The 72,089-nt window shown below is 39.2% G+C and overlaps 5 protein-coding genes and 1 long non-coding RNA gene across 6 annotated transcripts; 2 read left to right on the top strand and 4 right to left on the bottom strand.

The window, feature by feature from the left end:
- Window positions 1–3,177: 3,177 nt before the first annotated feature.
- On the bottom strand, window positions 3,178–4,404 carry LOC115678536 (RING-H2 finger protein ATL70). Its single transcript, XM_030601926.2, has one exon. It carries the CDS (start codon window positions 3,906–3,908, stop codon window positions 3,393–3,395), a length of 516 nt encoding a protein of 171 aa, XP_030457786.1. The 5' UTR covers window positions 3,909–4,404; the 3' UTR covers window positions 3,178–3,392.
- Window positions 4,405–24,925: 20,521 nt separating this feature from the next.
- On the top strand, window positions 24,926–27,654 carry LOC115678682 (uncharacterized). Its single transcript, XM_030602090.2, has 3 exons — window positions 24,926–25,406; window positions 26,927–27,034; window positions 27,127–27,654. The coding sequence occupies exons 1-3, from the start codon at window positions 25,083–25,085 to the stop codon at window positions 27,436–27,438; spliced, it is 744 nt and encodes a 247-aa protein (XP_030457950.1). The 5' UTR covers window positions 24,926–25,082; the 3' UTR covers window positions 27,439–27,654.
- A 3,659-nt stretch (window positions 27,655–31,313) lies between these two features.
- On the bottom strand, window positions 31,314–32,529 carry LOC115678606 (agamous-like MADS-box protein AGL80). The gene has a single exon (XM_030601985.2). The coding sequence runs from the start codon at window positions 31,970–31,972 to the stop codon at window positions 31,499–31,501; it is 474 nt and encodes a 157-aa protein (XP_030457845.2). The 5' UTR covers window positions 31,973–32,529; the 3' UTR covers window positions 31,314–31,498.
- A 5,229-nt stretch (window positions 32,530–37,758) lies between these two features.
- On the bottom strand, window positions 37,759–38,175 carry LOC130139076 (agamous-like MADS-box protein AGL80). The gene has a single exon (XM_056315308.1). It carries the CDS (start codon window positions 38,173–38,175, stop codon window positions 37,759–37,761), a length of 417 nt encoding a protein of 138 aa, XP_056171283.1.
- A 9,045-nt stretch (window positions 38,176–47,220) lies between these two features.
- On the top strand, window positions 47,221–47,973 carry LOC115663569 (uncharacterized). The gene is made up of 3 exons (XR_008817387.1): window positions 47,221–47,386; window positions 47,461–47,561; window positions 47,665–47,973. It is a non-coding gene; the product is annotated as an uncharacterized LOC115663569 (long non-coding RNA).
- A 10,941-nt stretch (window positions 47,974–58,914) lies between these two features.
- Window positions 58,915–59,388, bottom strand: LOC130139075 (agamous-like MADS-box protein AGL80). Its single transcript, XM_056315307.1, has one exon. It carries the CDS (start codon window positions 59,386–59,388, stop codon window positions 58,915–58,917), a length of 474 nt encoding a protein of 157 aa, XP_056171282.1.
- Between the last annotated feature and the right edge of the window lie 12,701 nt (window positions 59,389–72,089).

Raw genomic sequence — 72,089 nt, 5'->3', positions numbered from 1 at the left:
ACCCCTAAACCCCTAAACCCCAAACCCCAAACCCCAAACCCTAAACACAAAACCCTAAAAACCTAAACCATAAATTCTAAACCCTAAACCCTAATTTCCTCGATCACCACCTGGTATTTACTTTGTCTATAAGGATTAATTTTCTTTATAATCGTATTAAGATCATCCAATTCTATATCATAATATATTTTGATTCTATTTATAGTCTAGTTTTATCCAAATATGAATTGTTTAGTCTTCACTGACATTTTTATAATTAAATGAAAAAAATTGGGAATAGAAACTTTTAGGATTGTACCAAACGCATTTCTGTTCTTTTTTTATTTCAGGAATAGAAAATTTGTGTAGTTATCAAATAGATTCTTTTGCTCAGAAACTTGTCTATGGAATAGAAATAGAAAAAATTATTTTTGAACAGAAATTGTTTCTAGAAATATAAATGTTACCATAAGCACATTAGCTGAAGATTTATGAGCTGTACCTTGAAATCTGGATCAAATCACTAGTCAATGTCCATGTTTCTGCTAGTCTAAGTGAAGGATGCTGACATGTGCTTCCAGCATGTTTCCATGAAGAACAAGAAAGGGTGATGAGACGGTAATCTACCGTCCCCCAATATATCAATTTGACACATCCTTAGTCTCAAACTCAATCAAATCGTGTTGGTCACATCTATGGAATTGTTATAGTGATAGATGAAGTCTCGCTGCCCTAAATTAGCGCATGTTTTAAAGCCATGCAAGCATACATGAGACACAATTTTACCGGTGACGCTTTCCAATGGGGGCTATTTTAGGTGGTATCAGAGCTAGATTGGACATGTCGGATCCCACGTTATCGATACATGAGCCGATGTATTGGTAGAAAATTTTGATCCCATGTTACCGATACATGAGCCGGTGTATTGGTAGAAAATTTTCACGCTACTTCAAATTAGCAAGATAGGCTTGGATGGGGATACCTAAAAGTGAAATGTAGAACTAGTAGTGTCGTTTACGACTAAAATTGCCATTACAAGTAATATAGTGTAACGAATGTTAGAAATTCTTATCAATGCGTGTTGCTAATCGCATAATATTTTAATTTGTAAACAATAAGCTGCTATACAAATTATAAATTATATGGGTCAAAGTGCCCAAATACAGTTATGGAGTGATCATATTATATTGGGCTTTAACACATACTGGTTATGGTAATAATGTGGTTGGACGGTCAATATAGACCGGTATTTTAATATGAGCATATGATGGATGGGATGGTTACAATAAACGCTATAAATAAGCTATGGTCCCATCTCCTATCCTAAGGGTTGAAACACTTATGATCTATCCATTTAAACCATTTAAAGAAGGGAAGGGAGAGGAAGACCTAGCCTTGGAATTTGTGCACTCATTTTCAGGTTGATCGGTTCAATTGATAATACCACCAAGCAGGGCTCAATCAAGTATAAATTTGCAACACAATTTCTAGGTACTCTGAATCTATATATGAATCCACAGTCGTTAAATTTCAATATGGGGCATCAGAGCCACTCTTATATAGATTTAGAATCCAATTGATACTTAATCTTGATGAGAATTCGTGCATAGTGCTTTCGTCGCAATGTCTATTAGCTGAAGATTTTGTTATGACATTAGATAGTTCTATGTGCTTAACTTCGAAATTGATATAGGGCTATTTTTAATTTATAGCATGTTGAATAAATCTTTTTATATTCCATGACCTAAATCGGCCTTAATATGCGTTGATTTTATATTAGATCGAGTTATTGCCCTCTTAAGCGAAGATTTTCTCACTACATTTCTGTAGCAGAATCCTGTCAAGCATCATCAATTGGAGTAGGAAGATCGGCTGTTCCCAGCTATTCATTGTCTTTGTGATAGGCACCGTAGTAACTGTTTCAGAAGGAACAATCGGAGGAATAGAAACAACTTGATTTGGTTTGGAAGTTTCAATAGATGTCCAAGCTTCAGCAACATCAAACTCCAAATGCAAAAAATCAACGTTCTTACTACTAGGAGTAGGACAATAAAACCTGCAAACTTTTGACCTTTCAAGATACCCTATAAAGAAGCAAGGAGTAGTTCTAGGATCAGCCTTTTCTCATATGGTTTTCAGATGTTTACCTCAGCAGACAAGCCCCAACAAGAAAATAAGTTGGGAGAAGGTTTTCTTTCGGTCCAGATTTCGCGAGTTGTTTTAGGTACAGATTTGCTAGGGACTTTGTCTAGGGCATATATGGCAGTCATAAGCTTCATCCCAATGATGATTGGGTAGGTTATACATGCTCACCATGCTCCTCACCATATCAATAAGAGTGTGATCCCACCTTTGGCCGCACCATTTGGTTGATGACTATATGGCATGGTCTATTGGGCAACAATCTCATAATTTTGCTGCCCGGTTGCATCACCACCATGACCAGACCTTACAACCTTGATGACTTCAACAGGTGTGGTAATGATCACAGTTGTGGTATGGAAGGTCCCAAAGCTGCCATAAAGAAAGTTGTCAAGTGTTTCTTTTGAAAAAAGAAAAGATACTGAATAAAGACTGCTTTAAATCATAAGAGTTTGTTTTGTGTCCACTTTAGCCGACGCGTCTTGTGATTCTTGGCGAATTCATGGCGGCGAGTCTGTCCATGGTGCAATCTCATTGCAGGGGTTCAGAAGCATATGGAAACCAATTCAGTCTGACCAAGCTTAAAGTAGTGAATAATTGAGAAGTTGCTGACGAGTTAAATAGGTGTTGTTAGGTTGACTTAAGAGTCTGGTTTTGAACTTGTTTTGGAAAACACCTTTTATGTTCCTTCTTTTACAAGAAATTTGATTTCTATTCAAGTGTTGGACGAATCTGGTTTGTCATTTGCTTTCGGTGATAGTACAGTTCAGTTATCTTTGAATTGTACAGTTGTTGGATCTGGTGCTTTATGCAATGGTTTATATCAATTATGTTTGGTTTCGAATCATGTTCAAGAATCTCTCTGTTAATCTTCTGTCCCCAAAAGATCTTTGTCAAATGAGATGCCTTCTTTATATAATCCGTGAGAGAGTTTCTGAACAAATTACTCTTTAGGCTATGGGAACTTGGTGCTGCATCTACATCCATATACACCAAGAAATTTTGAATCTGATACAAGGAGATGTGTGCAGTATGAACTTGAAAAAAAAGGAAGACTTGAAGAAAATGCTATCTATATAGAAGAAGCTCTGGAGATCCAAAAAGAATATGAGGCTAATCATACAAGGAAAACTGCAGTATTAGCTGGGAAAAAAAACAAGAATAAATATCCCTATATATAGAAGAAGAGAAGAACATGAGCTCATTTACAGTGGAACCAACATGTCCAATTCAGAATCCTATACCCTTCTTGATGAGGATCTATATATGATTCAATCTCTCCTACTCGCGAGTGGAACCACCTCTGCAAGCGGAGTCGGGAGCGGAGTCGGCAGAGGCGACGTCCTACACACCGGGCACGTAGGGTGCAGCCGCAGCCACGGGTCGATGCACATTTGGTGAAACAAGTGGCCGCAGTCGGGCAACACCCGGAGCATGTCGGTGCCCTTGTAATCCCCCAGGCAGACTGAGCAGCAGCTTGCGGTGGAGCCCATCCTCTCGAGCTTCGCCTCCGAATAGAGCAGCTTCGGGTAGCCCGTGATGGTGGCCTCGTCGAGGCCCACCTCCACGACGACAACTTGCTCCGGATCAGGCGGGGGCGGCCGCTGCTGGTGCCGCATCCTCCCGGAGGCGGCCGACGTCTGGAGGTTCCGTGCGCAGAAGTAGGAGGCTAGGGTTATGGTGGTGATGAGGAAGAGGATCCCGATGGAGACCCCAATGCCGTAGCCGAGGCCCCCGATGTTGTTGCCGCCGAGGAACCCGCCTGAGTCCGTGGCGGTCGTGTTCATCTCCTCAAGCAGCCTGTAATCCAATGGTCAAGATGGTGGTGAGATCGGTTAGAGGTGTGTGTGTGTCAGCCATGGTCACGGCAGAAAGTAAGGGCTTTACATGGGGGATCAAGGATTCAAAAGTCAACGGTAGCAACACGTAGTGATGGAGATTGGATTGAGAGAGAGAGAGAGAGAGAGAGAGAGAGAGTGCTTTAATGAAGGGAAGATGCATTTGGGCAATGCGTAGGAATACAAAAATGTTAGAAAGTCTAATTGCTTCGAAAGAAGTACTTGCGAATACAAAATGAAACATTAGTAGGTTTTCCTCCTTAGTTTTTTTTTTTTGGCTACGTCAACGGTTTGGCCTAAATACAGAAGACAACGCGTTGTTTGTAATCCTTTCTTTTTTCTCTCTCTCGCCTGCGGTTTGCCAAGCCTATTCTATTGCACGAAGTGGGGGATACGTCAGAAAAGTTAGAGTGACGTGAATGATTCTATGATTATTATAGTCACGGGGGGGAAAATTTCAAACTCTGTCACCGGCTTTCGTCCCTGAATATGTCAATTTGGATACCCAATTTTAGAAAAATATGCGATTTGCATCTCCAGATAATATCCATAGGCTAAAGAATGCCAATCTCCCCCCGCAGAGACGCCGTGCCGAAGCGGACCCTAGGTGAGCTCTATTCTCCGCATCTCTCTCTCTCTCTGTCTTCTTTACCACGGCCCGGTTCAATGAAGGGTCGAGCTGGACGACACCGTGATGAAGCTCAACCAGATCTTGGTCGCACTGCGGTCTAGCTCAATGTTGCACTGGAGCTCGACCAATCTATGTTGAGCTCAATGCTGCGGCACATGAACTCGACAAGCGACAAGCCATGGTTTTAACTACTTATCTTTGCTCTACCAGATATAGGTTTCTTGACACGAACAAGGTGAAGGGACCCCAGCTCTCAGCAAGGGGTGGTGGCTTTACTGAGGGCGGTGGCAGCGGGTCGCAAACGCATCCAAGGAGGAGAGGGGCCTGAGCAGGGGGGGTTGGGTGGGTTCGGGTTTAGGGTAAGTGTTCGCTCGTTTTACGACGAGGAATACCTTTCACCGAAACTTTGATTTTCGATTTTTATTAAGATAGGTTCTGTGGCTTGATTTCTAAGAGAGTTGTGGCGAAAAACAGAATGTAGCACAGGATTATATGGAACGGATTGAAATCGAATGGATTGAAAATGGATCTGAAATCAACAAGGTTCCAACCTACGTTACAATACTCCTATGAAAGCTGTAAAGGACTTGAAAGTTGACTAAAGTTGCAGGAAGCTGTAAATGCAGGAAGTAAAGGTACATAGGAAACTAAGTGCAGATAAGCTTGAGTGTTTTTGCATTGTTCTTGATGTCCCTTCCTCTTTCTTTCTTATGAGTATTTGTATCTCCTCATATCCTGTAACTGCTTGCCGGTTACTTCTATGTTTTCAAACTTTGAATCTTGGCGCTTCTAATAACTGCCTTATCTAACCACGTTTTTTCAAATTCATTGTCCGCTAAAACTTGATCTCAACAGCTGGGACGATTTCAAATTTGGACAAGTAACTCCCCACAATCTGCTCGTGCTCACTATCTCCGCTTTTTGCTCATAACTTCCTGCTATCATGATTTACGTGGCTGGGCCGTGATTCATCTTTACCGATTTTCTGTAATTTCGGTATATTCCCGAAGTATAGACTTCCCGAATTTCGGGAAAGAGTTAACGTTCCGAGGCATAATGGCTCCAACGCTTTTTTTTTTTTAACTCCCGAACTATGACTTTCCATGTTTCGGTAAATATACCGATCTTCACCAATCACCGAATTCGGGATATGATGTCATTCACGCTTGCTTCCCAGCATGTTCCTAATTTTATCCAAACGTATTTCGGAAGATGGCTGATTTTCATTATACACTAGATTCGGCATTAAAGCCGACTCAGCGTCTATGCCGATTCTTATTTTGGTATCAACAGATGCCCCCTTTTAAAAGGATTAAAAGAACTTTTAATTCTTTTAAATGTCAGAAAAAAGGGTACTTACTTTTTACTCTTACTGTCGTTTCGTCACCTCGCTTCGCGCGCTTGTCCTTTCGTCTTCAAAACACTTCTTCTAAAAATCGTTCCTTTCCTCGTTCCTCTGCATCCTCAACTTCTCGACTTTCTGCAATCTCTCCCAACATTCGTCTAAACCTAATGGCTTCCAAAGCTTTCAAGGATCAAACTCTTTCCTTTTCCGCATCAGATGCCCTTGATCGGTACCATCTGTTCCGAGATTCCGAGGATTTTAATGAAGAATTTCATCTGCTCTCTGTGGAGAACAACTACGAAGATTCTTACATCCTTGGCCCAGCAGTTCACAATCACTTCTCTGTTCCAAAATGCCTGTCAAGCCACTTCCCACGTCACCAATTTGAGGTACTTCCAGTCCACGAATCCTCTATCTTGGCGTATTAGTGGCATTCTCGTCTCCCTCGCCTTAGGGCTTTTTCTGACTTTGAGCCTGATTTCTACCAATGGTACCTTCGACTCCTTCCTTCTAAGGGTTCTCTTTGGGATACCCTTTTGATTCATAATGCTCTGCGTCTTAGCTGCTTCGATTACCATTTGAATCACGAACTGATCGGCGCATTATCCTATTTTTGGTCAACTTCCACTAACTGCTTCTTTTTCCCTTTTTCTCCTATGTCGGTAACTTTGCTTGACGTATATTGCCTTACTGGGCTTTCTCCTCTAGGTACAGACCAATCTACTCTGTCTCCCGATTCTCGTTCGCTGCTTGGTAAATTGTCTGATTCTGAAATGGCCTATGGGGCATTCATTAAGAAAATACTTTAAGAAGGAAAGTACAGTTACCGACGAGGAGCACACTGCTTTTCTTTTGTACTGGCTTTGTAAATTCCTTTTCTGCCGCTCTATAGTTAGGGTCTCAAACGATTTTGTTGCTGTTGCCTCTGCTTTAGCTTCAGGGACCTCACTTGCCCTAGGCAAAACAATGTTGGCCCTGTTATATCGGGGTTTAGCCCATGCTTCCTCCTCCATTGCTTCAGACGAAGTTAGTGGAGTTTTTGGTGGTCCTCTTTGGCTTCTTCAAGCATGGGCAGCTTTCTATTTCGCTGCTTGGTTTTCCAAGGATCAAGTTCTCCAACCCCTTTCGGTTTCCATTCCTGACCAACCAGTCTGCCAAGCCTTGAGCAGAAAATTGGTCCCTGTTTCCAAAGAGCCATCTTCTTATTTTTGATACTTTATTTCTCAGATTTATTCTATTGAAGAGAATTCATATTCCTTCTCTCCTTTCTTTGTTCCCCAATTCAAGTCCTACCTTCCTTCCTTCCAGAAGAACAGAAGTGACTTCTGGCAGACTGTCCTGACCTCTGTTGATCTCCCTGTGAGATTTTCAACAAAAGGTAGGTTCGTTGCTGGCTTTGAAATTTATTCTGCCCAGTACTGTGCCAGACAACTTGGGTTGATTCAAGGGATTCCTGTTCTAGCCCTTTATACTTTCTTCTTTGCTTCTTTCGATAAAATATCCTGCAAACTGAAAGATGATCAACCTTTTGGTGAGCTGACCACACTAGTACGGGGTATTTACCGATTGTCTCGTGTTACCAAATTCACTGGATGCCCCGATCGTTCTTCAGCTGAGTTCGATTTCTGGTGGAATGGTTATCGAAAGACTGTGTTTTCAGATCCTCTGGATCAGATTCTTTTGAAGATAAGAGATGCTGTTCCTCTTACAGTATCAAAAACAATCGAAGCTGCAAATATGCCTTCAACTAAGCCAACAGAGCCCTCTAAAGGTAACTTAATTCTGCCTTTCGATATCTATATATATATATATATATATATATATATATATATATATATATATAAATGTTTTGTTTGGCACCCAACCTTCCATCTGACTTCTTACTCTTACAGTGAGCAAGAAAAGGAAAGCTTCATATTCAACTGCTTCAGAGAAAGTACCAACAAAACGTGGTAAATTATTCAATTTAGCAAAAAAAAGAAGAAGGAGAGTAATTATTCGATCCTCAGAGTCATCTACAGAGGGTCCTCCAGCATTGATTCAATCTCCAGAGCCCATACTTCGAGCTATGATAAAGCCGCGCACTCCGAAAGGTAACTCTCATACTTTATTTCTGGAGGCTACCAATGTGTATATTAGCACTAACTTGTATATCTTCTAATCAATCCAGGAACTCTCAAGACCTATCAGTCCAGTGTTGCTTCCCCTGTTTCTTATCCTAATATGACATATTTCTGGGCTTGTCTCCTCAGCTTTCGATCTCTTGAATCTGGATTCTTCAAATATTCGATGATAGTTTGTCTCCAATCCTTTTCTCGAACTACCTTGCTAACTGCTATCGGTATCTTTCTTTGTTCAGTAGAAGGTGCCGAAAGTGTTATAGTAGTTGTGATGTCTACCAACTCTTTTGATATTCGGTACCCAGAAGCTACTTGAGCCAACTCGTTAGCCTCGAAATTTGTATCTTTTTTAACATGGACTATGTCGTACTCTCTGAATTGCTCTAATTGCTTCTTGGCCAGATAGTAATAACCAATCAAATTTTCATTCGAGCATTGGTATTCTCCCTTTAATTGTTTCACCACCAATTATGAATCACCAAATACTTTGATAAACCGTGCTTTCAACTCAATCAATATTCCCAAGCCAATAATCAGTGCTTCATATTCAGCTTGATTATTTGAACATTCAAAATCTAACTTAGAGACGCACCTTGTAAGTTCCCAATCGGGAGAAATTATTATCAATCCAGCTCCAGCCATACTCTTAGCACGTGATCCATCAAAATACATAGTCCATGGTAGCACTTGACTGAGGCTTTGCTCATTTTCTTCCATTTGTAAACATGGGTATTCGGTAAGAAAATCAACAATGGCTTGGCCTTTTACTGCTTTGATTGGCATATATATCAAATCAAACTCAGACAAGATAAATGCCCATTTGACTATACACCCTTTTATAACAGGTCGGGATAGTATATATTTTATTATATCAGTCTTACCGATCACATGCACTGTAGTTGGCAACAAATAATGTCTTAACTTCATACAAGTAAAGTATAAAGATAGACATAATTTTTCAATTGCGGTATATCTTTTTTCAACATCAGTTAATGCCTTGCTCAAATAATATACCGCTTGTTCTTTTTCATTCTCATTCTCTTGTGCCAACATACTCCTGATAGTTATATTGGTAGCCGATAAGTACAATTTCAGTGGTTTGCCTGCTTTCGGCGGCATTAATACAGGAGGATTCATTAGATAGGCTTTGATCAAATCAAGCGCCTTTTGTTGTTTCTCTCCCCATATAAATTCGTCCTGATTTTTAAGACGCATAAGCTGTGTCATCGGCTCCATTTTATCAGACAAATTGGCAATGAATCTTCTAAGAAAGTTTATTTTTCCAATCACCATCTACAATTGTTTCTTTGACGTAGGATGGGAAAGCTCCATGATAGCCTTTGTTTTGTTCTTGTCAATTTCAATTCCTCTCTGATTGACAAAAAATCCCAGGAAATTTCCTGCTCGTACTCCAAAGGCACACTTGGTTGGATTCATCTTCAATTTGTACTTCCTCATCCTAATAAATGCCTGCTCGAGATAATCCAGATGATCTTCTTGGGCTGATTTCACCATCAAGTCGTCAATATAAACTTCTAAGAATTTACTGATTATATCATGAAAAATAAAGTTCATTGCCCGCTGGTATGTAGCTCCTGCATTCTTCAATTCGAAAGGCATAACTACCCACTGAAAAGTCCTGATCGCACCAGGACATCTAAATGTTGTCTTCGGGATGTCTTTCTTAGCAATAAAAATCTGGTTATAACCCGAATGACCATCCATCAAGGATAACATCTCATTTCCCGACGCTGAGTCTACTAACATATCTGCCATGGACATTTGGTATTCATCCTTTGGAGTGGCATTATTTAGATCCCGAAAATCAATACAAACTCTCAGCTTTCCATTTTTCTTTTTCACAGGGACAATATTTGAAAGCCACTCTACATACCTGGCTGTTTCAATAAATTTTGCTTTCAGCTGCCTTTCTATTTCCTCTTTGACTTTATCAACTACATCTGGAGCAAATCTTCTCGCTAACTACTTATGCGGACGAAATCCTTTCTTGATTGGAAGGCGATGTTCTACAATATCTCTTGACAAACCAGACATTTCATGATAATCCCATGCAAAGCAATCTTTGTACCCTTTGATCAGGTTAACCAACTTTTCTTTCATGCCCCCTTGCAAAAACGTACTCACATACACTGGACGGAAACAACCAGGCTCTCCTATATCAGCCTCTAATAATGGATCTTGAGCCTCCATTGTTCTGTCCTCTTTGATTAATAACTCTTCCCATTCATCTATACAATCTGAGGCTTCAACATTTTGCTGCGCCATTTCTGCCAAGTGTGTGAAGTAACTTTCACAAACTTCTTGCAATACAGACTCGTTTTCCATATAGAGTATGTAATTCTTCTAATGCCAAGCTTGACTTGGGGATCCATTCAGCTTTCATATCCCCGAAGCGGCAATAAGCAAAGGACTGTGGATCTGTCCTTGGTGATTCGACAGCATAACCTTCATGTGAACAATCCCGATATTCTTGACAAATGCCAGTCCACCCGATTGAAGCATATCCCCAATCTGCCTCAACATATTCTACTTTCTTGCCATTCCAAAATGCCAAGACTTGATGCAAAGTTGAAGGTACACACTGATTAGAGTGTATCCAATCTCTTCCGAGCAACAGATTATATGAACCATCAGACTCTATTACAAAGAAAGTCGTTTTGGACGACTTGGACCCTATAGTTAAATCAAGTACTATTGCCCCCTTGACTTCGATAACTTCCCCAAGCAAATCAGACAACTGAACATTGGATGGGATAATGTCGTCGTCATCTTTCCCCAATTTCTTGAAGTACTTGTAAGATATGAGGTTTAAAGTAGCCCCAACATCTACAAAGATTTTACCGACAGACCTACCATTGACCCTGCCTGAAATAACCAAGGATCTCAAATGCTTTGCCTTTTCAGAAGGTACTTTATCAAACTTAATGGCTTCTTTGTCGGGGAACTGAAATTCTGCCATGGCTATCTCCTTTTCTGAAATGTGTTCGATGTCTTCTTCCACAACCAAATTAGTTCCATACTCCGCTGGAAGTTTAGCATGGACCATGTTTATCCGTATTGGAGAACCATATTCCTTTGATATCTTGGAGTAACCAGTTCGGTAACTTTTGCCATCTTTTTGTGACGATTTAGGACCCAAGTTCTTTTGCTTCACCTTTCTCTGATGTTTTGGGTTGAGAGCTACGGTGATCTGCCCAAAATTAATTGTCTGGGGAACCTGTGAAACTCCCTTCTCCCTTTTCATTTCAACGTGAGAGCTACTTCCCGAATCACCTGGTTCTGATTTAATTCAATCTTTTTCATCAGGGTTTCTTTTCCAGACCCAATTACCTTTCCTACTGACAGACGTGAAAGGTAAATTTTGCCTTGCTGTACCTTTAGCTCGGGCACTCTCGAAATTCCTTTGTCTGTTTTTCATCCGCTGGAAACGCCTCTTGATGGTTTTGTAAGATGCCTGTCCCGGCGATTTAACTGTTGACCATTTTCCTTCGGGAGGATTATACGACACCTTAAATATTTTTCTTTTGTGGATTTCCTGAGAAATTGATGGTGGTGGATCATCAAACTCATCTCCCCAGCCAGTCGGCTCAACTGGCAATGATGGAGGTGGATAATCATCCGTATCTTCGTAATAGACCGCATAGTCAAACTTCCCGTTAGGTTCTCCAAGCAATCCAACTTTTGGGGTCACCTTCCTTATATCGCTGTCATAAACTCTTTTTCTTTGCAGGCTTTGGTAATGTTTCTTTTTCTTCATGAACTTGCGTAACCAATTCCCGAATTGGAAGAGCTAGTTGAGATGAATCAGGGTGGTATTCCTTCCTCTCATACCTATGACCAACATCTTTTCTTTCAAGTACTTGTGCTGTCTGTCTTGGTTGAACTTCCTCCTCTCTTGCTTGTACCGAAAAGTTTTCGGTAGCTACAATCTCAGATCTTACCTATGGACTACCTATCCTGCGGACAAACGATCCCGATCTGTATCTTCCCCTCGTTCCTCTCATGTATTGGAACCTGGGAATCCCCCGATCTTGACGAGTCAGCTCTTGGTGACAACGGGTGCAAAGTTGTTTGTTGTCATCACCCGTCGTTTCTCGTATATTAACCATGCTGATCATGTTCGGGAAAGGGTTTGTGTCTACTTCCATTGGGGCCTTGCCTTTGTCTTCGGCAAATTTAATCTTGCCTTGGCGAATTGCCTCTTGGATAGTCTTCCTAAACACAATGCAATTCACCGTATCATGAGTTGTAGAATGATGCCATTTGCAATATCTCTTATCTGTTATTTCCTCCTTTGACGGGATTATTTGTCCTTCAGATAACTTGATCATTCCATCTTTCAACAGCCGGTCAAATATTTCATCTAACTTGTAGATATCAAAGGAGTAGTTATTTGTCTCCTTAGCCTTGAACTTGGATACATCTCTCACCCTGGCCGGCTTAAGTGTTGGGCACACATACGGTTTTCAAGCATCATAGTTGCTACGGCTATTTCATTCTCCTCTTTGGCTATACCACCAAGTTCGGTACTTTCAGCAAATGCCACTATCTGCCGATTGTCCTTATTCGGCTTCTTATCTTTCTCCTTCAACAAGTGTTCGTACTTGGAAACCCGAGCGTTTAACTGAAAGAAATCGTCAAAGGCTTGTCCTTCAAATCTTTCTTTAAGGTTAAACCTCAAGCCGTTAAAAGTCAAATCCGTGAACTCCTTTTCAGTGAGTGATGTTAAACATCGGTTTCTGGATTTCTTGAAATGTGCAATAAATTGATCTACTGTCTCAGTACTATATTGATACATCATGGCCAAATCGGCTACCGTTACCTCTGATACCGTTCGGTAAAATTGAGAATGAAAATGTCTTTCCATCTCGGCCCATGTTTGAATAGAATTCGCAGGCAAATTTGTATACCATGTGAATGCTGTTTTTGACAAAGACAATGGGAGCAACCTTAACCTTAAATACTCATTAGTCCCAGCCTCTCCACATTATGCCAATAATCGATCCACATGCTCCACAGTTGACTTATCCTCCTCTCCTGTAAATACAGCAAAATCTGGCATCTTGAAACCCCTTGGATATGGTATGTTGTCAACCCAATCGGGATGTGGCTTCCTATATACTGGCCTTGGCATTCCTCTCTCTGCTCCCAATTGTTGCATTACCAGTTCTGCAACTCTATCTGGGTTTCATGGTCTTAAATTTTGCTGGCCTAACCAAGGATCTTGACCCTTAGGATCAAATTGCTGAGGTTTATTCACCCCCTGCTGTTCCATGTTGAAATTAACGGGTAGTGGTGGCCTATAAAGAGGGTTTTCTATCACATGAGGATACAGTTGAGGCACAGGTGGTTTGATATGGTCAACATTAGGCATATTTACTGGCGGAGGTACGTTCAGCACTGGTGGTGCATTTGTGACCATGGGATTAACCAAATTAACATCATTTGGGGCATTTTGAGGGAAATTGTAAGCATTCACACCATTCATAAGGTTTATAGGGGTAGGATTCTCTGGCCTTAGTACAATTCTGACAGGAGGTTGCGAATTTGATCCCCCATTACCGTTATATCCAACATGAAGAGGTCCCGATGTTGGTAGAAATGATGTTGTGCCAAGAGGATTTGCATAAAAGGGTAGAACTTGAGAAGATGAACTGGGACGCGATATTACCTCATTTATAGCATTCATCACCATGAGCTTTATCACATCTGTCACATGTCGCACCATATGGTTGGTAAGCTTGTTCTGCTGTTCTTCAAACATCCTTTTCATCGTGGCTACCAAGGTGTTATCTGGTGCCAACATGCGGGCTTGTTCTTCAGTTAATTGCCGAGGAATGTCGGCATTCTCCTCTACTTGATTAGCTGCGGAGAGCTCAAAGTGTGCTCCATCATCTGGATTGTTGACGTTACCCATCGGTATTCCTTCAGATTGCCTAGTTCTCACTATTTCTCCAAATCTTACCACGCGAGTCCCACTAGGCGTGCCAAAAAGATGTTCGCTCGTTTTACGACGAGGAATACCTTTCACCGAAACTTTGATTTTCGGTTTTTATTAAGATAGGTTCTGTGGCTTGATTTCTAAGAGAGTCGTGGCGAAAAACAGAGTGTAGCACAGGATTGTATGGAACGGATTGAAATCGAATGGATTGAAAATGGATATGAAATCAACAAGGTTCCAAGCTACGTTACAATACTCCTATGAAAGCTGTAAAGGACTTGAAAGTTAACTAAAGTTGCAGGAAGCTGTAAATGCAGGAAGTAAAGGTACATAGGAAACTAAGTGCAGATAAGCTTGAGTGTTTTTGCATTGTTCTTGATGTCCCTTTCTCTTTCTTTCTTCTGAGTATTTGTATCTCCTCATATCCTGTAACTGCTTGTCGGTTACTTCTATGTTTTCAAACTTTGAATCTTGGCGCTTCCAATAACTGCCTTATCTAACCACGTTTTTCCAAATTCATTGTCCGCCAAAACTTGATCTCAACCGCTGGGACGATTTCAAATTTGGACAAGTAACTCCCCACAATTTGCTCGTGCTCACTATCTCCGCTTTTTGCTCATAACTTCCTGCTATCATGATTTACGTGGCTGGGCCGTGATTCATCTTTACCGATTTTTTGTAATTTCGGTATATTCCCGAAGTATAAACTTCCCGAATTTCGGGAAAGAGTCAACGTCCCGAGGCATAATGGCTCCAACGCTTTTTTTTTTAACTCCCGAACTATGACTTTCCATGTTTCGGTAAATATACCGATCTTCACCAATCACCGAATTTGGGATATGATGTCATTCACGCTTGCTTCTCAGCATGTTTCCGAATTTTATCCAAACGTATTTCGGAAGATGGCTGATTTCCATTATACACCAGATTCGGCATTAAAGCCGACTCAGCGTCTATGCCGATTCTTATTTTGGTGTCAACAGTAAGTGGGTTTTCGATAGAAAAAGTTTTTGAAAATGTGGGAAGGGTAAAGTTTGAAGCAAAATGGCAAATCCATAGGCAAGACCGAACGTTAAATGCAACTCGAAATGGAATGGCAAAAACGAAACGCTAATTGTAGGTTTTCAAAATCGAGGATGCAAAATGACGCGTCGATATTCTGCTATTCGTCGTTATCGTGACAAAATCCAAAGAGAAAGTGAAAAAAGGCAAGACATCATCAAGTGACGATAAAAGGGTACCTACTACTTTGATCAAACTCGTTATAAGTGTGTTTTTTCCAAGGTTACGTGCACGTTATTATAGCTCGTGCATGGCTGCTGGTAGCAAATGGCGACATAGGTATGTCCGTCGTGATGTGGTTGGCGATGAGTTTGGAACACTTGGTGCTATACTTTTTATCCATTTCTTGGTCTTTCTTTACCATGTGATTACCTTTGCTAGGGGTTTGTTAGGTTTCTTTGTCGTAAGATCTGGGAATATATTAAGCACAAACTAAGTCAAGGTTGCACATCACGTGATCCAAGAAGATTTGTTGTGCTTGGTAGATCTTAATAGAACCATGAAAATATTGACGGTTTAAATATTTATTAGAATATTAAAACAATAAATCACATCTTATCTAACGGTTTAAGTTTTTTGAATAATTAGTAGTAGTCTCACAAATCTTACATGATATCAGAACATGAGTTCCTGAATCCAAATCTTTCCAGGCCCCTATTTGTCTCCCTAATGAAATATTTCCACCTTAAGGGGGAGTGTTAGAATATTTAAATAATAAATCAAACATTCATCTAACGGCCTAAACTTTTAGTGGTCTCCTAAAATATTACAATATTGTAGGAATCCTCCTAATCAGAAGATAAATTAGTTGACCCGCTAATGTATTATGACGATGACAAAACATGTTTAATTCACTAATGTGTATATGGAAGGTTTTACATGTGTTTCACGAAGTTTAAGCAAGCTTGGTTTGTAAAATCAAACCGAAAAATTTGCCGAAACTTATAAAAGTAGTACAGAGAGTAGGGTAGAAGTGATATGTGTCGAAAAGCCTAGGGTAGCAAATGACATCTTGTTTTTTACATTACGGAGTTGCTTGGTATGGTTGACGAGGAGGTTAGCCTTCGACAAAGGTGGTGGAGACATGGCTTTATATGATGGAAGATAAAGTGAAAGATAAAAAAAGAAAGAAGATGTGCTCAATGGAAATCCTAAAACTTCTCACAAAAATACAATTGAGTTCTACAATTTACAAAAAGTGTAATCAAGTCTTAAAACTTAAAAAATTGGTGTAATCGAATCCCTCCGTTAAATTCATCCATTTAGACTAATAGAAAATCCCAACGTGGCTTATTTTAATCATTTCTCTCTCCTACGTGGCAACTAGGTCATGTAAAACCGTCTACGTCTACAAAACAATGTCGTTTTGGACAATTTATTTATCCAAAAACGATGACGTCTCTTCTCTCCCTCTTCACATCTCTACAGCGGCTACTTTCACCATCTTCCCAAATTGACGTCTCCTCTATCCGAACCCTAAGCCCCAAATCAAGTTGACGTAGATCACGATTTGGGTCCCTTTGCGAGTTGGAGTTCGATCCCCATTGTGATTTGGAGTTCACAAAGTTGGAGTGTGACACCCATTACAAGTTGGAGTTCTCATCTTCGTCAAATGCGAGTTCATGCGAAGACTCATCCCACAGGAGCATCAGCGGCGGATCGAGCGGCGTCGACAATGGAGACGACCACTATTTGTAAACCTCTCTCCTCCTCGTAGGTATCCTCGTTGCATCAGTGCTGGCGTTTGCATCTTCGATGGTGATTTGACTGTAGCTTGTTGGTTCGGAATATTATTGAGAGGGTTTTGTGCAAACACACCGAAAGTTGAAACTAGGATTTTCTGTGCTAGGGGAAAAAAAATCATAGAGGAATTGTTTCGACATTCAATTCTTGATGTTTCCCGTTGATCGATTGATTTGATCAGTAAGTTGCGATGTAACTGAAAAAAAGAGAGCGAAATGTGCTACAGTTGTGTGGCTTTTTTCCCCAATTTAACATGTCAAGTTACCATGAAAGCATTCGAGGTAGATGTGATACTATTGCATATTTCTTGATACATGTTTTATGGTAGCGTATATGATTCAGCCCTCTCAATACATGTTTTATGGTAGCGTAAATATTTTATTGTGATATTTGGTGACCTAATTCAGCATGTCAAGTTAGTTTAATTTATGCATTCTTGGGAAGTGATTATCGTGAAAGCATTCGAGATAGATGTTATATTATTGCATATTTCTTGATAAATGTTTTGTGGTAATGTAAATGCGTTGTGCTTAGGTGTGAGCGGTTCCAAGTTCCTTACAGCTTCTACTTGGAATCTGAAACTTACCTCTGAGTACAAGTTCCTCATTTTTTGGAACCTGAAATCTACTCGTCGGAACTTGGAACTTGGAATCTACCCTGTCACAGGTTCCAGGGTAGGTTCCACGGTCTAACAGGTTCTTTTTTTATATTTCATTTTTAGTTAAACAAAATGAAAATGAACGCAACAATAATGAACAAGCCTGTCATTCACCAAAGAGAATACAAAAGTCTAGTTTTCTGGCATTACGGTTCAAATATACAATTAAAATGAGAAGTCATTGCGTGAATCGATACTAAGGGTGAGTGGTTCCATGTTCCATACTTGTTCCACTGAAACCTACCCATAAGAATAGATTCATCATTTTTTGAAATTTAAAACTTACCCTATCACAGGTTTCAGGGTTTACCTAGGTTCCACCACTTGCTGTTTTGATCCACTGACCACAACTTATATTTAGATACACGAAAAATATGAAATATTAATAAGTCATGAAATGAAAGCTCAAACTAGTGGTTTCAAATTATACATTTATCATCTAGCGTCATGAAACACCACAGGATCACGTGAAGACATAGACCAAGAAAAAACATAAAAAACTTGTTTAGGTTTCAGGTTCCACCTAACTAGAACCTGGAACCTACCTGTCGAAACAGATTTCCCAACTTTTAGAACCTGAAACCTACCCTGCATACATTAGAACCTGAAACCCACATGTTCTCACCGGTCAGGTTATCAGGCTCCATGGTAGAATCTAGAACCATGCTTACCCCTAGTTGTGTTGGATTGGCTTCCTAAATGAGTTGTGCTGCAACAGATTTTAAATTGGTAATATTTTGAACGCGCTGCAGCTGGATGTATTCAAACAATTTCTCTTATTATTAAAGATGCTTTTCAATGAAGTAACTTGCCTCTATCCTCCTGCGTTGTAGGTTTTGCTGGTTTCCAGCCCAGATATGCTTTCTTAATATGTTGACAAGAATAATGAGGTTGAGTTGGAGCTAACCTGTTATTGAGGACTTCGATCACCAATTCTTACTGCAAAGATACGAAAAAACACAGGAAGAAGGTTTTATGGATGTGCCAGATTTGATGGTCTAAGTTGCTGCAATTTCTTCATGTGGGTTAACCTGAAGTTACCAAATTGAGTAAGAAACATGATAGTTGACCTCCTTAAAAGAAATCAACTACTATGCAAATCAAGCCAATCGAGGTGCAACGAGGTTAATGTTAGCTCACTAATAGTTTAAATGAAGATGCAAAGGGCGAAACATAGACGTTTAAAGGAGGAGTTTGCACAAGTGAAGCAAGAAAAGATGTTATATCAATTGATATTTGTTCTATGAATGTGTTATATCATTATGTTGGTTGTATGTAATGTGAAAGTTAGTGGGAAGTTTCTAAGTCTTCCATAGTATCATGTTTCAAAGTTTGTAAGACTGATTGTGGGTAATTTAGATGAATGTGTGCTTTTGTGAATGTTGTCAAGTTGTACAACTTGTAGTCCGATACTAACTCTCGTATGAAAATGATAAAAAAGAGTACCTCAGATATATTGTGACCCACTAATGCAAAAGAGTTTTTGCAATTAACAATCACCTTCAACAAATAATGACAATAAAGACCATATCCAACAAATAACGACAACATCAACTCATGTATTAACAAGCTTAGTCCAAGCATTTCAAACATTTGTCAAGATCAAGACATCTGTCAAAATAATTCCCTGAAATTCAATCTAGTTAGTTGCAGTTTGAGATACAACATTAACTTTAGCAACTAAACAAACAAAGCGAAATATTTGTCTCATACAAAAACCAGCTCATAATTGACATAAAAACAACCATGTTCAGCAAATAAATCAATTCAACTCTATGGTCTCTAGTGGTCCAGTAGGTTTGACGTTCACTTGATTCAAAATTCTTTAGCTTTTCCTTATATATGGTGTACCTCTTGTGACTCTCTTCCAAAGAATAGGCTTTGGACGAGCTATTGTAGCATAAGATGACTAGGCTAGGAACTTGCTTGGGGTTGTGATGGTGGCTGTGGCTTTACAGTAACATGCTTTAGAGGAATGCTTAATGACTAAGACTGAGAACTCGCCTAGGGTTTTGATGGTACCATTGGCTTTAAAGAAACATGCATTTGTGGACAAGTTCTTAATGATTGAGGTTGGGAACCGTTCTACGGTTATGATGGTGACTTTGGTTTTACAATGACGTGCTTTAAAGGATAAGTTCTTAATGATTAAGGCTAGGAAGTGTCCTTGAGTTGCAATGATGGCTTTGGCTTCACAACAACATGCTTTTGAGGAGAAGTTCTACAAACTATGGCTGTGCACTGGCTTGGGGATGTGCCTTTGCCATTGAAGCTCCCGAAACTACTCCTTTGTTTGGTAGTTTCAATAATCTTGCACCAGTTGTGCCAAGCTACATAAGAATAGCCATGTTTTTAACTCAAGGAGCGGTCGGTTGCTATCATAAAATGTTAAACATTCCTCACATTGAGCATTTGAAAGTTTGTCCTAGGATTTGTGTAAACACCCAACCCTATCCTTTTCTTCTTCTTCGATTGTGGTTGTCCTTGCATCATTTCCATTTCAATTGCAGGTCCTTTAAACTGAAAAAAAAAAAACATTGGACATGAGGATGTAGTTACAACACATGATGCATGGGCAATGCGGTATTACTCAGTGGGATTTTCCGAGATCTATCCCGAGCTATTGCACTGGCTTGAGTACAAAAAATCCTTGTCTTTGATCAATATAGCTTCAGCAAAAGCATTGGCTTGTCCACTACATCCACCTACATTTGCATTAGCCCTGCATCCTCTTACATCTATAATAGACTAAGGAAAAGCATTGGCCTGTCCATTATTATCTTGTACAGGTGCACTGGCTTTTGTAGAAGCATTGGTCTGCCCAATATTGTCTTGTATAAGTGCACTCGTTTCTGCAGGACCATTGGCTTAGCCTTTAGATCCTCTTTTAGCTGTAGCTGTCATTATTGTAGCTTTAGCCTGAATACATACTTATCATCATCAAACTGAAACCTTCAGATTTATAACTCATAATACATGATTCTACCACAACTTACTTGTCTTTTTTTGGGCCTTGATCCTATGGAATTGGCCTACGATTGAGCATAAGCTTGAGCTCTAGGTGCATTAGCATGAGCACTGGATATACATTTATTGGCCTCAGAAGCACATGTCAAGCATTAATTGACAACACATTAAAACATCAAGCTTAAAATGAACATGATCAATTAGTTGAAAAAAATACATTTTTCAAAGGACATCCCTTGCAGTTATGTCCAATCACATTGCAAGCAGAACAAGTCATTCACTTATTCTCTTTAGTCAATCCGTCACCTCTTACAAGCTCAATTGGTTGCTTTCTTCTGTTCGTTTTTTGCCTATCAGGCATCTTTTTGATTGGTAGGGACTGAGGAGCTTCTTTGGTGGTTTTTTCCCAAAATTTATGTCCTCTCACGGTAGGCATCATGAATTGATAAACACTTAGGTATTTATCCTTGTTGAAACACTCAGCTAGGAAGTCACTTGGATCATTTTGTTTGTGGCGTATTGCACATATAGTATGCCAACATGGAACCCAAGCTCAACAGAACAAGTCTTCAAACTCAAGTCCACAATAGATTTGTCATCCCCTTTCAGAATCTTGTATCCTTGATCTCCAATCCATATCTAATGGCAATTACTACTGGTAGTTGTATTCTGATATAACTTATGCATAATCTTTGAACCATAATTTCTTGTACACGTAGCATATGCATCCCTTTGACTATGCATTCTATTCATAACCATGATTCTAATATCCTCCAGAATACTCACGATGGCTTTGCACCTAGCTTCCACGTGCCTACCATTGAAAAGCTTCACAAAGATTATTATCAACAACATTGCATTTTATGTTGGTGTCAAAAAAGGCTTTACACCAGTGTTTTGGCTTAGTATGGAATATATCATCGTGACCTTGTGGAGTCATTTCCTTCAACCTCTGTCAATTCACCTCAAAATCTATCATATTAGTACTCTTAGCACATTTCCAATATTGTCTCATCAATTGTTTTTTTTTTTTTCAGTTTTTTACCCCAATTAGAATATATGTGCCTTGCACACATATCCTATGTACTTCATTCGACAAAAAATCAACTACTGAAGGGATGAGACCCTGAAAAATACAAAAAAAAACATTAATACTGATAATCATTAAATACAATTTCGCAAACAAATTCAAGATAAGTAATAATAGTATTGCATACCTTTTGTTGGTTACTTATTAAAACTCAACCGTTGTCATTACCCATGTTAAGGTCTTCCCGCAACAAGTTGATAAACAATATCCATGTATTCTTATTCTCAATTCTTACAACTGCCCGTGCTACCGATACATTTGATTGTTAGCATCCACTCCTACATCACACAACAATTCACCCTTAATCAAGCCCCATAAGAAAACATTTATCTAGTCTAATGATTTTCCAGACATCTTGCCAAAAATCCTTTCCTGCATGCATCAAAGCAAATGTAAGCCTTATTAAATAATGGTAGTGAATTTGGTAGTGGTCTTTCAACTTTCATTTTAAGTGTGCTTGCGGGGCTTGCAATGTAAAGCTCCCTCAAGTAGTCATACTTATGTGCATACTCCTTTTTATCCTTGTAGCTCCTTGAACACTTTTAACTTTGTTCTCCTGCATAGATTCAAAGTGACATTCACCCCTAGCTGTTCTCTAACTAATTTATTCAATTGAGGTACATTGATTTTAGGCATTGCAGAAACGAAATTATGAAGTGTTTAGCTTAATGGGAACTGGACACCCTCTTATTCTCAAAGATGATACTACATATATGCTCATCTATGTAATTTGTCAAATGGAATGATCCAATGTTGCTATAAAGAGCACCATAAATCATCCAGTTTGGTATGGCACACCTAGCTCTTACAAATCTAGTAGTGTTCTTTGTGTATTAATTGGCACAAACTACCTTAAAATTGCATCTTTGAACTCAGTTGCATGCTGGCAACGAATATTGGATTCCTATCATTTCGATCATATGATGGAAACCTACTCTTCCTCCTTGAAATAACATCTCTTCACTCTTGTCATCTAAACCTAAATGAAGACTTTTTTTTCTCATTTGAATAATAGTACTCTATTTCTTACCTAGAAGCATCCACCATCAGAGGACCAGCTTCTAACTCTATTAGAGAGTCAAGGTCTAATTGGGAAGTTGCCTCAATGTTAAATCCAGTTTTCAGCTTACGTCTCATTGAAAATTCCTTTAAATTTTTCCTTGCTTCAACCAATTTAAAATTATCATTGTCAGTCGACTGTTCCATATTCACCAAATTACATGCATCATCATTCTTACCCTCATCCTGATCCCTATTACCAAACTCAACCCGATTCCCGTCATCATTAGCATTCCCAATTACTTTTTGTACACATTGACCAACCACATTAACAACACTTTCCACATTCAAATAAGACAGACCTCTAGTTTCCATCTCAACTCCCTATATCTTAGCAATTGTCTTTTCATCATCAACATGCTCAACATACAGTGCAATATTTTCGAAATGCAGATAATGATATAATAGATTTATCTCACTAGAGATATCCCATAAATACCTAAGAATTACCCATTCTTCAAGAATATATCTTCCAAAAACTCTATGAAAGAGTTTCCCTATTTTATGCCCACCAAAATCTCAATAGCTTCGATTATGTTAGACAATGAACCCTTACGTAAGTCAATCTTAACAGCATTGACCCTTCCACCTACGTATTACAAGGTCGGTCCAACTTGAAATTTACCTCCAAAGAAAATAGTGACATAAACTTTGCTGTTGGCCATTGGATCTACAAGGAAACAAGAACAAATAGCACTTTCAAGCGTTATAATTTAACTAAAAATTACTAATGACTTCAGCCGTAAAAGAAAATGTGTAGGGTAAACATACTAGTAACCTTAAGAACCACATTAAAATTCCAGTGTTTTCTAGTATGTTTTCCATGGAACCATGTTAATGGATAAGCTGAAGAGCAGTCAACCCTCTAATACCTAATAATTTCATTCCAAAGACAAGCAACTGAATCATCAAGAAAACATGTATTGAGAGGGCAGAATTATAGAAGCTACCATAAAACATGTATCACAGTAACTTGATATGTTGAATTGGGGAAAAAAGCCGCGCAATTGTAACATGTTTCACTTTTTTTTTTCAATTACGGCGCAACCTACCGATCAAATCAATCAATCAACAGGAAACATCAAGAATTGAGGGATCGAAACGGCTCCTCTATGCTTTTTTTCCCCAGCACAGAAAATCTTAATTTCAACTTCCGACGTGTTTGCGCAAAATCCTCTCAATAATTTCCTGAATCAACAAGCTACGGTCAAATCAACAAGCTACTGTGTGTTTGCACTTTTGTGAAGATGCTCATGGAGTGTTGATTGCTGGCTTTGTGAAGAAAATCTGAGCTTATTCGGCTAAGCTAGCTAAAACCCTAGCTCTTCGAGAAGCACTTCTAGTCTTGTCTAAAGAGAAAAGGACGGGGGCGCACAAACTAGTCAAGCCAAAAAGCAAACTGATCTACAAGAGGAAAGCTTTGATTTGCACATGCTCCTTCATTGTAATAACCTATCAGTAGTGGACTTTGTATTGGGCCGAATTCGAAGCCCATGGACTACTTGCATCTTAGTGAATGAATGTGTGGGTCTGTTAGTCAGCTCAAAAGAGTTGTTGTGGAATTTTGTTCAAGAGAAGCTAATCAATGTGCCGATTGGATAGTAAAGGCTTATAGATTAGGGTCCTTCGCTTCTAATTGGCTCTCTAAGCCCCCAACCCCTTGAGGATTTATTATGTTTAGGCACTAATTGTTTTTGCTCTTCTAGTTCTACTACTTAATGAGAATGTTTCACTTTGACCAAAAAAAAAGAAGCTTAAGTGAATCATAAACATGTCTTTTTTTATTTTATTTTTATTTTTATTATCCTTTCTTTTTTTTTTTCCTTTTTTTTCTAAGAAATCTAGCAAGGGTCGACTGTCGACCCTCACAACACCTAGCGAGGGCTTCGCTGCCCTTGCCCAGTAGCTGGCGAGGTCGCCGGGCCTTGCCTGTGGTTGGTGAGGGTTGGCTAGCCCTCGCTAGATGTAGGAGAAAAAAAGAAAAATAAAATATATAAAGAAATATAATTTTTTTTAAATTATAATAATTATCCACTAGATCTGCGTTGCGTAGAATTGTTTTAGTAATATAATTTTTTAAAAGATCACAAGAAATAGGTTTTTCTAAATTTGGTTGAGTATGGAATTGTTCCTGCAATATGGATCGAGTATGGATTATGTCGAGTATGGATTGAAAAATTTACATTGCTAATAGGTTAATTTGGGTCGGGCCATTTTATGAGCCAATTTAAATTCAACCCATCTGTCCGACAGGTCTAGCTTGCTTGGCCCAAATGTAGGCCCACCTCGCTTCGACCGCCGTCGTCTCCTCCATCTCAGGTTTTCACTACCACACAAAGACCAGACCAGACCGAAGTAGGACAAAGCGAAACCGAATAGAAACTTGCAGAGGAGCATCGTTGACTTCGGCCGCAAGCGAATCGAAACCCGACCGCCGTCCCGCGGAGCTCCGATCAACCCAACCCGACCAGACCCACATCCACCACATGGCGCCGCTCCCCCATCTCCTGGCGAGCGCCGTGCTGGTCCTCGCCGCGGCCTCGTCGCCGTCGTGGCTGGCGGCCGTCCGATCGGGCGACACGAACGGCGTGTACTCCCCGTGCCAGGACACCACCGTGCAGAGATCGGACGGGTTCAGCTTCGCCATAGCGTTCGCTCCCAGGACCTCCTTCTTCTACAACGGCACCCAGCAGCTCTCCCCCTGCGACAGCAGGCTCTCCCTCTCCTCCGCCGGCTCCCAGATCGCCCTCTTCCGGCCCAAGGTCGACGAGATCTCCCTCCTCACCATCAACACCTCCTCCTTCTCTCCGGTCAGTTGCGTCCTCCTCTCCGGTCACCATCGGTTGAGGCCTCTACCGTTCCTAGCTACTTTTATGAGCCGAAACTTATATCAACGGAAGCAGTTTGGTTTGGGGTTTGCGATTTCCTTTAGTTAGTTGATGTTATTGGTTAAGTGGATGTGATTGCTGAATGAGCTGTGGAATTTGAAGTTTTGGCCGTCTGATTTGCGCTAGCATTGCCTTTCCTGATGAAAAGTTTGTGCTTGCTTCTGCATATGCTTCTCTCGGCTTTTGCCTTTATAGTTATTTGATGATTTTATGGATTTGGCGAGTTCGTTTTAGCTGGAATTTGCTTTAAAGAGCTCTCAATTGGAAATTTACCCAAATAATTTGAAACACACGCACCCTGTGCGCGCAGAAATACGCTAATGCACACACGGAGGACAGAGTTTGGAATGATTTTACCACAACTTCGTGGTTTTCATGGTTTGTTATCTAAAATTTTGTTTGGTTAGAGTTTGCTTAACTATTTTGTGTTGGAACTTCGTTTTGATAACCATATGACACTCTTAGTGTCTACACAATCAAAAATATTATCTTAAGTAGTCTCCTCTGTTGATTGTGCATCTTGAGTCCTGATTCAATTTAGAAAGATTGGGCGACATGGAGGTGGATTGTGGCCTATATCTTGTTTCTCTCTATAAAAATCTATCGGGTCCGCATCTTCTCAGGGTGATAGCATTTCTTATAAGTTGGGAACCCGCAGGGAATATGAGTTTCGTATTAAGCTTCTCTAATTTTTATGGTATATTATGTCCTTGGATGCTTCGTGATCCTTCAGAATCTTTCTTGGTCTTTTGTTTCAGACCCCGATAACAAGCCCTTTCTAGGTTAGGACCGTAAGTTCATCCTTTTGTCATTTCCTCATTGGAGACTCAATTTGTGGTGTTCTCTTGCTGTTAACTTGGGAAAAAAAAATCAGGTTCAAGATGAATGACTAACTCATTAGATTTGAGCTTAAGAATCCTTTTAAACTTTGTGGATAGGTAGTTTGCTTGGCTTTTATATCCTGAATTTGTCATTACCTTGGAGAACCACTATAAAGGAAGAAACTGGGGACTCTGTTGTCCTGGACATGTGACGTTCTTTCAAACCATGTCAAAGATGCAGAGTGGAACTGATGTCTTTCAGAATGTTTCAACAGGAGGTTACAAGTATTCTGAAACTGTACCAAACTACTAGACCGCATAAAGTGATTTTTATGCACATTACCACCAACTCCAAGTGCCATAGTGGAGCGATTGATTGGTTATCTGTTTACAGTTTTCTCCTAGTGAACAATTGCTACTATTTCTTCATTCTCCATTGATCTTTCATATTATAAATTTGGTCAATAAGTTTGTCCATTTCAGACAAACAGTTACTGGAAGTGCGAGAATTTGAACTTCTCTTTCGCTATCCTTTGGTATCATCAACTGTCTTAAGACAAAATCTGAAATTGTGCATGCTATATGATACATACGGTTTCAGATATATCGTTTTCTTCTCAGGCCAGTAGTGGTGGCTACATGGTTGCATTTGCTGGTCGAAAATATGCTGCAAGGTCTCTCCCTGCTTTTGTTGCCAACAGCACGTACACTGTGACCAGCTTCACTCTTGTAAGTGAAAGATTTTTATCCTATTTTGGCATCTTTTTCGTAATCACTCTGCTTAAACATCCAGTAAAGCGGCCGATCTGTGGTTGATGCAGGTGCTTGAGTTTCAGAAGGGAAGGCTGCAAAACCTGTACTGGAAGAGAGATGGGTGTTCTTCATGTTCAGGGAACTCAAGCTTTGTCTGCCTTAATAATCAAGATTGTGCACTCAAAACATCCGACTGTAAAAACGGTGGAGGCTCAGTAGATTGCAGCCTTGGGATTCAACTGGCGTTTTCAGGGACAGATAAGCACTTCTCAGTACTCAATTCTTGGTATGAAGTCGAAAAACTACGTCAATACTCGCTCTATGGACTTTATTCAAATCTAAAAGATTCTCTAACGAGTCAGTATAACAAAATAATCTAAATGTGCTTAACTTTCTATAGATTTTCTCGTGCTCGACACGATCTTGTTGTACATTTGTGTTTATAGCTACCTCCGTGCTTCTGTCGGAGTTCTTGTACTGAAATAGTATGATGTTGGAACTAATTCTTTGTTGCCACTTATTTTTTTGTCCTCTTGCTACCGCGAGGACTTGTTGACAACTTATGTATGCTGCTTAATGAGTTGAAGTTGTTTAAACCATGTTTGTAGTGGTATTGGCTATTTTGGGGCATCTCGCTCGTCAACCCTATAATATACGTACAGAAGGGAAATCCATGAAATGCTAACCTTGTGGTAAGGTCAGTGGAAGTCTAAATTATAAGAGTCTAGGGACATCTATGTTCAACACACCGAGCCACCAAAGTTTCATGTTTGGAACTTGTTCTCTGGTTATTGCTTGGATCGTTTGCAGTCTGGCAACCTGCCAAAAATTATGACTACGAGTAAGCTTCTATGTTTAGTCTAGGGAAAGGTTAGACTCTCATGGCTAGTCTAGGGAGTTAGTTAAATGTGAAGAATTTAAGTAAATATCAAAAGCCAAAAAAAAAAAAAAAACAAAAGGAAAGAAGAAAAATGTTTGAACTATGGAAAGGGAGAAAGGAGAAAGCTACTTGAGAGAGTTGCATTTTTTTTTAATTGTTACTCTCTATTTCTCTATTTGATCAGTGGATCAGCCGATATTTGATTAACAAGATTTTGTTAACGAGTGCTTTAAGAAACTTTTTAGTCTCTTTAATCTAGACTATATTGATGGCAAGTTCCTTGGTTTCACAAGTGGCAAGGATTAAGCTTGAAGCTTGCCTTTGAGGGATCCCGTGATATCTTTTGTTTCCTTGAAGTTAATGTCAGCAGAACAGTCTTTTCTTGCTTGCCAGATTGTCAGTAAAAACTTCCTTAGATTTAGATAGTCAAGAAACGAAGTAATGAAGATAATTATTGTACTTACTTTAATGGATGTGTCTGTCTAATTGATTAATGAGTTCACTAAAACGGGTACGGTTGTTTATGCAACTTGATCCTTCTCATCCTGAATCATTTTGTTCGAAATTATTTGATGACCATCACAGCAATAACAAGAGCAACCTTTTGTTTATGTTGTCAAGATCCATATAATCGAGATCTTTTCTAGCTCTTTCCAAATCTTCTATGTTTTTCGGCTCCCCTTTTGACTTCCATCCACATTATAGCTGTGCACATTCTAACAAGCATATGAAGGTTTCACTTCACATGTCTAAACCTCCTCAAGGAGCTTTTTCTCATCTATTCAATAGGCCAAATACCAAAAAAACATCACTTGCTCATTCCAGGGACAAAACATCACTTTTCAAATGTCCCAAAAAAGTAGGGAAAAAGCAACAAAAAACTCTCAAAATATCCCCACTGTGACACATTTACCTTACACTCTTTCTTGTGAACTTGTACCTATGTGACACATTTACCCTCAGTTAAGGTTCCATTAGATTATTTTTCAGCCAAAACAATGTTATTTTTATTTTAGTTAAGCCACGTGGGCACCACGTCAACACCGTTTGCTTTCTGTCGTCCCACATAGGCAGATTTTTAACGATTCTCATTGACAGAACTTTGACGGAGGGTAAATGTGTCACATGGGTACAAGTTTGGGATTTTTTGTGTTATAGGAAAACAGTTTAGGAGAAATGTGTCACGGTGGGCATAGTTTAGGGTTTTTGGTGGCTTCAACCCAAAAAAGAATCACGTGCTTACCCAAGGGACAAATTGTCACTACCATTTCCATCCAAACTATCCTACTCGGCGGATGCGTGGCTAAGGGTGCTCAAGTAGTGCGCTGAAATGGCCCTTTTATTGTAAAATTAAAATGATGTTGGCCAATAAAAGTAAACCTAAGTCTTATAAAATAATAGATGAGATTGAAAAAAGGAATTGTCTTCCTCATATAATTATGCAGCCTTTGAAGAGTTGTCTGTGTGCACCATAGCCATTCAAGATCGTTGCTTGAAGAGTTGGTCATGTGTGAAACATTGTTGTGACCGTTGCTGACCTCAGATGTGAGGCCAGCGCTAGTCTCCGCCTCTAGATTGAGGTTGGGCGGCTTTAGTTCTGGATTAGATCTGGTCCCATGGCCACGGCCATGGGAGCCTGTGAGCTCTCTATGCAGAACTTGCATGGATGCGAGCTCTGTTCCAGAGAGATTGTGAGGTCAGCGCGAGCTCATGTCAAGCTCACATGGCGTAGGCCTCCGAAGTCAAAAGAGGGCATCAAAAGTGCCACAGCAGTAGTTGCGGCCAACATCGGCCTTAACGGTGGCATCGGCCAATCGCCAGCCATACCCCCTTCCCTTTTCTCCCCTTCTGTCTGTGTCCTCTTTCTTTCATCTTTGATAAAAATTACTTTGTTTTGACTAGAATTGTCTATTTTGCCTTTTCAATCCACGTGGAAAAGCTGCTCTTCACGTCATTCTCCTCTTTACTGTGTACATGTAATCATCATTAGCCATGTCATCCGCCGCATAGGATAGTTTGGATGGAAATGATAACGGTGGCTATTTTTGTCCTCGACTAAGAACACATAATTTTTGTTTTTGGATATTTGAAAAGTAAGGCCATTTTTGTTCCTGGATATAAGTACGTGATTTTTTGTTTTGGATTTGCCAATTCCCAATAGCATGTACACCAAATTTTCATTTAATATACTCATTTATAACTGTCTCTTTTCTTGACTGGCAGTAAGTCAAGCCAATCATCTATTCATTTTTGTTTATTTTTTGGTGGTTGACCGCATTACTCTGCCATAGTTCATCAACTTCTTGCTGTGGTGGTGTTGTCGTTTGAGAATTTAGAAGTAGGAAAAGAAAATGGCTTAGTGATTTGTTATGATTCTCTCTTTTGAGTTGTTAAGTTGCACATCTAAGATAGGGATTGGTGATCTATCAGTCAACACCTTGGATGGACAGTGTAGATTTTGCTATTGCAGTTACGTGCGTGATGTACATGCATTTTGCTAAACCTTTAGGCAATTTTCTTGAAGAATTTTTTTCTAATTCGTTCGATCCTTGTAGTGACACTCGTGCTTGTGGAAACTGACATTATTAGAGGTAAATGCGATTCTCTTGTTGAAGCCCCTATCGAATAGGGTTGCAAAACAAAGCCCTTCTTTGGTTGTTTCTAAGGAAGCTTAGCTGAGCGCTGCATTATCCTGAATGTGCCTCCAGAAGTGGTATTCTATCTTTTTAGGAACATTAAAGCATATTTTTATATACATACTTTATATTGGAATGGTTAGATCGACGTCCATGACAAGTCATATCATGGAGATGTTTTGGCTAAGCAATTGGAATATCAATAAAAGAAGCTGAGAAGTGAGTGGATTTATATATATTGTGGAAAGCATAGAGTTCACGGAACGATCGCCTTTGAGTTCCGAACTCCATATGGGGAAGGAGCATTGTTGTTTGCAAGGTCTTGATCACTTACATGGGCCCGGTTCTCATTCCATTTGTGGGAATTTGATGATCTATAAACCGTCTCTAAGAAACGATCAGCTCATGTTTGAGCATGAGCTCCAGGATTAGACGAGAGAGATAGACATATGAGATTAGCTGCCATTGGGGATGGGACCAGCAGGAGATAGCTTTGATCGAGGAGTTGGGCTTTTCTTCGCGGATGAATCGATTATTTAGTGAAACGAGTATAATTATATACTCTTGAGGCAAAAATCATGACTAACGGAAGAGTCCTTAGCCATGATATGGAATTTAATCCTTTTCAGTGTAAATGGTAATAATCCTTTGATAGATATGTTTGCTGGTCGAATGTTTTGTAGATAACTTATAAGAAGAACGCAAACTCTGTTTAAGATTGTCTTCTGTCAGTCTCAAGTCATCATAAAAGGAAATTTATTCGATTAAGAACATCGCGTCGTCAACAACGGACATGATAATAACTGATATAAACATAACCATGCAAGAGAGCATATAGGTCGTTGCAATTCCTCCCAAAGTTATTGGGAGTCGACATTGTACAACGAGGATACGACGAGGATACGGGTATTGTGGTGCTGTTGTTTAGTTCTCGGTGCTGCTGTGGCCTGCAATGAACCCTTGATCCGGTACTTGAGGCTGGTTGTCACCTTCTGTTTGGGCAAGCCCTTCGACATAGGCGATCCTTTTGTTCAGCTCTGATTTTTTTTCCTCCAAGTAGGAGAGTAAATCGCAGAGCTCATCTCTTGTAAAGTTCTCGAAGCTCTTACCTTGCTGATGGAATTGGCGCAACAAGAGGTCCATTTGCATGTTTTTGTTTTCGCGCTTATACTTGTTGAGCAGTTCTTGGTACATGGCTATCTTTTCCCGGAGGTAAGCCTCTTGGGTCGTCATTTCTTTGGACCTCTCCGCATCTGGGAAGCTTTGGAAACTCATCAGCAATTGTGCAGTCTCCGGGCGAGATGGCCATATCACGGGTTCGTTATCGGCCCGACCATAAATGATAGCGAACTCACTCACACTGCACACAATATCGAGCTTTAACTTCTTCCTCATCATCGTTAATTCTTAATGTGGACTCTCTTGCCTCCATACGTGTAAACGTCGGCGTATTTATAGCATACTCGAAGAGGGTGATTCCATATCCTGGAATTGCTGAATCAAGGCAATTGAGAATCAAATGAGGAAGTGCGGTGCCATAGATGGTGAAAATTCTGGATTATGGAAATAGATTTGCAATTCATCATGCCAAAGGTTACATGGTAGTGAATGAGCAGATTCTGTTTTCTATTTTGGGGTCTCTTATCCAGCATAGAAAATCATGGTCGGTGAATGAAAGGCTTTGGATACACATGCATCATTGACCGAGTTTGGAAATCTTTAAAAGTAGAAGGGAGCGGAAGAGGAATATACTCGTACATGACAGTTGGAAGGAACATGGATAGGATGAAATTAAATAGCTCATGATCAGATAGAAATCCAAGAACTTTCTATGTATGCAATGTCCATTTTTACTAGTGAACAACTAAGCATATCGATCAACCGACCTATGCGCGTAAAAATAGAGTCTTCGAATTTCGCATAGTCGGTTTGGAAAAATAAAAAGAAAAAAAAAGGAAAGAAAGAATTGTGCAAAGTCGTTATTTTCATTACGGTTTCACGAAGAACCCGCTCTCGTCTTGTGATTTCACTTAACTATTGTGCTTAGAAACTTATTAGTTTTGGTTAATGCTAGATCATGAAGAACTAAAATGAGATAGACTTGACTGGATTGCTTTTTGTGGAAATAAACTTCGAGAGTTGTAAAGTAGTACGTGTAAGTCATATCGAAAATGAATAGTAATGAACTTTCCATGGAAGAGCTTTCCGGTGTTGATTTTTTGACGCGGGTTTCAGAGTATCATCCAAATTTAGGGAAAATTCTGATTAAGGGCCCCAAGTAGGGCTCTTTTCTCAAAAGAGGATCCCGAGTGAACATAGTATCAAATAAAGGCCCGAAGTACCCAATTAGTCTCAAGTAAGGACCTGGGTTCGCCGGCCGGTCAAATGCTCGCCGGCCGGCGAGCACGGTTACTGTTCCGGCGACCGGAAAAGGGCAGTTTCGTCTTTTTCTTTCTTTTTTTTTTTTTTTTGCTTTTTTCTGTTTTTTTTTTCCTTTCCTTTTCCTTTTCTGTTTTTTTTCTTCTCTTCCCCAATGGCCGGCGACCTGCGCCGGCCATAGCCGGGGCCGGCGACTTGCGCCGGCCATAGCCGGGGCCGGCGGAGGTCGCCGACCTCAGGCGGAGCCCGCCCTCGCTGGTGTTTGGCGAGGGCGGCCCTCGTCTGGGTTGGGCGGGCAAGGGTGGCCCTCGACTGGGCTGGGTGGGCGAGGCCACCCTCGCCGCGTCGGGCGAGGGTGACCCTCGCCCTTACCGGATCTAGCGAGGGTGGCCCTCGCCCTCGTCGGCGTCGGGCGGCCCTCGACTGGGCTGAGCAGGCGAGGGCGACCCTCGCCAGATTCAGCAAGGGCGAGGGTCGCCTTCGCCCTCGCCCGCCAGATCCGGGCGAGGGTTGCTCCTTGCCCGACGCCGGCGAGGCGGCTCTCGACCGGGTCGGGCGAGGGCGGCCCTCGGCCGGGCCAGGCGGGCAGGGCCACCTCGCCCGACGCCGGCGAGGTCTCCTCGCTCGCCTGCCCGGCGAGGTCTCCTCGCCCGCCCGGCCCGGTCGAGGCCGCCTCGCCGGCGTCGGGCGAGGGCGACCCTTGCCCTTGCCGGATCCGCGAGGGCCGCCCTCGCTTGCTCACCCTGGGCGAGGCGGCCTCACCCGACGCCGGCGACCTCCGCCGGCCCGGCTATGGCCGGCGGAGGTCGCCGGCCATTGGGGAAGAGAAGAAAAAAATAGAAAAGGAAAATTAAAGGAAAAAAAAGAAAAAGACGAAACTGCCCTTTTTCGGTCGTCGGAACAGTAACCGTTCTCGCCGGCCAGAGAACATTTGACCGGCCGGCGAATCCAGGCCCTTACTTGAGACTAATTGGGCACTTCGGGCCCCTATTTGAGACTGATTGGGCACTTCAGGCCCTTATTTGACACTATGTTCACTTGGGGTCCTCTTTTGAGAAAAATGCCCCACTTGGGGTCCTTAATCAGAATTTTCCCTCCAAATTTATGATTTCATTTTCTGTTTGTAAATTTTTACATTTATTTGAATATTTTGGATGACGCCATTTCCTTTTAAATTGTTGTTTGATTAGATTTTAGGTTATTATTTTTATTAATTAGTAGATATTATTTACCTTTTAGGAGGATTCTTTTTAGAAAAAAATAGGACGTTTATGGTATTTATCAGAACATTTTATTCTTTTCGAAATAATATCAAGAGTTTATCGTTGTATCTTTTGTGTGTTTGGTCGCACGTCATATGTGTTTGCGAGTTGTGACTCCTATTGTTTCTTATTTTCGCTGTGTGTTGATACATAAATTTTTGCGTCTCATTAGAATTTAATTGCATAGAAAATTAAGAATTAATTTTTAACCCGTAAACAAAAATATTAAAGTTAAATTGCATAGCATATGGTTTAGAAGCATATATATTAATTGCATTTTTTGCATCGAACCGACGATGACAAATAAACTCAAACTATTTTAGATTTGGCATGCACATCAAGCAAAATTTAATCAGGCTAGAGGGCATTATGGCCGAAAATATCAAGGTAAGACAGGCCTAGTTGAGCTTAATTTGCTTATAATTCAACCAATTGAAGTTTAATTAGAAGTTAGCCTTACGTTATAGAGCCCATCACATTGGAAAATGTTTAATTTTAGCCCGCAATACTGAGATAAACCTAGGTTAATGCTATATATAAATAGTTATGCCTCTTGATTAGAGGGACAGAGAGTGACTCACGTGAGGTGTTGAGAGAAAAGAGAGAGCCCGACCGAGTCCTTCACGGCCAAGCCCCCTCCACGGCCAAGCTTCCTTTGCACGAGAACGCCGCCACCTCCTCACCAATCTAGTCACTGCTGCTGATGCCCTGCCGAACTGTCCAAGACGTCGATCAGCTGCTCCCTAGTTCACCCTACTGTTGTCGCGGCTTGACTTGCTCTCGCGACGAGCTATCGTTCTTCTGCCCGACATCGCCATCCCGCTGCTACTTGACAAGCTGATGCTGGTGACCCGACGAGGCGCTGCTATCATTGCCCTGATCCCGATGACCTACTGCTCCGCTGCTGAGATCTGTTGCTCCTTCGTTACGTGCCATTGCACCACAAGCCGCGAGCCCTCCCCCCCAACGTTGCAACACCTAGCTACAGCCTAGCTGTGCCGCCGCCGTCGACACTGCTGTCTTGTTCCATCCCGAACAGCACCTATCATGCTTTGTTTAACAGGTTTCCCGTGAGGCCGCCGCCGTCCTCACTGTCGTGCTTCCCCACCGTGAAGTAGCCATCCTTTCCGCGAGCCTCGCTATGGCTAGCTTGGTTGAGCCCGCCAAGAACTCGCCGTCGCCACCGTCGTGAACCCCGTTGGCCAATCCCATGATCCGCAATCCCTGTCCATCGTCGAGTTTGAATTTGGAAATTATCCACAAATTAGGTAAGAATTTTATTCATTTTTTATTCGAATATTTTATTGTCTGATTTGTTTGATATTGTTGTATTTTATGAGTTTTTTGCTATGGGTGAATGCATGATATCCACAAAATTTTAAAAGTCACCCCATTTTCCTAACTTAACTATGAGATATGATGCTCGGCAGCACGAGAAATCTTCTATTCTATTCATAACTATTTGGATACGATGGTTGATTTTATCTTATTTCCAATTTCAAACGAGAAACATTCCATCAATATCCATAACCAGTTGGATATGATCGCCGATTTATTTTGTTTTTAAATTTAAGAAAATAAGGCAAATCTTGCGAATTGTGAGAATTGATTTGATGGTGGTGTTTATCTCTTGTTTGATTTTTTTCTCTAAAAGAAAATCTAAGAAAAATTAGGTAGAATTTGAATTGATTTTTTTGGGAAAACGTTGCATGTTAGAGTATATCTTGATAACTTTCTTTCAAAAGAATAGAATAATTTAGATTTGCTAGAAAGATAAGATAATTTCAAATTTAAATTAAGATTTAGAGTAATTTTTTTCGTAGCTTAATTTAAATATTATCCTAATCTTGATAGCTTATTTATGGTCATTTTTATTTCCGATTTTTCATAAAAAAAATACCAAAAAGAAATCAGGAAGTTAAATTCCTTTCTGGGATAGATTGCATGTTTAATTCAGGCTATTAATTTATTCCCAATTTTAATTAAAAAATACCAAAAACATTACTCTAGAATAGGTTAATTTGCTTTCTTAGTTTAAAACCGCATGTTTAGATAATAGGCATTTTTAATTACGAATTTTAATGAAAAATACAAAAAAAAAATACATCATATGTCCATCATTAGAATTAGGTTATTTAATCGCATGTCATATAGTTCGCATGTTAGGCTTGTTTAACGGCAAGTCACACTTTGTACCTAATTGCATATAGGTTAGTTTTCAAATAATCAAGAGAAAACCCCCAAAACAAAATACATTGAGTGGGACCGCGTGTTTATTAGAAATTATATTGGGGTTGATGATGTGATTTTTTAACTAACATTGCAAATGCTTACGTTGCTTGGACAATTTTTTAGCCATCCAATATGTCTATGCTAATGTGGCATCATCTTAACTTACCACATTGGATGCCAATATGGAAAGCCAATGGCTATTTAGCGACGTTAGTGTCCACATGACATTTTCCATCCGCGATCTTAAGGGAGGCCTTGCATTGACATGCATTTGAAAAGTTGACATACTTGATTACACAAAAAACCGGATTATAATACAAACCGAAACTCGTATATTAGGGTGTTAGTAACAACAAAATGAACGGGAAAGGCTTCCTAATGTTCGACAAACTGCAGCAGCTTTCAATTGGATAGTGCAAATGGAGAAATGCCATGAAAGCTCTATTGAGTCCCATAAGCATTTGCGCGAAAAAGGACTTGCAAGTTTTTATGAACATTAAAGCATACCCTATACACATACTTTACATTAGAATGGTTAGAGCGACGTCCATGACTAGATCACATCATGGAGATGTTTTGGCTAAGCAATTGGAATATCAAGAAAAGAAGCTGAGAAGTGAGTGGAATTATATATATTGAGGAAGGATAGAGTTCACTGAACGATTGCCTTTAGGTTCCGAACTCCAAATGGGGAAGGAGCATTGTTGTTTGCGAGGTCTTGATCATTTACATGGGCCTATTTCTCATTCCATTTGTTGGTATTTGATGATCTACAAACCGTCTTTAAGAAACGATCGGCTCATGTTTGAACATGAGCGCCAAGATCAGACAAGAGAGATAGGGATATGAGATTAGCTGCCATTGGGGATGGGACCAGCAGGAGATAGCTTTGATCGAGGAGTTGGGCTTTTCTTCGCTGATGAATCGATTATTTAGTGAAGCGAGTATAATTATGTACTCGAGGCAAAAATCATGACTAAAGGAAGAGTCCTTAGCCATGTTATGGAATTTCTATCCTTTTTTGTGTAAATGGTAATAATCCTTTGATAGATATGTTTGCTGGTCGAATGTTTTGTGGATAATTTATAAGAAGAACGTAAACTCTGTTTAAGATTGTCTTCTGTCAGTCTCAAGTCATCATAAAAGGAAATTTATTCGATTAAGAACATCGCGTCATCAACAACGGACATGACAATAACTGATATAAACCCAAACATGCAAGAGAGCATATAGGTCGTTCCAATTCCCTCTCCCAAAGTTATTGGGAGTCGACATTGTACGACGAGGATACGGGTATGGTGGTGCCGTTGTTCAGTTCTTGGTGCTGCTGTGGCCTGTAATGAACCCTTGATCCGGTACCTGAGGCTTGTTGTTACCTTCTGCTTGGGCTAGCCCTTCGACGTAGGCGATCCTTTTGTTCAGCTCTGATTTTTTTTCCTCCAAGTAGGAGAGTAAGTCGCAGAGCTCATCTCTTGAAAAGTTTTCGAAGCTCTTCCCTTGCTCATGGAATCGGTGCAACAAGAGGTTCATCTTCATATCTTTGTTTCTGCGCTTATACTTGTTGAGCAGTTCTTGGTCCATGGCTATCTTTTCCCGGAGGTAAGCCTGTTGGGTCGACATTTCTTCAGACCTCTCTGCCTCTGGGAAGCTTTGGAAACTCATCAGCAATTGTGCAGTCTCCGGGCGAGATGGCCTTATCACTGGTTCGTTATCGCCCTGATTATACATGATAGCGAACTCACTCACACCACACAATATCGAGCTTTAACTTCTTCATCATGGTTAATTCTCAATGTGGACTCCCTTGCCCCCAGACGTGTAAACGTCGGCGTATTTATAGCGTACTCGAAGAGGGTGCTTCCATATCCTGGAATTGCTGAATCAAGGTAACTGAGAAACAAATTAGGAAGTGCGGTGCCATAGATGGTGAAAATTCTGGATTATGGAAATAGATTTGCAATTCATCATGCCAAGGTTACAAGGTAGTCAATGAACAGATTCTGTTTTCTCTTTTGGGGTCTCTTATCCAGCATAGAAAATCATGGTCGGTGAATGAAAGGCTTTGGATACACATGCATCATTGACCGAGTTTGGAAATCTTTAAAAGTGGAAGGGAGCGGAAGAGGAATGTACTCGTACATGGCAGTTGGAAGGAACATGGATAGGATGAAATTAATAGCTCATGATCAGATAGAAATCCAAGAACTTTCTATGTATGCAATGTCCATTTTTACTAGTGAACAACTAAGCATGTCGATCATCCGACCTATGCGCGCAAAAATAGAGCCTTCGAATTTCACATAGTCAGTTCGGCAAAATAAAAAGAAAAAAAAAGGAAAGAAAAAACTGCGCAAAATCGTTATTTTTGTTATAGTTTCGCGAAGAACCCGCTGTCGTCTTATGATTCCACTTGACTATTGTGCTTAGAAACTTATTAGTTTTGGTTAATGCTAGATCATGAAGAGCTAAAATGAGATAGACTTGACTGGATTGCTTTTTGTGGAAATAAACTTTGAGAGTTGTAAAGTGGTACGTTTAAGTCATATCCAAAATGAAATTGTAGTGAACTTTCCATGGAAGAGCTTTCCGGTGTTGAGTTTTGACGCACGATTGGAGCATCATCCCTATTTGGGATTCCATTTTCTATTTGTAGATTTTTACAATTATTTGAATATTTTAGATGACGGCATTTTCTTTTAAATAATTGTTTGATTAGATATTAGGTTATTATTTTTATTGATTAGTCTATATTATTTACCTTTTAGGAGTTTCTTTTTTGCAAAAATAGGATTTTTCTAGAATTTATTAGAAAATTTTATCTTTTTGTAATAATATTGAGATTTTATCGTTGTACATTTTGTGTGTTTTGGTTCAAGACATTTGTTTGCAACTTGTGACTCGTGGAGAAAATTGTCCAAAAAATCCTAAACCTATTGTACTTTTGCCAATTCGATCGTAAACCTTTCAATTTTGTCAATTGAGTTTTAAACTTTTTCATATTTTGATAATTGAGTCCATCCGGTTAATTTTAGACGGAAATCGTTAATGTGGACATTGGCCATCCTATGTGGCATGGCGGGCGCTGACGTGGATAATTTTGATATTTTTTCCAATTTTTTTAATTAATTTTTTCTTTCATTTTTCCTTTTTATCTTTTCTTCTCTTTTCCTTATTTTCTTTTTCTCTTCTTTTTTTTTCATTTTCTCTTCTTTCTTTTTCTTTTTTTCATTTCATTTCCTTCTTTCTTTTTTCCTTTTTCCCTCTGTCGGCCACCACCGAGCCTTCTTTATGACTAGCGACCTTCATCGGCCTCGGGTGAGGGCAGCCCATGTTTGCGCAGGCAAAGCGACCCTAACTTGAGGCCGACAAGGGTGGCCCTTGATCGCCCAGGCGAGGACGCCTAAGGCTATGACTTCTGCCGGCCATCAATGAGGCTCAGCGGTGGCTGGCAGAGGGGGGGGGGAAAGGAAAAAAAAAGAAGAGAAAAGGGTAAAAAAAAAAAAAGAAGAAAATGAGGTAAAGAAAAAGAGAAAAAAAGAGAAAAAATTAAAAAATTATTAAAATTTGTCTATGTTAACGTCTATCATCTTATATAGCACGGTTGACGTCCACGTTAGCAATTTTCGGCCAAAATTAGCCGAATAGACTCAATTTACAAAATGTAAAAAAAGTTTAGGACTCCATTGGCAAAATTGAAATGTTAAGGACTAAATTGAAAAAAGTGCAATAAGTTTAGGAATTTTTGGACAATTTCCCCGTGACTCGTGTGTTTCTTGTTTTCACTATGTCAATTCTAGTACAGTAAAACGCTACATGTCCTTTCGATAGATTGCGTATCATCCTTTCATGTAAGGTTGGAATGATTATTAGAATTGTTAGAACGTCCAAGTATTAGAGAGAAATTAATAGAATATTTAAAAAATTAATTTCCATAGAGTTAAATTATGTAACTTTAATTGTTTTTCAAATGGTCACACAAATTCAAGTTAGGTAAAGCCCCATGGGAGCAGGGAAAAGCATAAAAAAAAGTAATAAACCTATTGTATTTATGTCAATTCAGTCATAAACCTTTCAATTATACCAATGTAGTCCTAAATCCTTTCACTTTTTGCCAATTGAGTATATTCAGCCAATTTTGGTTGGAAATCGTTGATATGGACACTCAACATCCAACGTGGCATGAAAATACTGTTTGAAAAAATAAAAAAGAAATAAAAATTCATAAAGAATTAAAAATTATCCACCTTAGCGCCAATTGTGTCTCGTAGGACGGCCGGTATCCACGTCAGTGATTTCCTATCAAAATTGACCGGATGGACCCAATGGGTACAATGTGAAAAAAGTTTATGACTAAATTTATATAATTGAAAGGTTTAGGACTGAATTGGCTCAAATGCAATAAGCTTATGACTTTTTTGGTACTTTCCCCATGAGAGCATCTGCAGAGTATTCAATATGCTGTTTGTGAGGAGCGTCAATTAACTCATGATGATATTAGACCTGTTTGATAACTTAATCAAGCGCTGAAAAATGAAAATTCAACAATAATGAAATAAATTTTGTTTGATGGCCTTTATTACAATTGATTTAATAGACTCAATTACGTCAATAATCCACTTAATGTAGTAAAGCTGCTTAATTTGTTCAATAGCAAAATAATTGATAGAAATTAGAATTATGTCGGGAAAATGACACAAACAGTCTCTTAATTTTGGCCAAATATGCAATTTAGTCTTTGAACTTTTAATTTGTTCAATGTAGTACCTGAACTTTAACCCAATTTACAATGTAGTTCCTAAACTTTTAATTTGTTCAATGTTGTCCCTAAATTTTTGGTATATGTTCAATTCAGTCTCTGAACTATATGAATGAAAATGTTTAATATAGTCCTTCCATTAATTCAAGTTCAGGGACTATATTGAACATTTTCATATAGTCTATGAACTAAATTGAACATGTACCAAAAGTTTATGAATCAAATTGAACAAATTAAAAGTTGAGAGACCATATTGAACATTAGGCTAAAGTTCATGAACTATATTAAACAAATTAAGAGTTCAGGGATTAAATTGCACATTAAGCCAAAATTCAAGGACTGTTTGTGTCATTATCCCAATCATGTCAGATATATTGGTAAAGGGCCGCACTTTTTTCACTCCCACTATGGCTAAACAACTCCTTATCATAGTGTTTTGATAATATTAACCTTTGTGGGACCCATCTTTTTTATACTTCCTTTTTTGTTTGGTTGTGGTGTTCCATCTATTTTCTTCTTTATTTTTTTCTTGTGAGTCTCATTTTCCTCCTTCTTCGTTACTTCTCTCCATTCCCTCTTAATTTTGGTCATGGTTCAAGCCTTGGTGGTATCCGTAAAAAAATAAAATAAAAAAATAAAGCACTCTCTTTTGTGGTTTGTCGCTGTCACTTGTCGTCCAGACCACGTGTTGCACTCATCGGTTTTTCAATCATTAACCAGAGTTTGATACCCATGAACATATTAGACCTAAAAGCTCCCACATTGAACTTAACGCTTATTAGAACACAGGGATTCAAACAATTGACGGGCAACGGGGCCACCTCATCGCATAAGGGCTCGGACTTGAGAGTTGAATTCACAATCACCTCCTCAATCCTCTCAATCACCGGCGGTGGCAGCTTCGTAATTGAGATCGGTGCGGATGTAGGAGAGACAACGAGGGCAAAGAGAAGCAAATCCTTGCCGGTCGTATTTTCGGTTTGCGTAAACAACTTAGTGAGAGGGGGGAGATTGGAGCCATGTATTTGGAGGTTGGTAGGTGATGGCGAATCGGCAATGATGGTGACAATTAGGACTAAGAAGACAAAGACGAAGAAGCAAACATTGCTAATGAACTTGATGAGGTTTTGGGCGAGCGTTTTAGCTCCTGGATCTTAATCTTTAATGTGTTTTTTTTTCTTGTCTTCGTGATTGATCAATGAAAGAGTTTGATGCGAAATGGGACAATGAATAACACATAGCCAAAGGGATGGAATGGGAGTAAAGATATACGGGATGGGTTTTTCATTTACAGTTAAACTTTGAGTTGAAGAAATGAGATGGAAGAGGACTAGTTGGGTGAGAAGGTGATTTCTACAAATTTGGGCTTCAATACCGATTATTGACAGGAGAGGAATGTTTTAGAAAGAGAGAGAAGAGAGAAATAAATGAAAAGAAGGAAAATGGTCTAGCGAGAAAAGAAAAAGAACAAAAGCAACTCAAGAATGCTTAAAAAAGGTAGGACCCATAAATATTAATATTGTCAAAACATTATAAAAGGGAGTGTTTTAACCATAGTGGGAGTGGAAAAAGCGCTATTCATTGGAAAAACCTTATTGTTTTACCATTTGGTAAGAAATTAATAAATTTAAATATTAATTTTAAATTAATCATATAAAATTTAAATTTTATTTCAGCACTTAAGGTAATGGGCACTTAAAATTCACTATTTAAGGCACTCCCTGTTTGGTAAAACTGAAAATTAATTGTCCAACATTTACGTATTGAATTGAAGCGTTGATAATCTCATATCTTGAAAATAGAATTACAATCTTCTTTTATGATAATTAAAAAATTGAAAGTTAAATATCATTAATCTCTTACTCAACATGAAAAAAATATTATTGGTAGGTTTTATCAATATATTTGGCAAGATTCTAATTGCCATAGATTATTTTTTCTTTTGAACAAATTGAATTACCCCTTCCTTCCGTATTAGATTTAGTGTTTCTTTTCCTTAATTGAACGATTTAAATGAATTATGTTTAAGGTTATTAAAAGAATTTAATTTCTAAGTGTTGAATTTTTAATTTTCAGCACTTAATTGAGTTATTAAATAGGCAAGTGATTTTTTTGTTCAATCTGTCACGAGGCGCGTTTGATAACCTCTAATTACACACCTTGATTGATTGCTATAGTCACAATCACTTGATTCGGTAAGTGAGGAAGGGCTTACTTAATTGGTCAATTTATTAAATATTCATTGGGAATCATTATAATGATAACAAATGTCAAAAGCATGCGATAATGCTCACTATTTCATGTTTGGTAAGAAATTATTTAATTTTGATCTACTCTCAAACCATTATTTATTTTCATTTTCAGTACTTAAATACTTCAATACCTAAAATTAAATTTTCAGCACTTTTTTTCAGTTATATCAAACAAAATAATAATCTAATCTCCAATATGTAGCTTGTGCTTACCCATTGTAATTATGTAGATTCACGAATGCTTAAGAAAATGTCGAGAAAACTCTCTATGTATTTTGAAGATAATAATTCGTTGTGAACTAATACTTGAGTGTGCAGACGAATATCCTCTGTATACACAAGTTCATACGCAAATGATGAGAACATCATGATGTTTGTGCTAGTGGAGAGCTTCCATATTCTACAAATGGAGAATAATATATTGAGTAGAAAGTGATAAAATTGGAAGGACATTTGGATTTTGGTGAACAAGCACAGATGTGTGATCCTTGAGATGCTTGTATGGACCTAATAGGAGAAGAACAACTAAGATAATATCGAGTATACCAATATGCTTGGAAGGACATAAGTGAAGAAGGTGAACAAATTGAGATTGGATGAGATCAGCCAAGCCTGGATGGATCGTGTTGAAGCAGAAGTTCTCTCTATGAACAAAGTGTACCATGCACTTGAAAACGAAGAACTAGTTCTAAATCAATTTAATTTAAATCAAATTAGTGCTTTGGAGCCAACTTCAGGTTTTGGAGTCCATACAGAGACGTTTTGGAGAAGTCAAATTGAGATTTGCCATTCTTCATTAAGCAAGTGAAGTGTTAGGAAGGAAATAAAATCCATTTACTAGCTGTAAAAAGACATTTGAGTTATGGACAGACCTTGCAATGGCTACTTTGACCTATAGGGCCAAAAGGATTAACACACTTTGAAACTTGTTCTTATTTCTAGTGCTTATTAATTGAGAAAAATCTTGTGAAATCCGAGTGTTTCTTTGAGAGAGCGTTGGTGTAATCGTTGTAAAAAAAGTGCTTCGAGCCTAGAGTGAAGTGTGTGTGTACTTGTAGAGTGAGCTACGATCTCTCAATGTAGAGGCACCTTCATTTGTAAATGTTGTCAAAAGGCTTCAGGGGTTGGAAATAGTGAATTCCAGCTTTGTCATTGGACTCTCAGAATTGATACTCATAAGTGGAGCAAGTCAAGTGGAAAGACCGTATGTTCAAAAAAAAGTGGAAAGACCGAACCACTATAAATTTGCTTTGCAAACCCTTCTATTCCTTACTCTCCACATTTCAAATTATAGAAGATACTTGCTCTGTAACGTATATATCATTAACAAGCACTATTTCATCCACTGTGTTGATTTGCATGAAAATGCTATTGATTCACCCCTTCTTGGTTGTTGAGTTCAATCCATTTCTTCTTATGAACAAATCCAAATTTTTTAATGCACAAATAGCATAAAACATAAGCCGACGTGTAAGGGTAAATACTGTGTAACGTATATCCTTTTCGTTATTGGTAACTACATTGATTCTATTTATAGATTAATGTTTTCTTTGTGAGATTACCCCTGTAAGAATTTATTTGGGTTTATAAGTTTGTTATACATTCAGATTTATATTGCTATTTGATAAAACAATTAACAGTATAAAGGTAAGAAAAGACAATAACCTTGTCATAGTTTTCGTTCAGCACTCATTTTGATGTTGTAACATTTCAAGCAAAGTGGTGCAAGTTATAAACAACAGTTTACTGGAAAATTTTAATATATTTCAGATGTCAATTGAATATTCGAGTTTTAAAAATTATGTATCTTAATCAATGACCTACCAGAAATAGCACGATGGTGGACACGGTGCTCGAAGCCGAAGAACGCACTGTGGGACGATCAAGTATAAAATCTATATGCCAAAATTTAAAGGGTTAATACCTCGAAAAACCCCAAACTAATACACATATGATCAATTTACACCAAATTATTTTTTTGACCACCAAAAATCATAAACCGGTACACTAGTTTCCGTTAAATTTTATCGTTAAATTTCTAAGTTTGATAACACGTGATAGTTGACTGGTATACTAATTCGGGGTTTTACTCCTCTGTTGATCACAGGTTTACCAATTTGTGATTTTTCGTGGTATTCATCCAATTTAACCAATAGTAAATTTGTCACAAGAGTACAAATTTTGGATTTTTGGTGATTAAAAAATTAATTTGAGATAAATTTATCATAAATATATCAATTTATGGTTTTTCGTGATATTGACCCAAATTTAATTTATCCCATTCACTTTCAAGAAGCAAAGAATAGAGAAAGCAATTGCTTATCATCCCAAGTTCACTGGTTTCCAGCGGATTGGAGAACTCACTTTTGTCTCGCCCTTCGGATTTGGGGGTTTAATCCAAGAGATTACTGCCCAAAACAGGACAAATCAGATAAAGTTAAAGAGCAAAACAAATTATAATTAAAATTAGGCTTCGTTTGTTTCGCGAAAAATAAATAATTTTAAAAAGATTTTCATAAAAATGATAACTTGTATCGCTTAAAATTATTAGTCAATGAAAAATATATATTACCGAAATAATTTATGTCTAAACACTTTCATGGATGATAAAAATGTTTTTCAATCATTCATTTTATTGGCTATATAAGTGATCATTCTTAAAAATGTATTTTTTAAATTATATATTTTTTGCGAAACAAACACATTCTTAATGATTGGACCTAATCAGGATTATTATGTTGGAGTTGGTCACTAGGAGGATATGCCCAGAAGATGGCAATGTGGACCCTGGTCTTAATCTTTTTAGTCTCTCTATCTCTATCTATCTCCACACGTGAATATTGATTATAAAAGCATATTTTCTGCGTAATATAAAATGTTTCCTAGGTTCTTGCTTTAAAAATAAAGGAAAATACCACCAAAAACATCAAATTATGTCACTTGTGATAAATTTACCCTGGATTTTTTTTTGTGACACGAAAAATCCCAAATTATGCCACTTGTGACAAATTTACCCTGAACTTTTTTTTGTGACACGAAAAACCTCAAACTATACCACCATAAACAAAAATAAAAAAAAAGGAAAAAGACTAAAATGCCATGGGCCAAAGTATTATGGGGTAAATGTGTCACATGTGGCATAGTTTAAGATTTTTCGTATCACAAAAAAAAGTTCAAGATAAATTTATCACAAGTGACATAGTTAGGAATTTTTCGTGTTACAAAAAAATTCAGGGTAAATTTATCACAAATAACATACTTCGGGGTTTTTGGTGGTATTTTTTCTTAAAAAAAAACATAAAATTCATGGATATCTGCATGGGGGACCATGACCTTTCTGTCACGTAACTGTGTCCAATCAACTCAACTTTCCAAAGTACGAATCATTTAGTTCTTTCTTCTTCTTTTTTTATAAGAAAAGGATGCCATTTCATTCATGTTAAACAATTAATAAGTATACCAAAAGAGTTTCTAAGCATAACAAATCCCAAAGGGCTTGCGGTGGATTGAAAACCCAGTTGAGTAAGAGGATATTATGGACTTGAGCTTTAACGATCCAGTCCGCAACCTTGTTCTGGGTCCGTGCACAGTGGGCCAACTCTGTCTCTGATCAGCGCGTGGACTTCCCAAGAGACCTGACCTGTGCCTTGAAGCATTCTAACTAGAAAGAGATTGTCTGACTCCAACTCTATCTCTTTACATTCTTTCTCTTCAAAGCCACGTGAGTTTAGCCACTTCAATGCTTCCAACAGAGCTAATGTTTCGGCATGGAGGGGAGATCGAACCTGCACAGAGCTCGCGAATCCGTCAATCAGCATTCTGGAGGAGTCTCGGCACACCCACGACACCGCACCAGCCCCTTCTCTCTCCAAAAACGCTCCATCTACGTTTATTTTCAGCGATCCCGAGCGTGGTGGAATCCAAGAAATCTGTGAGTTCTCCTTTCTTTTCCCTTTTCCTACGGGTTTAGAGCTCCAACAAGTAATTTTGTCGTTCATTGCACAGGCATCCGTGACAACACTCCTCGGATCTGGTTTGGTGCCCCTGAATATGAAATTGTTACGAGATTTCCATATGTGCCAAAGAATAGCTGTGACAAGCTTCAGGTTTGGCTCATCCCTTTTGGTGCTTCGGTAATTTAGTAACCATTGATCAATTCGATTGAGTCCATGACTCGAAATCCTGACTTGTACCCGCGAATCTGACCAGATTTCTTGAGTCCATGAACAGAGGAGGAACAAGTGCTCAAGAGTTTCTCGATTCTGCTGGCAAAGAGGGCAAATTGGGTCAGGGATTATGTTTCTTTTGAGAAGGTTATCCTTTGTAGGCAAGGCGTTTTGGCAAATACTCCATAAAAACATCTTGAGTTTTGGCGGGACATCTAGTTTCCATAATTTATTCCAAAGTCCTGATGGGGGCTGGTAGGAAGAGGAGGGTTGTTGTATGCATGATAACGGATCGTCTTGTCTGAGTTGGTTATACCCATTTTTCATTGAATACAACCCCGATTTAGTCCCTGTCCAGACCACTTTATCCGCCTCATTTTCCTTCGGTAAAGGAATAGATGTTATCTCCTTCACTACTCTGTCATCAAACAGTCGCCTAAGTGTCTGCTCATTCCAATTGGGCACATTCTTGTCTATAAGATCAACAACAAACACTGGGTCATTGCGATTCGTTGGGCCTCCAATAATCCCTGATGGTAACCACTTATCCTCCCTCACGCTAATGGATTCACCATTCCCTACAGACCACATAGTCGACTTCGTAATGGCATCCCTACCCATGATCAAGCTCTGCCAGCCCCACGATGGTCTAGTTCCCTTCCCCGCATGCCAGAAATTGGTATTAAGAAATAAATTCCTTTTAAAAGTTTGATCCATAATGCGGATGGAGACTGAATGATCCTCCAGGCTTGCTTCCCCAACATGGCCTTATTGAAGGTGATCAAATCCCTGAAACCCAAGCCTCCTTTGTCCTTTCTTGTTTTAAGTAACTCCCATTTTTTCCAATGTATACCAGCTTTTGATTCCCCATTCCTCCACCAAAAGGCAGCAATTTTTCGCTCCATTGCACGACAAATAGATAAGGGAATTTTGAAAATGGACATCGCATATTGTGGTATCGCTTGAATCATAGCCTTTAGAAGCACTTCTTTCCCTGCCTTTGAAATCAAATTTTCCTTCCACCCTTCCAGTTTCATATTCACCCTAGCCAGAATCCATGCAAACATGTCTTTCTTTGAATTTCCCCAATCCGAGGGTATTCCCAAATATTTTCCCGTTTTTTCTATTTCCAGGACACGCAATTCTTGGGCCATATTCTGTCTTAATCTCAGAGGGCAACTGGAGCTAAAGAAAATACCTGATTTATTCAGGTTAATAGTTTGGCCCGTAGCATAACAATATTGGTTTAAAACCGCAGCCACATTTTGACATTCGCTCACTGTACCATCCAAAAAAAAGATAGAGTCATCAGCAAAAAGCAAATGAGTGAGTGTTGGGCAAAATCTATTTAATCTGATCCCCCTTATAATACTTGCCTCTGATGTTGTTTCATGAGCAAAGAGAGTACGTTTGCTATGATAATGAACAAGTATGGGGAGAGAGGGTCACCTTGCCTAATTCCTCTCGATGGCTGAAAGTACGGTAAAGATTTGCCATTGAATTTGACGCTAAAGGATACTGTAGTAACACATTGCATAATCCACGATACCCATTTCCTGCAGAACCCCATCTTTAACATACAAGCTTCGAGAAAATCCCATTCTATTCTGTCATAGGCTTTTTGCATGTCTAGTTTTAGAATTGCCTGGAATTTCTTCATCCTCTTTCTAATTCGGAGCTGATGAAGTACCTCTTGGACTACCAGGATATTATCCTGAATCTGCCGGCCACCAATGAAAGCACTCTGTTCTATTTCGATCAATTGGGGAAGCCAAGGTTTCAAGCGATTTGCCAAAACCTTTGATATAATCTTGTACACAAAGTTGCAGAGGCTAATAGGTCTATATTGGCTGAGATTCTCTGGATTAGGGACTTTGGGTATAAGAGAAATTAGAGTTCTGTTAATGGATGGGTCCAACACTCCGCTACTCATGAAATCTCTCACCATTCTGACGATATCAGCATGAATACCCCCCAATGATGTTGATAAAACTGTGCATTAAGTCCATCAGGCCCCGGCGCTTTCAATGCTCCCATTTGGAAAACAGCATCCTAGACTTCTTGTAAAGTTATGTCTGCTATTAATGCTTCATTAATCTCTTCCCCAACAAGACTAGGACACTGCTCAAGAACCGGTTGAAAATCACGAGAGCCTACTGATTTGTACAGATCCTTGAAAAAATCTGTTGTTACTTGTTTAAGAATGTGGGGATCCCTACTCCATTCCCCTTCTGATATCATCAGCATCGAAATTTTATTTCTCTGTCTTCTCTGAATTGTGGTAGCATGAAAGTATTTGGTGTTTTTGTCTCCCCATTTCAATCACAAGATTCGAGATCTCAATCCCCAGTACATTTCTTCTTGTCTCCATAAGTCATGAATTCTTTCTTTAATCTGTTTCACTCTCTCGTTATCATTCTGGGTATTAGTGCCATTTGTGACAATCTGGAGTTCCATCTTCAACTGCGTGATTTGCTTTTGTGCATTAGAGAACTCTTTCTTGCTCCAACTAGTCAAAGCCGTTGTCACCTCTTTTAATTTTCGCAAAAGGCTTTGATTCAGCATATTTGAGGATGTCCAGGCCTTTTTAACAGCGTCTCCATACTCCTCATCTTCAGCCCAGAATGTCTCATATTTAAACTCCTTCCGGCGTTTCACTCTTTTAGCTTCCAAAGACAATAGAATCGGGCTGTGGTCTGACCCAATCCCAGGCAATGCATAGACTTCTGCGTTTGGAAATAATATCCTCCAATCAATATTACACAGGACCCGATCCAAACTTTCCTTCACATAGGCTTCCCCTTCACGATTGTTAGCCCAAGTAAATGCGCATCCTTTGCATTCAAGATCCATTAAAGAATAGTTATTCAGGAACTCCTGAAATGCATTCAATCTATAATGTTCAGCCATTCTTCTACTCACCTTTTCCCAATGATAAAGGATTTCATTAAAGTCCCCTAAACAAATCCAAGGAAGGTTATTAAGAGAACTCAAACCTTTCAATTCCTCCCACAACCTCAGCCTCTCTGGGAACGTGTTTGGTGCATGTACCAATGTGATTCTCATTCTCGTCTTGCATTCATCATCTTCATAAATGATATTGACGAACTAGAGGTATTGCAGGTGGGATGGCAATGATGTGGAGTAGTGGGGTGTCGGTCACAGTGGAGTCATATTCCGATGAGTTTGTCATTTAGTTCTTTCAACCTATGTACTTTTTCTAGGCCATACTATTTAGCTCTGTACTTAAATATCTTCTATCTTTTTAACTTTCTTTAAGATGGCCGGGAATTAGATAGCTTTGGTGCAAGGTCGGCCACGTAATTTGATCTATCTTTTTTTCACTTATATGAGCTACAGAAGGTGGGAAATTAAAATAAAATTGCGTAGTTAGGCTGGTCGGAAAATTCCATAAGTAAATTTAGTTCATGTTCGGTTAAACTCAAATCGATTATTCAGTACTGGAAACATCAATTTATTATGACGAATTACATTACAATTTATCAAATTCAATTTTGACTATGCTCCTATATTGTGAACAGGATTTTTCGTCATCGGATGATCAATAAGTCATTTGAAGTCGACTAAATACAAGCAGCGAGACAAGATAAAGAGAATAAAATATATTGGAAAAAAATTTCCTAATATGGCACTGGACCGGAGAAAATTTCTAGTCTTACACACTTGAGAGATGGTAAATTTACTGAGATTGAATTTATTACTTATAAAAAACTGTAATTGGAAGTCAAATGTGTCCTATTTATATAAAGGTTCACGTACAATCTGTCGGATCATGTATTCGTTTATTTTCAATTGTCAAATGACATGTATCTGTGATTTTGCACGAGGAAAAATAAAAACATCTCTCTACAAAATTCCTAACTAGCCACCTGCGTTGCCACGTTTGAGTTGTTGTCACATTGTCATTCCGAGCCACTTCCGACCATGGCCTCACCGTTCAGTTGCAACCCACAGTCACCAATGTCTCCGCCTCTCTTTGATGACGAGATCCACGCTGCCACCACTCCAGATTTTGTAGTACCGCCGTCGCGATGCTATTGCATTTTGTAGTGACGAACATCGAGACAACAACAATGCCTCCATTAAAATCTAAAAGTGGACCTCGCCATGAAGAACTAGAGGGCTCTCCTCCAATTCTCAGTTTTCGAATCACGATGGAGGTGTCATTATCGTCAACGACCATCGTTGATGATAAGGTGACATCCAAAGAGGGAGAGGGACAGGGCAGGGACAGGGAGAGGTCGGGATCTTGTTAAGAGTTAGAGTTGGTGACCAGTTGGGATGGTGACGATTGATAGGTGATGGCACAGTCAATGGTAGTGATTGGTGCGCCGTGGTGATCATTGTTAAAATATTAAATCGTACCTTCATTTAACAGTTTAAACTTTCAGAACAGTTAGTAGTGATTCAAAAAATCTCACATGATATCAAAGCAAAGGGTTTTGAATTCAAATCTTCCAGACTCCTATTTGCCTTGCCGATTACATATTTCCACACTTTAATTTTAGGCCAAAGTCGATAGTGGTGGCCACGGGCCGGTTTCGGCCCGGAACCGGCCCGGAACCGGACCGGTCAAACCCGAGCCCGGCCCGTTGACCGGGCCCGTGGTTTGGAACCGGAACCGGCGGTTCCGGGCCCGATTCCGAAAAAAAAAAAAAACTGCTGCACTCTGCAGTGCAGTGACCCGTTGGACCAACGGGCAAAGTTTTTTTTTAAAAAAAAAAAAACCCCCCTCACTCCCCCGGGCGCCCGCAAACAGGCTCGCACGTCTCGCAGGCCCCGTCATGCAACGCCCAACGGGCAAAACTATTAAAAAAAAAGATAACCGTTGCAAAATTGCAACGGTTATCTTTTCTTTTTTTTTTAATTCTAAATTTTCTTCTCATTTTTTTCTTATAAATTCTCTCAATACTCACAATTCTCTCAAATTCTCTCAATAGTCGAAATTCTCTCAAATTCTCTCAATTTTCTCAATACACGCAATTCTTTCTTAATTCTCCCAATTAATTCGCTCAATTCTCTCAATCCACTCGAAAAATGGCAAGTGGAAGTCCAGTGCCAACTGGCAAAGGTAAGAATATCGCGACGGAATCCCATCATTCTTTTGATCCTCGTGAATATGCAGATTTTCAAGACGATGAAATCAACATTTTTCCCGATGTGGAGCGCGTCCCGACGCAAGAAAGTTTTCATCCTCCTGCCGAAATATCTACAACAAAGGAAGTGGAACGGGAATTTACATTTGACATTTGGAATCATTTCACGAAAATGGAAAGGTTTGATATTGGTCAAAAAAGGTATGATATAATTTGTAAATATTGTGGGAAAATATATAAATATACAGGTGGACAAGGATATGGAACATTTAAACGACATCTTACGAGCAAACATCCAACCGAAACGGGAATCGATATCGGGCAACAACAAATTTCCTGGTACGTCAATCCTAACACTTCCCCTTTATTTCGTTTTAATGAAAAAACTTATAAGGAAGAATTAGGCAAATTTATTTCCGTTGAGCATTTAGCATTTAATTTTGGAGAAAGATTTGGTTTTAATGAATTTGTACAAAAAGCATGTTCTCCACAAGCAAAACGTGTTCCTAGAAATTCAATTAAACGAGTAATTAAAGATCTTTACAAAAATGGAAGAAAAGATTTACAAAACTTTTTTATGCAATTTAATGGATGCGTGCATATAGGTAGTGATATTTGGAGTGATCATTGGCAAAATCATTCTTACATGGGCATAACATGTCATTGGATAGATGACGAGTGGAGTATTCAAAAAAGAGTTATTGCATTTAGAGTTTTCGATGATAAGCATACGACAAATAATATTTATAGAATAATTAGGCAAATTTTAGAAGAATATTATTTGCTTAACAAAATTTTTTCAATTGGTTTTGATAATGCTGCGGCAAATACCGCTTCAATTGCCGATTTAGAAAATATTTGTAAACCCGCTTTTGGCGGAAAATTTTTTCACATTAGATGTGCTTGTCATGTTTTAAATTTATGTGTACAAGATGGTTTGAAAACTCTTGATATTTTTCTTCAACCAATAAAAATGGCGATTCAATTTTTATGGAAACATCCCCAGAAAATGAAAGAATGGGGTAGATTTTGTAGAGAAAATGGCAAAAGGCCAAAAAGATTTCCAAAAGATGTTCCAACTCGTTGGAATTCTACTTTTCACTTGCTTAATGAATCTTTAGCATATAAAGATTTATTATGTGCATTTATTTCTAATAATATACCTGAGATTAATTTATACCCACAAGAGTGGGATATTTGCCAAAAAAATTTAGATGTTTTAAAGGTTTTTAATGATGCAACTTATACTTTGTCCAGTGTTTATTATCCTGCTACACATTTATTTTAGTAGAGTGTACTAATATTGTCGGAATTTTTGATGAATATGAAAATGATGTTGAATTGCAACATACTATAGTTGCAATGAAAATGAAGTGGCTACATTATTATAGGGAAATTCCCATTATTTATTTAGTTGCTTGTGTTTTTGATCCGCGTTGCAAATTGGATGGCTTAAATGATTTTTTGCGTACGTATTATCAATGTTTACATTATGATGCGATAAATGTTACAACCATAATACGTGAGGTTAAAAATGTAGTAATAGAATTATATAATGAATTTTATGCTAAATATAATTTAGGTGATATTGGATCTTCTCGATCTACGGAGATACAAAATGACAGTACAGGTAAAATTAGTAGAGGGTACCAACTTTTATTACATAGATAAAAAAAAAACAAAAGGGAGTAATAGGAAATATTTCTGAATTAGAGATTTATCTAACCGTTTCATTTGAGTTTACTGAATCCGAAGGTGGTACAGATTTTTTAATTTTGGATTGGTGGAAGAGGCACGCAAGCCAATATCCAATCCTTTCTCTTATTGCAAAACAGATTTTTTCAACCCCTTGTTCCACAGTTGCGGTCGAACAAGCATTCAGTGCCGGAGGTAATATTTTGGACGAACATCGTCTCCAAAATCAGTGGAGATTCAAGCTTGTGTTGCTGATTGGACGAAGGCTCAATACCGGCAACAAGAGATAGATCGGAATAATGAATCCGAATTCTTTAACGACGGAGATACTACGGTACGTGCAGATCTTGGAGCAGGTAGTGACGATTGAGGGTAAAAGAACTATTGGAGTTGGCAAATATTTCGGGAACCCTTGTTTCTCATACCGGGTACGCCCACGTGAGCTTAGGGAAATCGAAATATAATCCGACGACATGTGACCTCTGGTCCCCTGCGCACGGAATGCTTAGGTTTTGGGGTCATTTTAGGGCATATATATTGTGCTCCTTTTTTTTTATAAATCGTTGTAACGAATTATAATATGCTAAGTGATAATTTATTAAGTTCAAGCCCTCTCTTTCTCTCGTCTTTTTGTCCTCAAATTTGATTACAATTTACATTTTAATTACAATTTATATTGAATAATGTTCCGGTGACGGAACATTAACTTTTTAATTTTTTATTATTATTTTCTTTTCTTTTTTTATTTTCCTTTTCCTTTCTTATTTTTTTTTCTTTTCTTCCTCCGCCGGCCATAGCCGGGCCGGCGGAGGTCGCCGGCCTCAGGCGAGGCCGCCCTCGCCGGCGTCGGGCGAGGCCGACCTCGCCTGCACCGGCGAGGCCGGCCTCGGCCGGCGCCGGCGAGGCTCGACCTCGCCCGCAACCGGCGAGGCCGGCCTCGGCCGGCGCCGCCGCGAGGCTCGACCTCGCCACTTGCAACCGGCGAGGCCGGCCTCGGCCGACGCGCGCGAGGTCGAGCCCTCGCCCAGATCTGGCGAGGCCGGCCTCGCCCGGCCCAAGCAAGGGCGGCCCTCGCCCGACGCCGGCGAGGCCGGCGACCTCCGCCGGCCCCGGCTATGGCCGGCGGAGGAAGAAAAGAAAAAAAAAAAAGAACCGGCCCGAAACCGGTTCCGAACCTAAAACCGGAACCGGAACCGGCCCGGAACCGGACGGTTCCGGTTCATGCTTGGCCACGAACCGGAACCGCCGGTTCCGAACCGGAACCGCCGGTTCCGAACCATGGCCATGACTAAAAGTCGAGCCTATGCGTGAGGTCTAAAAGAGGAAAGGAGGAGAGAAAATTTTTAACGTAGTTATCTTTTAAATAGGTAAATTAGAAAATGGCATCATTTTAATCTTAGGACCTACTTAAAGTTTGGATAGGTCTGAACCTACCCAAATTTTTGCCATAAGTTTACTAACTGAGTATTCAATCAAATAGTTTAGTTTATGTGTTTAATTTGAAAAATACGACATAAGACTCTGATGCAATTGCTTTTTACTAAAGTAGGATTTAGAGGGAATAAATATGATTTTATGTGTATGCTAAATGAAACAACTATCATGACATGCCTTAATAATATAAATAAATATGTGAATGTTCTAACAGCTATTGCATAGAGAAAATCGTTGCTACTATACAATATTTACAGTAACTTCTGTGGTAATATAGATGCAGATTTAATACCTAATAATCGGGAAAATTGTTTTTTTATATTTACACCCATCGTACGGATTCTAATGTAGTTCTAAACATTTTAATTGATCTAATTTAATGCTAAATGTTTGCGTAAAATTTTAATATAGTTATTCCGATCAATTCTTTTATAAATTACTAACGTGGCTGTTCCATTATCTCCGTTGTCCTTTGTGCACGGTCGGCGATCTAATGTGGATGAAACCACGTCATTTTAGTTAATTTTTATGAATTTTGTTTCTTTATGGTGACTGTTCATCTTCGACCTTTGCCACTTCAACGGTGTCATCAAGGACTATTCTATTGACAACTTGCCTCGGTTGTCCATCTCGATGTTCCCCTCTTTGAGGAAGTACATTGGCTTGCGGGCCCGATAACTTCACTTTTTTCTATGCTATTTCGGGTTTTCCATATCAAAAGGTCGATACTTTGCTGCATTCGCAAGCGATTGTTGATGGGTTTAAATTGGATTTGTTTTTTTTTTGGTCAAAAATTTGGATTTGTTTATTAGGTCCCCTTTGGTGGATATTTACTCGAAGTTCTCGAAAGTGGTGCTTGCAAAGAAGCTGTTTGATGAGATGCCTGAGAGGCACATTGTGTTGTAACACCATGATCTCTCAGCCAGCTCGGCCACTCCTCCATGGCCCTCAACCTTGGGGCCATCAAGATCTCAATGAGTCAGCTAGCCTTTTAAGCGTAGATCTGGATGGCTGGCATCGTCACGAAGCTCGTACAACCCCCAATGAGGTTGTCGTGGCTGTTGATGACCTCATAACAAAGTTAAGCTGCCATGGACGGCGACCTCAGTCGAGGTTATTCATGGCTTCCACGACCTCGATCCATGGTCTTGGGGCTTCTCGACCTTGAATCTAGGGTCACCGCAGCTGTCCTCAACCCTAGTGACCACCGTAACGAGAAACAAAGAGAGATCTCCGGTGATCAAGACTTGAGATTACCGTTGTTGCGGGTGGTAGGTGAAAACAGAGGTAGAAGATGAACAATAACCAAAAAGAAAGAAAAGGAAAAAGAAAAATGAGAAAATTTAGTAAAACGACATCGTTTTGTCCCATCAAATTGCCGGCCGGATTACGTAGGATGGCTAACAATGACTGGATCGCAATGCCAGGAAATTTAGGCGAGCATTAGCTCGAAAAACTATATTAAAATATCACGCAAATGTTTAAAATTATGTTGGATCAATTGAAATGTTTATGTTAGATAAATCTCTTACCAAAGTTATATTGTTAATTTGAAGATAATTATATAAAGGAGAAAAGAAAATAAAGAGGGATAACGACAGGGCAAGTGTATGAACTTTTGCCTTTTTCAATTGAATGCCAAAACTTTTTACTATTCAATCAAATACCTTAACTTTTAAGATTTGGTTGTGAAGGTTAATTAAATTGCCATGTCATTTGATTTTGTGGAAATGGTTCGCTTATTTGGTAAAAGTTAATCACAATTGATGACATGACTCGCTTGCTTAGAAAAAAATCGTGTGCTCGATCCATTTGAGTGTCGGGTGATGACAAGAAAGAGAGTGCCAGCTTGGACGATTTTTTAGCCATTCGATATGTCTAGTTAATGTGGCATCATCTTAACTTACCACATTGGATGCCAATATGGAAAGCCAATGGCTATTTAACAACCTTAGTGTCCACGTTGACATTTTCCGTCCGCGATCTTAAGGGAGGCCTCACATTGACATCCTTTTGAAAAGTTGACGTACTTGATTAAACAAAAAATTAAAACAAACGGAAACTTGTATACTATGGTGTTAGTAACAACAAATGAACGGGAAAGGGCTTCCTAATGTTCGACAAACTGCAACAGCTTTCAATTGGATAGTGCAAATGGAGAAATGCCATGAAAGCTCTATTGAGCCCCATAAGCATTTGCGCGAAAAGGACTTGCAAGTTTTTATGAACATTAAAGCATACCCTATACACATACTTTACATTAGAATGGTTAGATCGACGTCCATGACTAGATCACATCATGGAGATGTTTTGGCTAAGCAATTGGAATATCAAGAAAAGAAGCTGAGAAGTGAGTGGAATTATATATATTGAGGAAGGATAGAGTTCACTGAACGATTGCCTTTAGGTTCCGAACTCCAAATGGGGAAGGAGCATTGTTGTTTGCGAGGTCTTGATCATTTACATGGGCCCAGTTCTCATTCCATTTGTGGGTATTTGATGATCTACAAACCGTCTTTAAGAAACGATCGGCTCATGTTTGAGCATGAGCGCCAAGATCAGACGAGAGAGATAGAGCTACGAGATTAGCTCCCATTGAGGATGGGACCAGCAGGAGATAGCTTTGATCGAGGAGTTGGGCTTTTCTTCGCTGATGAATCGATTATTTAGTGAAGCGAGTATAATTATGTACTCTTGAGGCAAAAATCATGACTAAAGGAAGAGTCCTTAGCCATGTTATGGAATTTCTATCCTTTTCAGTGCAAATGGTAATAATCCTTTGATAGATATGTTTGCTGGTCGAAAGTTTTGTGGACAACTTATAAGAAGAACGTAAACTCTGTTTAAGACTGTCTTCTGTTAGTCTCAAGTCATCATAAAAGGAAATTTATTCGATTAAGAACATTGCGTCGTCAACAACGGACATGATAATAACTGATACAAACCTAACCATGCAAGAGAGCATATAGGTCGTTCCAATTCCCTCTCCCAAAGTTAGTGGGATTCTACATTGTACGACGAGGATACGGGTATTGTGGCGCCGTTGTTTAGTTCTTGGTGCTGCTGTGGTCTGCAACGAACCCTTGATCCGGTACCTGAGGCTTGTTGTTACCTTCTGCTTGGGCTAGCCCTTCGACATAGGCGATCCTTTTGTTCAGCTCTGATTTTTTTTCCTCCAAGAAGGAGAGTAAGTCGCAGAGTTCATCTCTTGAAAAGTTTTCGAAGCTCTTCCCTTGTTCATGGAATCGGTGCAACAAGAGGTTCATTTGCATGTTTTTGTTTCTGCGTTTATACTTGTTGAGCAGTTCCTGGTCCATGGCTATCTTTTCCCGGAGGTAAGCCTGTTGGGTCGACATTTCTTCGGACCTCTCTGCTTCTGGGGAGCTTTGGAAACTCAACAGCAATTGTGCAGTCTCCGGGTGAGATGGCCGTATCGCTGGTTCGTTATCGCCCCGACCATACATGATAGCGAACTCACTCACACTGCACACATTATCGAGCTTAAACTTCTTCCTCATCATGGTTAATTCTCAATGTGGACTCTCTTACCTCCAGACATGCGTATTTATAGCGTACTCGAAGAGGGTGATTCCATATCCTGGCACTGCTGAATCAAGGCAATTGAGAATCAAATTAGGAAGTGCGGTGCCATAGATGGTGAAAATTCTGGATTATGGAAATAGATTTGCAATTCATCATGCCAAGGTTACATGGTAGTGAATGAGCTGATTCTTTTTTCTCTTTTGGGGTCTCTTATCCGGCATAGAAAATCATGGTCGGTGAATGAAAGGCTTTGGATACACATGCATCATTGACCGAGTTTGGAAATCTTTGAAAGTGGAAGGGAGTGGAAGAGGAATATACTCGCATATGGCAATTGAGAGGAACATGGATAGGATGAAATTAAATAGCTCCTGATCAGATAGAAATCCAAGAACTTTCTATGTATGCAAAGTGCATTTTTAGTAGTGAACAACTAAGCATATCGATCAACCAACCTATGCGCGCAAAAATAGAGCTTTCGAATTTTACATTGTCGGTTCGGCAAAATAAAAAGAAAAAAAAAGGACAGAGATGTGTAAAGTCGTTATTTTCGTTACGGTTTCACGAAGAACTTGCTGTCGTATTGTAATTTCACTTAACTATTGTGCTTGGAAACTTATTGGTTTTGGTTAATGCTAGATCATGAAGAACAAAAATGAGATAGACTTGACTAGATTGCTTTTTGTGGAAATAAACTTTGGGAGTTGTAAAGTAGTACGTGTAAGTCATATCCAAAATGAAATAGTAATGAACTTTCCATGGAAGAGCTTTCCGGTGTTGATTTTTGACGCGCGATCGGAGTATCAGCCATATTTGGGATTTCATTTTCTATTTGCAGATTTTTACATTTATTTGAATATTTTAGATGACGGCATTTCCTTTTAAATTATTGTTTGATTAGATTTTAGGTTATTATTTTTATCGATTAGTAGATATTATTTACCTTTTAGGAGTTATCTCATTGGGATTCTTTTTAGAAAAAAATAGGACGTTTCTAGTATTTATCAGAACATTTTATCCTTTTCGAAATTATATCAAGAGTTTATCATTGTATGTTTTGTGCGTTTGATTGCACGTCATATGTGTTGGCGAGTTGTGACTCGTGTGTTTCTTGTTTTCGCCGTGTGTTGATACCTAAATTTTTGCGTCTCATTTAGAGATTAATTGCATAGAAAATTAAGAATTAATCTTTAACTCTTAAACAAAAATATTAAAGTTAAATTGCATAGCATATAGTTTAGAAGCATATAGTTTAATTGCATTTTTTGCATCGAACCGACGATTGGCAAATAAACTCAAACTAGTTCAGATTTGGCCTACACATCAACCAAAATTCAATCAGGCTAGAGGGCATTGTGGCCGAAAATAACAAGATAAGACAGGCCAAATTGAGCTTAATTTGATTATAATTCAATCAATTGAAGTTTAATTATAAGTTAGGCTTAGGTTATTAGAGCCCATCACATTGGAAAAGGCTTACTTTAAGCCTGCGATAGTGAGATAAATCTAGGTTAACGCTATATATAGATAGTTATGCCTCTTGATTGGAGGGCGGTAATCATAATTTCATAATACAGAGAGTGACACACGTGAGGTGTAAAGAGAAAAGAGAAAGCCTGGCCAAGTCCTTCGCAGCCAAGCCCCCTCCGCGGCCGAGCTTCCTTCGCACGACGACGCAGCCACCTCCTCATCGATCCAGTGTTGCTCCCTGGCTCACCCTATTGTTGCCACGGCACAACTTGCTCTCGTGACGAGTTGTCGTTCTTCTGCCCGACATTGCCGTGCCGTTGCTCCCCGACCAGCTGCTCCTGGTGACCCGACGAGGCGTTGCTATCCCTGCCCCGATCCCGATGACCTATTGCTCCACCGCTTAGATCTGCTGCTCCTTCGTGACGTGCCGTTGCACCAAAAGCCGCGAGCCCTCCCCCCCTACACCGCGAGCCCTCCCTTGCCGGCTATCCGCCGTTGCCACTTGTTGGTCGTCCGCCACTGCCAGCCGCCATCGCTTGCCGGCAATTCGCCGCTGCCAGCCGGCTACCAGGAATATAAATTTAAGAATAACCTATCAATTTTGTGTCATTATCAAAACGATAATTTTTCTTAGAAAATCATCAGAGGAATAGAAATAGATTTTTCTCTTCCCTGGCTCTATTCCCCGGACGAGTTTTTGAGCACAAAGTAATGTTTGATAATGACACAAAATTTCAGTGCTCGAATTAGAAATTCATTTGATAAGTTATTCTTAAATTTCTACTCCCAGAGGACGGTCTGCGAGCGGTAACGGATGGCCGGCGGGCGAGCGGTAACGGATGGCCGGCGGGCGAGCGGTGGACGGTGGACGACGAGCAGCGGGCAGGGGGCGGTGGGCCACAGATGGCGAATGGCTGGTGGCGGGCGGGTGGCAGACGATGAGCGGTGGCAGCAGACGACAGGCAAGCGGCTGCGGTGGGCGGCTAGAGTGAGCAATAAAAGAGAGTTGTTTTTTTATGTTTTTTTCAAGAAATAGAAAAGTAGAAAATTTTTACTTCTCATTTCTTTTCCAAACCTATTTCTAGGCTAAAAATTTGTCCTAGAAATAGAAAAATAAAATTATTTTATCAAATGGATTTATGTTTCAAACCTGTTCTTGGAAATAAAAAAAATAGAAAAATAGAAAAACAAAATCGTTATCATTCTAAGCTATTTGATAACCTCTAATTACACACACCTTCATTGATTTTTTGGTCAAAATCACTTAATTTCATAAGCGAGGAAGGGCTTACTTAATTGGCCAATTGATTCAATATCCAATGGGAATCATTATAAAATTATCAATGTCAAAAGCATGCGATGATGCTCACTATTCCATGTATGGTAAGAAATTATTTGATTTTTATCTACTCTCAAATGACTACTTATTTTCATTTTTAATACGTAAATTTCAACACCCAAACTTAAATTTTTAGCACTTATGTTTTAGTTATATCAAACAAAATAATCATCTAATTTCCCATATGTAGCTTGGGCTTACACATTGTAATTATGTAGATTTACGAATGCATAAGGAAAATGTCGAAAAAACTCTATGTATGTTGAAGATAACAGTTTGTTGTGAACAAATATTTGAGTGTGTAGACGAAATATCCTTTACATACACAAGTTCATATAGAGTTGATGAGAACATCAGGATGTTTGTGCTAGTGGAGAGCTTCCATATTTTGCAAATGGAAAATAATATACTGAGTAGAAAGTGTTAAAGTTGGAAGGACATTTGGATTTTGGTGAACACGTGACAGATGTGTGATTGTTGAGATGCTTCAATGGACCAAATAGAAGAAGAACGGCTAGGATAACATTCAGTATATCAATATGTTAGGAATGGATGAGATCGGCCAAGTCTGGATGGATCGCTTTGTAGGAGAAGTTCTCTCTAAAGACAAAGTGGAGCACGCACTTGAAAACGAAGACCCAGTTCTAAATCAATTTGATTAAATCAAATTAGTGCATTGGAGTCAATTTTAGGGATTGGAATCCACAGGGAGATGTTTTGGAGAAGTCAGATTGGGATTTGCCTTTCTTTACTAAGCAGATGAAGTGTTAGGAAGGAAGTAGAGGCAATTATCCATTTCAAGTAAAGTCCATTTATTAGCTGCTAAAGGACAATTTGAGTTATGGACAGACCTTGTAGCGGCTACTTTGACCTATATGTGCGTGTGGCCAAAGGGATTAACACACTTTGAAACTTGTTCTTATTTCTAGTGCTCATCGATTGAGAAAAATCTTATGAAATATGAGTATTTCTTTGAGGGAATGCTGGTGCAGTCTCCGTAAAAGAGTGCTTTGAGAGGAAAGTGAAGCGTTTGTAATTGGGGAACGAGCTACAGTCCCTCAGTGTAGAGGCAACTTCATCTATAAACACAGTCTAAGGCTTCAAGGGTTGGAAATAGTGAATTCCGGCTTTGTTATTGGGCTGTTAGAGTTGAAACTTAAAAGTGGGGCAAGTCAAGTGAAAAGACCGAACCACTACAAATTTGCTTTGCAAAACCCTTCTATTCCTTATTCTCCACATTTCAAATTTTAGAAGATACTTGCTCTGTACCGTATATCATTTAACAAGCACTATTTCATCATCTATGTTGGTTTGCATGAAAATGTTATCGATTCAACCCTTCTTGGTTGTTAAGTTCCATCCATTTCTTCTTATGAACAAATCCAAACTTTATTTCATGTGCAAATAGTGTAAAACATAGGCCAACGGGTAAGGGTAAATAAAGTGCAATGTATATCATTTTCATTTTTGGTAACTACATTGATTCTTGTCATAGATGAATGTTTTCTTTGCAAGATTACTCTGGCAAGAATTTATTCAGGCTTATAATTTTGCCATAAATTCATATATATATTGCTATTTGATAAAACAATTAACAGTATAAAGGTAAGAAAAGACAATAACATTACTATAACTTTCATTCAATACTTACTTTGATACCGTGACTTTTCAAGCAATCATTTAAGTGGCACAACTTATAAAAAATGGTATACTTAAGTTACAAAATGGGAAATTTTAATATATCTCATATGTCAAATGCATATTCGAGTTTTAAAAATATGTATCTGAATGCAACAATCTACCAAAAATAGCACAATGGTGGACATGGTGATCGAAGTCAAAGAACGCACTGGAAGACAAATTGAAGCTTAGGCATTAAATCATGATCAAGTATGAAGTCCATATACCAAAAACTTAAATTTATCCCAATCACTTTCAAGAAGCAAAGAATAGGGAAACCAATTTGTTTTTCATCCTAAGTTCACCGGTTTCCAGCTGGTTGGAGAACTCACATTTGTCTCATCCTTCAGATTTGGAAATACAAGAGATTTCTACCCAAAACAGGACAAATCAGATAAAGTTAAGAGCAAAACAAATCAATAATTAGACTTAATGATGTTAACCAAATGAGGATTATTATGTTGGAGTTGGTCACAAAGAAAATATGCCCGGAAGATGGCGATGTGGACCCTGGTGTAAATCTCTTTAATCTCTCTATCTTTATCTCTCTCCACATGTGAATATTGATTACAAAAGCATATTTTCTGCGTAATATAAAATGTTTCCAAGGTTTTTGCTTTTAAAAAAAAACATAAAATTCATGTATATCTGCATAGGGGGACCAGGTCCTTTATGTCACATAATTGTGTCCAATCAACTCAACTTTCCAAAGTACAAATCATTTAATTCTTTCAATGTATGTACTTTTTCTTGGCCATACTATGTAGCTCTGTACTTAAATGTCTTTGATCCGTTTAACTTTCTTTGAGATGGCCGAAAATAAGATACCTTTGGTGGAAGGTCGGCCATTTAGGGTGCGTATGATAATGATTCTGTATTCAAGAACTGATTTTACTCAAAAATGATTCTTTTTTATTTTGTGCCTGAGAATAATTTCTAAGCATTTGAAGGCGTTTAGTAATTACCCAAAATTTCTATTCTTAGAAAAGAAAAAGAACATAAAAGCGTTTGGTAACTACATAAAATTTCTTTTTATTAATAATATTTTAAATTTTTTAATATTTCTTTCATTTTTTTCCTTTTTTTCTTTTTTTTCCTTCCCTTCCTTGGCTATGGCCAATTGCCGACGAGGGCGTCGCGGCCCTTGCCGCCAGTCTCACCGGTCGCGACGGCGAGGTTGAGCCTCGCCCAGCCGACCTCTCTATGGTCGGGCGAGGCTCGACCTCACCTAGATCTGGCGAGGCCAAACTTGCCGTCGCCATCCCCGGCGACGGCGAGGTCGCCCTCGCCAGATCACGGCAAGGTCGAGCCTCGCCCGGCCAAGGCGAGGCTGACCGCGCCGTCGCCGAGGGTGGCGAGGGCGAGGTTGGCCTCGCCATCGCCGGGGGTGGCGAGGGCGAGGTCGGCCTCGCCGTCGCGGCCGCGAGCCTCCCTCGCCAGCCCTGGCCAATGGCAGACCGGGAAGAAGAAGAATAACAAACCAAAAAGGAAGAAGAAAACCAAGAAGAATCAGAAATGGAAAAATTGTTCTAGAATCAAGAAGTTACTTTTTTTTGCTTCTTGATTTTATTCCAAAACTAATTCTGGAAACAATTTTTTGCAAATTTATGCCCTGGCACAAAAAATTTAACAAACGGATTTCTGTTCCCAAACTAATTCTAGAAACAAAAGAACAGAAATTTTCACTATTTGACAACTTGCCAAACACCCCCTTAATTTGATCCATCTTTTTTCACCTAGATGAGCTAAGGTGGGAAATCAATATAAAATTGCGTATTAGGCTAGTCGGGAAATTCCATAAGTAAATTTAGTTTATGTTCGGTTCAACTCAAAACGATTATTCAATAATGGAAACATTAATTTATTATGATGAATTACATTACAATTTATCAAATCCAATTTTGACTCTGCTCCTATATCGTGAAAAGAATTTTCCGTTATCGGATTATCAATATGTCATTCAAAGTCGAAGTAACGAGACAAGATAAAGAGAATGAAATATATTGAAAAAAAAGTTGTCATAATATGGCCCTAGACTGGAGAGAATTTCGAGTCTTTTTGAACGAAGAAATGGTAAATTTACTAAGATTGAATTCATTATTTGTAACAAACTGTTTTTGGAAGTCAAATGTGGCCTATATATTTAAATGTTCACGTACAATCTGGCACATCATTTAATAAGTTCTATGTTGTAAATTCAGTTTTAGTATATACCTATCATTGCTATTCAGAATATCTATGATTGATGGTAAGTATATAAAGCCAAAAAGAAAGGACCTTGGCGGTTAAAAAGCTTAGGCTCTTAGCATCAATTAAGCTTCCGCAAGTGGGATGAGCTTGGGCCTGCATGACCCCTTCATTTTCAATTGTCAAGTGACATGTATCTGTGATTGTGCAAGAGGAAAAATTAAAGCATCTCTCTACAAAGTTCCTAACTAGCCACATGTGCGGCTGTTGACACCTAAATTTCGGCGCATCATTTAGTGGTTAATTGCATAGAAAATTAGGGATTAAATTTTAACCCCTAAACAAAAATATTAAAATTGCACATCATATAGTTTAGGTTCATATAAATTAATTGCATTCCGCATCGGATTGGCGGTGGCAAGCGAGCTTAGAATTCGTCATGTAAATTGAGCTCGGGCACCGAACGAGACTCGGCTCACTCGGAAAGCATGGGCCGAAAATTACAAGTCAGAAGGGCTTGGTTGTCTTAATTTGAGCTTAAATTAGCCCATTATGCTTAATTAAAAAAAGCCCACATTAATTCAGCCCACTTGAAATTAAATGATAATTAAAGCCTAAACCCAAGCCTAAGCCCATTAGGACTAGAAAGCTCGGCTAATTGACCTAGGTTTACATTATAAATACATCGTTATGTGTCATAATTAAAGGGGAGCTTTCATAATTTCCAGAGCAGAATTTTCAGAGAGAGCACAAGAAACACACGGCTAGAGAAAGAGAGAGAGAGTGAAAAAAAAAAAAGCGTGAGAAAAGAAGGCGAGAAGAGCTCAAGAAACTTCTCTTTTTCTTGGGGGCATCAAACACGCCTAGATCGGCGAAGTCAACATCTTCGTGGGTCCCTATTGCTGCATATGACCACTCCTTGACCAACGTTCAGCTGTGTTAGCAAGTTCCCAGTTCCTGATAAACGCACGGGCGACGCAATAGTGGTGGTCCAACAAGCTCCAGTCAAAACCAGCACAAATCTTGATTCTTTTTGCGGGTTTTTCAGCGAGTCTTCGTTACAATTAAACCCTGCCGTGCCTTACCGAGCTGTTGCGATTAATCATCAAGCCGTTGCCGTTCCGCCCCAACGACGTTCACCGGTTGCTGCTGTGAGCCTCGCCGAGCATCAACAACGATTCTTGTGCCTCTCGTTAGCCTCAACGCAGCGTCGCCTCCGTGACTCACCGCCTCGCACCTAGCGACACTTGTTCTTTCTCTGTTTTTGCAGATTGTCGAGCACCAATACGAGGTCACCATCTGAACCATTCAACGAGCCACAACGCCGACGAGCTTCTCGTGATCCACTGCGAACCGCTGCTCCCGACGCACCCCGTTCCGATCTGCAATCCCGATCCGCTACAGATTCAAATTAGGAAAGAAATCTGCAAATCAGGTAATTATCATATCCCGATTTGATTCGAATATTTGGTTGCCTAATTTGTGCTTATTGATATCTAATTTTGCATATTTGGATAATAAGCATTATTTCAATTAGGATTTTATTTCTTTTTTTTGAAATCTTGGATATCTATTACTTTTCAAATTTTGATAGAATTTAGAATTTTCAAAATCCTTTGAATATATCCAAGATATTTGAGATATTTAAATTTTTTCAAGATGTGATCGATTAAGAAAATTTCCTAATCCGCAACCGCACACGTGAAAATAAATCTATCTATCAGGCTTTAGATAGAGTTATTTCCATAGCGGGTATTTCGAATTTTAGGATCGATCTGTCAGGCTTCAGATCGAAACTTAATTCGAAAGATTTAGCGGTTATATATTTTTTTTTACTCGATTTTAATTTCGAATTTCGATTAAAAAAATACCAAAAAGATTACTCTAGAATAGGTTAATTTTTTTAGTTTAAAATTGCATGTTTAGGTAATTGGCATTTTTAATTCCGAATTTCATTAAAGAAAAAATACAAAAAATAATATGCCCGTCATTAAAAATAGGTCACGTCGTCGCATGACATATAGTTTGCATGTTAGGTTGCATTAACGCATGTCAATTTTTTGCACGCCATTACATATAGGTTAGCTTTCATTTAAATAAAAGAAAATCAAAAAAAGAAATTTCTGCACCTTTGAACTCTAAGCCATGATTTATCAAAATTGTCAAATTGAGTACTTTCCTGAAATTGGTACCGAAAGGGCGTTAGGGAATCTAGCGTAACCAAGTCCCCGAATCCATAATTTCTGGTTCGCAGAAATAAAATAGTACTCCTGCTATTTTATTTAGGTTTCTAATCAACCTACCTTAAATGATTAGTGGCGACTCCCATTAAAAATATTTGCATGCTCACAATTGGACCTAAGTTGCGATTTGGTAGAGTTTGGGAGAACTCGAGCTAAGTTAGTTAATTTAATTGATCTAGTAATCCATTAGCTTAAGATCGAAAAACCGATTTTTTTTAGGTCGCGACAGCAGCCACCTTTGAGTCCTCGTCGCACTGTCATTCGGAACCACTCGTGACGACGGCCTCACTGTTCGGTTGCAACCCATAGTCACCATGTCTCCATCTCTCTATGATGACGAGATTCACACCGCTACCACTCCAAATCTTGCAGTATTGCCGTTGCAACGCTATTGCATTTTGTATTCATGGACGTCGAGTCAACAACAATGACTCCACTAAGATCTAAAAGTGGACCTCGCCATGAAGAACTAGAGGGCTCTCCTCCAAGTCTCGGTTTTCAAATTTCGGTGGAGGTGTCACCATCATCAACGACGGTGAGGATAAGATGATGTCCAAATAGAGAGAGAGAGAGAGAGAGAGGGGTTGGGATCTCGTTAAGAGTTAGAGGTGGTGACCAGTTGGGTTGGTGGCGATTGATAGGTGATGGCAGCACGGTGAGTGGCAGCATTTTTGCGTCGTGGTGATTATTGTTAGGATATTTAAATATTAAAGTTCCGTTTGTTTTGCAAAAAATACAACGTTTTTGAAAAATATTTTCCGAAAAGTCATCTTCTAGGAAAATGACAATATTTTCCGGTATTCTGCTGAAACCTGAACATGCCTTGGAAAATTTTCTGCCGTTTGGTATTTCATTTGATTTTCCAAAATATTCAAAATTCAAAATTTTAATTTTTTTTCCTTTTCTTTCTTTTTCTTTTTGCTTATTTCTTAGCCAGTTGTTGGCCACAAGCGAGTTCGAGCCTCGCCAGATCCGGCAAGGCTCTAGCAACCTCACTTAGCTCGCCAGATTCGATAGGGTTCAAGCTCGCATGTGGTCAGTCACCGGCTGCCGGCAATTGGCTGGGAAAGAAGCAAAAAGAAAAAGAAAGAAAAGGAAAAAAAAAAGATAAAGAAATTAAATTTTTGATTTTTTTAAATAAAGAAGGGGAGAAATGAAAAAATAGAAAATAAAAATAAAAGGAAAATGTGTTTGTTGAAAGAAAGCGAGGTGAAAGAAGATATGGAAAATGTTTTCCGCTTTATAAAAGCGGATATCATTTTCTCCACTTTTGAAGGTTTTTTTTCCACTAGTGGAAAATGTTTTCCATGACTAGATTATTTTCTGTGAATCAAAAACCGGAAAATCCAGGAAACTTTTTCCCGAAAGCCGTTTTCCATGAACGAATGGAGCCTAAACTATGCATTTATCTAATAATTTAAACTTTTAAAATAGTTGGGAATGGTGTCACAAAATCTCACATGATATCAAAGTAAGAATATCTGAATTCAAATCTTTCAGACTCCTATTTGCCGCCCCAATCATATGTTTCCATGCTTTAAACTTAGACAAAAGTCTAGCCTACGTGTGAGGTCCGGAAGAGAAAAGGAGCAGAGAAATTTTTTTCCTTAGTTATCTTGTTAATAGGTAAATTAGAAAATGACATCATTTTAATCTTAAGACCTACTTAAAGTTTGGATAGGTCTAAACCTACCCAAATTCTTGCCATAAGTTTACTAATTGAGTATATGTGTTTAATTGGAAAAATACTATATAAGACTCTAATGTAATTGCTATTTACTGAAGTAGGATTTAGGGGGAATATATATGATTTTATCTGCATGCTAGATGAAATAACTATGATGACATGCCTAAATAACGAAAATGAATATGTGAATGTCATAGAGAAGATCGTTACTACCATACAATAGTAACCGTAACTTTTGCGGTAATAGAGACGTGGATTTAATACCTAAAATCTGGAAGATTGCCTTTTCATATTTAAACCCATCGTACAGATTCCATGTAGTCCTAAACCTTTCAATTGATTTAATTTGTGGTGCGTTTGTTTCACGGAAAACTTAATGATAAAGGAAAATGCTTTTCGGGAAATCATTTTCGAGGAATACGTTTAGTTTTTTTTGTTTGGTAATACACGATAGAAATCGTTTTATGATGTTTGGATTTCATTGAAAAATGATTTCAATCTCATGCTTTATTTCAGGCCAAAAAAATTAAATTTTTTTAACTTTTATTTTAAAAAAATCGAAATTTAATTGTTTTATTTCTCTTTTTTATTTTTTCTTTTCATTTTTTGAAAAATTGGAATACTTTATTATTTTTTAATTTTCTTTTCTTTTTTATTTTCTTCCCTTTTCATTTATTTCCTACCTCCACCATGACTAACCGGCGACTGCTACTGGCAAGCTCGGGGCTCGCCAAGCGATGGCCACAATCGAGCTCAAGCTCGTCGGCCTCGGCCTTTGTGGACTTGGGCTAGAGGGTCGGGACTAAAGCTCGAGCATCGGGGACCTAAGCACGGCCTTTATGAACTCGAGTTGGGTGCCGGAGTATCGGGTATAGGCACCAAGGGTTTGGGCTCAACCTCTATGAACCTGCCCGGCAGCCGAAACCTGGTCCCTAATGTTGGGACCAGGTAACCAACGTAGGGGTTTTTATGCCCAAGCGTAGAGTTTCGAGTCCAAGCACCTATAGCTAGTCATACTTCGAAAAACGTTTTCCGATTCTTTCAAAGGGGAAATCATTTTCCTGAATTTAAGCTTTGGTAAGGAAACCTTTTCCGTTAACTAGGAAAATAATTTTCGTTGGCTTATTTTCCTAAGCAAACCAAATGCTGGAAAATGAGGAAAATGTTTTTCGCAAAATAAATGGATCCTTGGTGCTAAACATTTGCATAAATTTCTAATATAGTCAATTCAACCAATTATCCTCTAAAATTACTAACGTGGCATTTCCGTTCCGTCGGCTGTCCAGGCCGTCCTTCGTGCACGGTCGACAATCTAATGTGTACGAAATGACATCGTTTTAGTTAATCTTCGACCTTTTCCACTTCAACGTGGTCATCAAGGGCTATTCTAATAGCAATTCGCCTCGATTGTCCATCTCGTTGTTCTTGTTCCCCACTTTGAGGAAGAACACTGGTTTGTGGGCCCGACAACTTCACTTTTTTCTATGCTATTTCGGGTTTTCCAGATCAAAAGGTAGATACTTTGCTGCATTCGCAAGCTATTGTTGATGGGTTTAAATTGGATTTGTTTATTAGGTCCGCTTTGGTGGATCTTTACTGGAAGTTCTCGAAAGTGGAGGTTGCAAAGAAGCTGCTTGATGAGATGCCCGAAAGGGACAATGTGTTGTAACACCAAGATCTCTCAGCGAGCTCAAACTTGGGTTCGTCAAGATCTCGACGAGTCGGCTCGCCTTTAAGCCTATATCTGGATGGCTGGCGTCATCACGAAGCTCGTACAACCCCCAATGAGGTTGTCGTGGTTGCCAGTGACATCCAAACGAAATTGAGCTGCCATGAAGGCGACCTTGGTCGAGGTTATTCACGGCTTCCACGACCTCGATCCGAGGTCCCGGGGCTCATGACCTTGAATCTAAGGTCGCCGTAGCTGTCCTCAACCCTAGTGACCACCGGAACGAGAAACACATATAGATCGCTAGTGATCAAGACTCAAGATTACCATTCTTGCAGGAGGTAGGTGAAGATTCTAAAAATAGAGGTAGAAGATGAACAATAACCAAAAGGAAAGAAAGAACA

The sequence above is a fragment of the Syzygium oleosum genome, unplaced genomic scaffold (assembly GCF_021117445.2).
Source record: "Syzygium oleosum isolate NSW1041296 unplaced genomic scaffold, Sole_v2.1 Sole_v2.10, whole genome shotgun sequence".
Lineage (NCBI taxonomy): Eukaryota > Viridiplantae > Streptophyta > Magnoliopsida > Myrtales > Myrtaceae > Syzygium > Syzygium oleosum.
The sequence above is the reverse complement of the archived record's forward strand: the minus strand, read 5'-3'. Positions and strand labels throughout refer to the sequence as shown.

Bases quoted from the DNA above. Each gene is read 5' to 3' on its own strand.
- LOC130139076 (XM_056315308.1), bottom strand. From the start codon at position 38,175: ATGTATAATCAGGGCGATAACGAACCAGTGATAAGGCCATCTCGCCCG.
- LOC115678606 (XM_030601985.2), bottom strand. From the start codon at position 31,972: ATGATGAGGAAGAAGTTAAAGCTCGATATTGTGTGCAGTGTGAGTGAG.
- LOC115678536 (XM_030601926.2), bottom strand. From the start codon at position 3,908: ATGAACACGACCGCCACGGACTCAGGCGGGTTCCTCGGCGGCAACAAC.
- LOC130139075 (XM_056315307.1), bottom strand. From the start codon at position 59,388: ATGATGAGGAAGAAGTTTAAGCTCGATAATGTGTGCAGTGTGAGTGAG.
- LOC115678682 (XM_030602090.2), top strand. From the start codon at position 25,083: ATGGCGCCGCTCCCCCATCTCCTGGCGAGCGCCGTGCTGGTCCTCGCC. The intron at 25,407-26,926 runs GTCAGTTGCGTC...TTTTCTTCTCAG, and splicing joins ACACCTCCTCCTTCTCTCCG to GCCAGTAGTGGTGGCTACAT. The intron at 27,035-27,126 runs GTAAGTGAAAGA...TGGTTGATGCAG, and splicing joins CTGTGACCAGCTTCACTCTT to GTGCTTGAGTTTCAGAAGGG.